General features: G+C 41.5%; 2 protein-coding genes across 2 annotated transcripts; one reads left to right on the top strand and one right to left on the bottom strand.

Annotated features, from left to right (window-relative positions):
• Nucleotides 1-5,213: 5,213 nt before the first annotated feature.
• Nucleotides 5,214-13,688, bottom strand: THOC3 (THO complex subunit 3). Its single transcript, XM_063447325.1, has 6 exons — nt 13,456-13,688; nt 10,744-10,900; nt 8,965-9,169; nt 7,722-7,883; nt 6,982-7,082; nt 5,214-6,014 (listed from the first exon to the last, which is right to left on the bottom strand). The coding sequence occupies exons 1-6, from the start codon at nt 13,624-13,626 to the stop codon at nt 5,851-5,853; spliced, it is 960 nt and encodes a 319-aa protein (XP_063303395.1). The 5' UTR covers nt 13,627-13,688; the 3' UTR covers nt 5,214-5,850.
• A 4,497-nt stretch (nt 13,689-18,185) lies between these two features.
• SIMC1 (SUMO interacting motifs containing 1) lies at nt 18,186-67,860 on the top strand. The gene is made up of 10 exons (XM_063447324.1): nt 18,186-18,457; nt 43,395-44,147; nt 48,826-49,034; nt 50,883-50,952; nt 51,993-52,135; nt 54,607-54,702; nt 54,787-54,915; nt 55,400-55,556; nt 65,628-65,712; nt 66,347-67,860. The coding sequence occupies exons 1-10, from the start codon at nt 18,218-18,220 to the stop codon at nt 66,556-66,558; spliced, it is 2,094 nt and encodes a 697-aa protein (XP_063303394.1). The 5' UTR covers nt 18,186-18,217; the 3' UTR covers nt 66,559-67,860.
• The last annotated feature ends 4,229 nt before the right edge of the window (nt 67,861-72,089 follow it).

Genomic DNA, 72,089 nt, shown 5'->3' with positions numbered 1-72,089 from the left:
TATAAAAAACGGAAAAAGGAAAGGTGATTGCGCAAGTTTACATCCAAAATTTTGTAGATAGTCTTTAGGTTCTGTGGATACAGAAAACCAACATAGGGTAATACGTTTTGACACTCAATAATGTAAGTGAGAGACTTAGAAAAACTCACAATTTTTAGAGCATTTCTGAGTTTGCTCTAAACTATGAAGGCAGGATACATCAATCAGATGTGCAAGTCTCTCACTTACATTATTGAGTGTCAAAACGTATTACCCTATGTTGGTTTTCTGTATCCACAGAACCTAAAGACTATCTACAAAATTTTGGATGTAAACTTGCGCAATAATCAAATTTAAGTATTTACTTTTTGTGTGCACAGGCTGTTTTACGATGAGCTATACTAGAACAATCTCAGGATCTCATGAGGTGCTTGAGATTTGCATATGGCTATCTTAAAGTGGAAAAAAGTGTGTTAGGTGGAAAAACAAAAGCAATGTAAAAATGGAATGTGCAATACTGGTTGGAGTATATCATGTAAAGCAAAAAAACAATGGCAAGTATAACATGTAAAGCAACAAACACATACAGTAGTGCAGGGACAGGCAACATTTGGCACTCTAAGGGTGCATAATTCATTATAATATTATAATATGCATTATAATATTGCCATTTAATGTAATTTGTGTAGTGCATATATGAATTGGCCACTTGGTTGCAAGGTCAGATGACAGAAGGGATAATGTAAATTGCACAGGAATGTGAAAGGTTTCAGATGGTTCACCATATGGCTTGACCCTTTGATTAATTAAAGGCTCTGCAAGGTGTGAGAAGTCACACATAAGTGGCCTGGAAGTCTGGTTTAAACTTAAACTACAAAAAGATAAGTCCTGCGCTCACTCCCATCACTCCTGGGTGGCAGCAACGACCACAGTACACATCAGCCCCAATACATACAGTAAAAACCAAAGAAAAAAAGTTACCTGCGCTCTCTCCTAAATCCCTATGTATATTTAAACAAACGGAAGTCAATTAGTTACTTCAATGGCCATTGGATGGAATGCCTGTCTGCCAACGTCAAGGCAGACCCCCCTACACTGACCTTTCACCTTGCTTCCTTGAGCTTCTGGCAAAGATATCTATGAGACAGAGAGGGGTATTTTATTTATATACACCCCTATATACTTATTAACCCTTGATAGGGAACACATGGATTGGGTGGCAGCATTGTAACATAGCTGTGTGATAAATATAAACTAGCTCACTTCAGCCATATGGCCTATACCTTCTAATTGATTAGTTGATTTCTTTGATATGTTTATGATCATTTTCTTTAATGAGAAAAAGAAAACAAGCCTTCTGTTCCAGTATTATATCCAAAAGAAAGAAACATTAATATTTACCCACAGAACAATGGCTAAGCCTCATTTTTGTTATATTTGTAATGTGACCAGCACAAGCTTCTAATCAAGCCTAAACATGATTTGCGTAATAACCATAGTGGAAGGGATTGTGATGTCCGCTATATTGGGTCACAAGTAAGGCGAGTCATTTCTATCGATTGGAAAAATAGTAAAATATTCCTAGATGCGATTATTATTTTAATGGCAAGTACATAAAAGAAGATAGAACCAAATGTTTCCATTTGGAATAATGTTGGTCTGGAACACAACGTGGTGGTCACTTTTAGTTACTATAAGTACGCCCTATCTCCACCTCTGGGCGAGGCTTGGTAATCCACAGGGTATAATCCAATGATACTGAGATGTGTATTTGTACTTGCTAATTCAAAGTGAGTCACTACCTTTCTTACCAGAGACCCCCTGGGCAGAAGTTTTACTTTGAAAACTTAAGTAAGTGATTAGGACTTCTGTAATTGTATCCCTTGTTTTTATCTGTTGTTGGTGTAACTAATTTATCTATATTTTTGTATGCACTGTGACTTTTTTGACCATAATAAATATTCTTTTATTAAGTTCTGCCTTTGTCTGGTAAAGAATCATGTTACCTGAAGAGACTAATTAGTATTTTTGCAATTCCTTAAATATTGTGCTAAGTTGTATTTGGTGGGTTTGCATTATTAAGTTTACATAGGGGAATAAGGCATGCAATTTATACATTGTCTTGGTTGGTGGCAAAAAAAAAATAGTAATATTTATGGTGGCTAAATGCAGAGCGGGAAAGTCGCATGGAGTGAGAGCTCCGTAACTCACCAGTCACAAAGCTACTATTAAGGTGCCAAACAGACCTGATAAACAGGTGAAAAACCCAGCTGCTAACAGTCGACAAAACCATGATGGCTCCGTCAAAACAGCTAAAAATAACCGACCTGAGGCGCTCAGCCAAAAAAGACAGACAGTCTTAAGCAGATGCAAGATGGCGACGAAAGCATGGTGAACTCACCTTCCTCGGAGGGCCTCGCAGAAATAGACCTAGCACCTCTGTCACCTAAGGACGCCCCGGTCACCAACTGCACCTCATGCTGCAGGACCTAAAAGCGTCCCTCAGAGAAGACTTCAGACACATAACGATGGACCTCTGGAAAGACAAAGGGACACTGGCAGCCAAACCAGCCACTTGGAAACAAAGGCTGAGGAGTTATGCATGGAACACAATGAAATGGCGGACAGGCTCCAGCAGCTGGAGGAAGATCACCACACATTGAAGCATAAACTTGCAGATATGGAGAACAGGACACAAAGTAATCGCAGACTGTCCCCCACGACGCCTTACAGCAATACATTAAGACCTTGTGTAAGACTGGTGCCCAAGCTTGAAGACTCTGCATGGCTGCTCAACCATGCACATCGCCTACCCAGACCAGCTAGATTCTCAGCCGGCACTTCAAAGGACGTGATCGCAAGATTCCACTACTTCGGCTAAAGGAGCATCTCATGACCGCAGGACGGAAGATATCCAACCTACCTGAACCGTACCAAAGTATTCAGATCTTTGCGGACTTGTTGGCTACCGTTATGGTGCGTAGGCGAGAATTCATCGACATTACCAGGACCCTCCTTGGGGACTCAATGAATGTGCAGGGGCGGCCGCTGCGCGTGCACACGTTACATACTCCCTAAGAGTCAGTTGCGGGGAGGCTGACACAGGAGCTGGAATGGGGTGGGCCCAGGTATCTGTAGAGGGGACACCCAATGCCATGGTGACATCCACAACTATTTAGCTGCCTGACCATCGGGGAGACCCACAGCCACTGGGCCTATCGCATGGTCTCATGAGGGGGCGATTGCATTCATCGCATTCACAGTATCCCAAATATAGGCGACATGATGCAGTCATCACCCATCTAAACTAGTTACTGAAACGGGAAACGGGCTAGACATACAAGTCTGGGACGACCCTCTGGAGTGCATTACAAGTTTGTTAATGTTTTGATATATGTACTGCATGCTTTTGTTTTGTTTGGCTAAGACAAGGTATCAAATGGTCTACTTACTGGTGAGGACTTTTTCTGCCCCACCTCGTGACCAAAGTATGGGCAGAGACCCTCTTCTCTGCCATCCCGGTCTTAAATGTGCTTGTTTAGCAAAAGTTTTATGTAAATACTTTTTTTTCTATTTGTCCCCAGACCTACAATCTTCATTTCTCTTCTCTATCTCACCCTTACACCAACCAAGGAATACCTACCATGCACATGGCCAGTCTCACCATGCCAGCATGGTTACCACAGCCCTAGAGGCACAGAGAACTCAGCTACAACTACGTAGGGAAACCATAGTTCGCACAGGGGCCCCAACGCACCCACGTTACACTCAATTCCTTTTAATACAGTGCAGTTGGTCTAATGCAAGGAATCTAACTCCATGAACTATACCAGTACCATGACACCACCATTTAAAATGTATTCCTTAAACGTAAAAGGCCTAAACAGCCCACACAAACGCCACGGAGCGATACAAGACATGCACAAATCCCAAGCAGTATGCCTGCAGGAGACCCATTTTTGCTCCTGTAAACCCCCACAAATCCATACAAAAAATACCCTCAAGCATACCATGCCTATTCCTCACACAAATCTAAAAGGGTTTCTATGGTCTTTCATTCAGACGGGGTATTCCAAGAAATTGAACAGTATGCCCAATGGGACGACTTTTAATACTGGCGGTGTCACTAAACGGAATGCAAATCACTATTGCGTCTATCTACACCCCAAACGAGACCCAGATATTGTTCCTTCGTAAAACATTTAAAGAAATTGGATCCATGAAAAAAAAAGGCCACACAATCATATGTGGGGATTTTAACTGCACCTTGAAAAAAAATAATATGTTAATATTTTAGATATTAGACAGGAGCGAGGCCAGGGGCCCATCAGAGAAGGATTTCACATATTTCTCCCAGGTCCATATGACCTACTCGCGTATAGACATGTGCCTGGTGGACAAAATTACCCTGCCAAACATAGACGAGGTGACAATAGGAACCCGAACATGGTCAGACCATGTCCCAGTTACAGTCACATTTCGGTCCTTTCACCCGGCTTGGGGGAGAGGGAAGTAGAGACTCAACGGAGGGCTGCTAGACGATACTGCCACATTATCGGCACTCACCACGGCGGCCACAGACAATATGACTGACTCACTCCCTCCACATTCCATTTGGGGGAGCGCACAAAGCTGTGATGAGAGGGATATTAATTCAATGTGGCTCGCGAAGGAAAAAGAAATACGCAGACGAACAGTCCCTCTTGACACGGGAGGGGATAGATGGTTGTCTTTTGCTTTGTGTGTCAAGCGCTAAGACTTTAACAAAACAAATAGATACAATACAAAAGGGGCTTCACTCTCTATCGATGCTAGACACAGAAAAGCAGATGAGGACACTTAAATTGAGATACTATGTACAGGGAAATAAAGCCGGGAAAATGTTTGCGAATAAACTCAAGGCAAAATATATTCAATCTATAATCCCTTTCATCCAGTCATCCCAAAAAGTTAAATTATATAACCCCTCTGACATTGTCAACGAATTTTCAAAATACTACACTACACTTAACCTAAAATGACCTTGCAACACACAAACCCACCCAGGATCTATAAGACACTTTCCCAATAAGGTAGCCCTCCCACGAATAACACAGCAACAGAGTGACACATTTAACTTATCCATTTACAGAGGAAGAGGTCCGCTTAACGATGCTATAATGACCTAAACACAAGGCACCGGGCCCAGACGGGTTCTCTAATTACTACTATATCAAACTGGAGCAGGTACTTACACGCTTCCTCACTAAACTATTTAATGATATTAAAATCAATGGATTAATGCCCAAAGACATGTTACAAGTACACGTAATAACGCTAACTCATACAGAGCACAGAAGGAACAATAAAATTATGTACTGAGAATGCACATGTCTCCTGTTCATCATATTACTATGAAATACCTGATAAACAATGCAAAAGGTGTAGGGAGTGATATTTATCAGGATTAGACTCATGCTTAAAAATATGGCAAAGGTGGAGTCCCTTCAAATTCCTACAATCTTTTCCTACAAATTCCATTTTCAAAACGATTTAGCTAGGCTAAATCGCAAATGTTCAGATTTGCAGGTATAATGAAAAAGCAAAAAAATAAAAAAAGCAAACATTTTATTAGGTGTTATTATTAAAAAATAGCTTACAGTCATTGCAAAAAACTTAACTTCCAAATTAAGCCTGAATGACAAATAATATTTTGTCACTTGGTGCTATTAACTGAGTAATAAAGAAGGCATTTCCTGGACAATCTCGATAAAGGAGTCACCTAAAATTTAGGTGTCAATGCGATGCCAATAGCCTTCATCGATGCTCTTTAAATAGTATACAGTTCCACATCGTCGTTAAATGTCACAAACTACGAATGAACACCTTCCTTTAAGAGTCATTGGGCAAACCAAAGAGTTTCACAGTGCCAGCTTCCCGACTGTTTTCGTATTTTCCATCTTTATCGTCACAGGCAAAGGCAAGAAGGTATCTCTTGGGGTGCCATGCCACTGTGAAGGTCGGAGACTCACACTGGACTTCACAAAGCTTCTCACCTGAAAGATGAAAATTATCAGTTTATCTGCACATTCATGGACTCCAGAGACCTGACTATTCTACACTTGGTTTATTCTTCCTAATTGCAAGCTGATAGTTTAGATTACAATTAAGACAAAATGATTAACTTCCATTAACTTCCATTAAATGAAGGCAATATTATTAAACATATTTCTCAGATATCTCTAGCTTGCTAACTTTTTTTAGTGCTCAGTGAAAGACACGTATTAGCAAAGGATATACTTTTAAGCTATGCAGACATTCACATTCAAGTTCTTAGTCAGGTTAATGTGTGGTTTGGAGGATTTTATTTTATACACTATACAAGGCTAATGTAGTTTTAGTGGATATGACCATTGTGCATTGCAAAACAAAAACGAGTTTTTTCAGTAAATTATGGATATAATGGAATGCTAACTGTAAATTGTTTTTTTTAAAGGTTAAAATGCTTTAGGAGGTGAACAAAATTATTGTCACTTACTTATCTGTTAAAAAGGCATACACTCTACATATTTGTATGGTGACTGAAGACTTTAATCCCCATACCAAGTTTCTTTATCATGAAAGGGTCTCTCTAATCACAGTAACCACTTAATCTTACTGAAGAGGGTGTCATGTAGACCTTTTTTAGGTTTCATTGAGGACATACATACATTTATCAGCCAACTGGAATTCTCTCTTCCTGACTGGCAAAAAATATTTGTGCAACTTTTGTGAATGGAGTAGGCACACATAGAAGGGTAACCAGACAACTCCACTACGAGAAGCATTTGATTTTATAATGCATAGGACTCAATAGGTTTTTTTAGGGCTTCAATACATTTACTACTATTGGCACAAATAATTTCTCATCTATTTATTTGCACCAATTACTTATGTACATTAAAACCTACATGTTTAGGGCTTTTTTGTTTTTACACAGCATTTGCCTTTACGTAACAACGGTTTCTGAAAAATAAGTCCTACCAGTTTCCACTTGTGCAATGTCAATGAAATGATCCTCTGAAGCGGATGCAAGCAGCTGGCCATCAAAGCTGAAGCTCAAGGTCCTAACAGGCCAATCCAACCTGTAATCAAAGAAAACAGTATTTAATCATAAATAGTGGATATAGACAAACCTTTACACAGCACAAGAATTTCTGTTAGCAATAAGCTATTAGGAATGGACAGGAATTCGTATGCTGGGTGTTTAACCCCTTAAGGACACATGACATGTGTGACATGTCATGATTCCCTTTTATTCCAGAAGTTTGGTCCTTAAGGGGTTAAAGAACTACTACCACCATGACTTTTTATAAGAAATTCATTGAAGAAGAAGAAAAAAAAAACAAAAAAAAGGACGGGGGGGAGAGAGGGTGTGTGTGTGTGTTTATATAAGGTTTTTAATTCTCCAATGTAATTTTCACTCTCAACAGCTACATACTGAAGCTCTAATAAAAATACAAAGTAGAAAAAATAATAACTGCAACCATTATACATAGTCTGTCAAGCGAGAAGTGAATTGTAAAGTTAAGGTCAGGCTATTCTAACTGAAAGCACAGCTCACTTTTTTCCACTTCAGCTATTTTGACCTTAAATTTGAATTTCACTTTCAATTCTCACTTTAGTGAATAATCCTGTTTGTGTCAATATTGTTTCGCACTACATGTCCAAGTAAGCATGGTTCAAAGATTACATCATAACGACTGGAGAAAATAGTATCCTACCTGGAGAAACAACGGACACACACCAGTTCGTCTACATCCCAGAGACTCACAAGTGCATCTGCACTGCCAGTAGCAAAGTATTTCCCAGTAGGATCGAATTTGATGCAGATGCAGTTAGAGGGGTGAGCGTTGATGGATTGCACTGGTTTGAGTTCTGGGTAACTGAAAGGAAATGTAACAGTAAGATGTCAAAGGTTCTATTAAATGGCCAAGACAAATGTAACAAACAAAGCTGCAAACTTGACATTATTATAAGGCAACACGCAATGCTTCTCTCCTCCTTTTTCCATATTCAATTACAGAAAAGGGCAGAGCTCATAACAATGAGTGACAGTGAGCCAAACATGCAGACACAGTTTCAGGATAGAGTAAAACACAGAGGTAAAGAATTCTACATTCAGACCGTGGCAGCGACTTTATAATTTTTGGGGGTCTTTGATTAAAGGAACACTCCAAGCACCATAACTACTGTAGCAAGCTATTGCAATCAATACTTTGCATGAGGTTGTCCTGCAATAGGATAGCTTTCAGTCAATGCTTTCCAATGGGGAGGGACTAATGTGCGCACATGCGCTTTAAGTACCACCCCCAACCCCCCCCTCCCCCCCCTCCAATCGGTGACGTTGACGGAAGTGGAGGGCGGCCCAGCACCGATGGACAATAAAGTGTTCCCTTAAGAGCTGTATGAGGAATTGGCTTATCATCTAACAAAACAGAATTTTGTCGAAAAGTCACATATTTCGCTTATACATGGACATTAGGGAGTAACACTTAAAAGAACACTCCATTCCTCCATTTTACATAGAAAAGTTGAATTTTTTCCAATGTTGAGGTTCAGTCGGCGCTGCTCACCTCTCCTCCCCGGGGACGTCACAGAGGAGGCATACCCTCCTCTGCGATGGTCCAATCCAATGCTCCTCATAGAGGGGCTTCCATGACACGTTTTGCTCAGTCAGTGCAGTGGAAGTGCCTCTAGTTATACGGACAGCCACTAGTGGTGAACGTAACCCTGCAATGTGAACATTGCAGTTTGTCAAAAAAAACTGCCATGTTTTACATTGCAGGGTTAAGAGAACAAGGACACTGCACTAACAGAGATGAAGTGTTCTGGATGACTGTAGTGTTCCTTTAAGTTGCAGTTTTACAAAATCTTGTGGTAAGCAATATCCAGTAAAAAGCACGGCCAGATATTTTAAACCAATTGAAATAAAGAAATTCAGTAGTAAAAGACCAAACATAGCACCTTAGAATATTAATGCAGCCATTCCCATTTGTCAGAAAGAACAGGTCGGTATCATTGTTCCACGAAATTTCATTCACTTCAAATTTAAATTGCTCTTCGGCTCTGGAACGATGAGTTTTTGCATCAATGAAGGTGATTATATCGTCCTTGTTTCCCACAGCAATTGTCTGGCCATCTGGACTCCAGCAGATGTTAATATTTTCTCCTGAAATTAAATGTTTTAGTCTTTCTGTGGTTTCAGTGCATGGAAGAAATATGTTTCGGTATATTGTTGCTATAAACAATTTAACTATATTAAGAGGAGAATAACAAAAATTGTGTGTTAGTACTCTACTGGGAATACTTCTGTGTAGGGAATACTTCTTTTTTTTAAATGTCCCTGTTACCTTAAGTAGAACAGTCTCCACTAACCCCAGTAAATGCTATTGTAGTTTTCTGGGTTAAATAAATTAGCTGTGGTGTAAACACAAAAAGCCCACACAACAAAACAAAAAAAATGCGCTTTGTGTCCCACCTTGTTTTGGTTTTAAGTTCTTTTATAAAATTTTAATTTAATTGGTTAATTACAGCAATGTACACACACACAGATTAAAAGTCCCCAATTCAAGTATGCTGACTTTTTCTAACTTGTGCAGACACTAAGCGCACACAGGCAACTCAATCTCAATTAAGTGATCTGTCAGCAGTGGACCTGTCATTTTGTTCCAGCAATATAAAATAGAGAAACAATAAATGTTTACATTACAAGGTTACACACACCTCTAGTTCCTGTATGCCTGAGAGCCACTAGATGGTGCTTATGCTCCTACAACTGAGCTACAGTACTGGAGACCGTATACTTTAGAGAGAGTTCAGAGAAGGGCTACTCAACTGATTCATGGATTGCAGGCTAAAACTTACCAGGAAAGGTTAAAGGATCGTAACATGTACAGCTTGGAGGAAAAAGACGAGACAGGGGGGATATGATAGAAACATGTAAATACATAAAGGGAATCAACACAATAAAGGAGGAGACCATATTTAAAAGAAGAAAAACTACCACAACAAGAGGACAAAGTCTTAAATTAGAGGGGCAAAGGTTTAAAAATGTTATTAGAAACTACCCTTTACTGAAAGGGTAGTGGATGCATGGAATAGTCTTCCAGCTGAAGTGGTAGAGGTTAACACAGTGAAGAAGTTTAAGCATGTGTGGGATAGGCATAAGGCTATCCTAGCTATAAGATAACACCAGGGACTAATGAAAGAATTAAGAAAACTGGGCAGACTAGATGGGTTCTTATCTGCCGTCACATTCTATGTTCCTATGGGTCAAACTTGGTTATGTGATATTCAGCATTCTCACACATTGTACAAGCACAATGAAAGTCCTCTGATGCTTCTTTATGAGAAACATTAAAGTCAATGCCTCTCTATGAGAAGCACATGCGCTTCTCATCCCCAGTGCATCTCTGTGAAACGTATTGTATTGGACAAGAAGCCGAAGAGGAGTCAGTCTACAGGAAGACAATATGGGAGGTGTGGACTGAGTCTCTGCACCGAAAACAAGGCAATTTAAATGCTTTTTAAAATTATTTTATTTAGGGAGGCAGAAATCTAAAAGGGTAACAGAACAGGATGGAATATATGTTTGTATTCCCAACACTATAATTTTACTTTAATAGAGCTCCCCGCTTTAGTAAAATGGTAGGAGAGGACACTGGATCACGCAAAAGTGTTTTAACAATGCGTAAAGTACCCCACTAATAATAAAATAATGTATAAAACAGTGATATCACTCACCCTTAGTGTTAACAGTGGATACACATTTTGCCCCTCTAACATCCCATATGCGTATAGTTTTATCTCCTGATGCCGTGACAAAGAGATCCGGGTTGCTAGGATGCCAGCAGAGTTGGTCCACACTGTCTGTGTGCCCACGGTAATTATTCTCCTTCACCTAGAGGAAAAGTATATAAAACACCATTTAGGAGTGTGAATGGTGAGGTCACAAATTAGTCTTTATATCAGTCACAGACAATTACAAAAGAATAAATCAGTTAAATGGCTTTCCAGTTGAGATATTACAATACAATGTATGTGGGCACTGCATAGATAACAATGCTTTACAGCTGTACTGACACTTGTGGCTTCTGTGCAAAGACCCAAGAAGCGACATGTCTGCTTGTGTAAAAGTTGGCTGATAAGAAAAATGTACTTCAAGTAAGCTGCCTCTCCTACCAGTAGTCAAAAGATAATATTGTGTTCAAAATAGGGTGTGATAGCATCGAATGCACAATGTGCAAGATGATCCCTCTTTATATCAGTCATTGGACATTCCACCATTAGCCAAAAATTTCCAATTACATGAGACAAATAATCCCTACTTTACATCTATCCATGTTTTGATTGCATGGGAAAATAAATCACAAGTCTATCAAAAAGAGCTTTTCGTAAAGATTCTATTTAACCAGTCGCTTTAACCAAGAATGAATAATTGCCTCCAAGTGTCTCTGATTGGGATCTGTCTTTCAACAACATACCCGTGCCTGAAGCAGGAAGTGGCTTTGTGCTTACATTTATTCCTATGTAAGAAGTACTGCACAATTGTGATATTAATAGGATTGCATTCATTTTTATGAAAATGACTAGGGAACATTTCCAAATCACCTTAAAGGGACATGCATCATTTTGAGACAACTGTCTAATTCAATAACTTTTTAGCTTCACTGAGGCAGTTGCCTCACAATGTAGGCTGAAAAAAATAAGTAAACAGTGCATGTCCCTTTTTGTTAGGCCTCCGGCCCCTAACACCACTAGCCGCTGCAGTAAGAGAAAGGTTTACCTTGGCGGCAAGTAATAGGATGAAAGAATCAGCTTATTACTAGCCACCCACTGAGGAAAAATAGTGCATACTATTTTAAAAAAAATGGTATAGTGAAATGTAGTGACTATAGTGCTTGTAATATTTCTTTACAGATAAGATTTATTTTAGCACATTTTATTATGACATTCGAGTAAATTTTTGTAGTAAATTTTATTCTGTATGCTGACAATTTTTTTTTATTGCACTGCCCTGTCCTCCATGCACTGCCCTGCATTCACTTGTCCTGTCCTTTATTTACTGCCTTAATTCATTCATTGCCCTGTCCTTCATTCATTTTCCGTCCTTTATTTACTGCCTCCATTCATTGCCCTTTCCTCCATTCATTGCCCTGTGCTTTATTTACTGCCGTTTATTCATTCATTGCCCTGTCTTCCATTCACTGCCCGGTCCTGTCCTCCATTCACTGCCCGGTCCTGTCCTCCATTCACTGCCCGGTCCTGTCCTCCATTCACTGCCCGGTCCTGTCCTCCATTCACTGCCCGGTCCTGTCCTCCATTCACTGCCCGGTCCTGTCCTCCATTCACTGCCCGGTCCTGTCCTCCATTCACTGCCCGGTCCTGTCCTCCATTCACTGCCCGGTCCTGTCCTCCATTCACTGCCCGGTCCTGTCCTCCATTCACTGCCCGGTCCTGTCCTCCATTCACTGCCCGGTCCTGTCCTCCATTCACTGCCCGGTCCTGTCCTCCATTCACTGCCCGGTCCTGCCCTCCATTCACTGCCCGGTCCTGCCCTCCATTCACTGCCCGGTCCTGCCCTCCATTCACTGCCCGGTCCTGCCCTCCATTCACTGCCCGGTCCTGCCCTCCATTCACTGCCCGGTCCTGCCCTCCATTCACTGCCCGGTCCTGCCCTCCATTCACTGCCCGGTCCTGCCCTCCATTCACTGCCCGGTCCTGCCCTCCATTCACTGCCCGGTCCTGCCCTCCATTCACTGCCCGGTCCTGCCCTCCATTCACTGCCCGGTCCTGTCCTCCATTCACTGCCCGGTCCTGTCCTCCATTCACTGCCCGGTCCTGTCCTCCATTCACTGCCCGGTCCTGTCCTCCATTCACTGCCCGGTCCTGTCCTCCATTCACTGCCCGGTCCTGCCCTCCATTCACTGCCCGGTCCTGCCCTCCATTCACTGCCCGGTCCTGCCCTCCATTCACTGCCCGGTCCTGCCCTCCATTCACTGCCCGGTCCTGCCCTCCATTCACTGCCCGGTCCTGCCCTCCATTCACTGCCCTGTCCTCCATTCACTGCCCTGTCCCCCATTCATCGCCCTGTCCCCCATTCACTGCCCTGTCCCCCATTCACTGCCCTGTCCCCCATTCACTGCCCTGTCCCCCATTCACTGCCCTGTCCCCCATTCATCGCCCTGTCCCCCATTCGCTGCCCTGTCCCCCATTCATCGCCCTGTCCCCCATTCACTGCCCTGTCCCCCATTCGCTGCCCTGTCCCCCATTCGCTGCCCTGTCCTCCATTCACTGCCCTGTCCCCCATTCATTGCCCTTTTCCTCCATTTCCTGCCCTGTCCCTCATTCACTGCCCCCTGTCCCCCATCCATTGCCCCCTGTCCCCCATCCATTGCCCCCTGTCCCCCATCCATTGCCCCCTGTGTGTGTCCCCCCTCTCCTTTCTCCTCTCACCAGCCGGTCTTTGTCCAGCACGAACACGCTGGCTGTCTTATCGAAGGAGCCCGATGCCAGGCGCCGGCCATCACAGCTCCATGCCACCGAGTGAACCTTGGCACTGTGTGCTGGGAACTCCCTAGTCTTGCAGTTGGTTCGGAAATGTTCCTGCAGCTCCTGGACAGACATGACACCACCTCCAAAGCTCACCTGGGACCAACGGGCGTCATGGGAGGGACTTCCGGTGTCGCGAACTGATGACGTCGGAATGTTTATTTCCGGTTCTTAGCCTGGCACCATGGCCTGGCATGCTCTGTTTGTACTGAGTGCAGGGGGAGCTCTGTGTGAATGGGATGTTGTTACTGTCAGTCACAGTGCGGTCAGATAGCGGAGATTTGCTCTGGTAGCTGCACTGCTGGCTGAAATTAATGACATTTCTAACACAGATTGATCCTGATAAGCAGCAGTGACTTTAATGCAGCTTCTCAGTGGAGAATTACTTTTAATTATTTAATGACTGTAGAAATGTAAATATTTTCCTAGCTCAGTGATGATCAGAGAAGCATTAAGATCCCATGGGGCCCTAGGCAGGTTACCAGTTGGGGCCCCCTTTATCCTTCACATTGGTATGGTTAATGGGGTCTATACAAATTCATTGATTCAGGGCCTCTGTCTAACCCCTGGCACTCAGCGGCTGCCTATGGCCGCCTTATGGTTAATCTTGTTCTGATGATGATGGCATTCTTTTACACCTTTATATTTATACCAGTTAGAATTTATTAATTGAAAACCAGAGTAATCTGAATGTACCTTTCCTGGTTAAATACTTTATTATTATTATTAAAGTTCTCTCCTTTCCTCTGTAACTTTTTCATCTGCTTACTAAATATGACAAAATTTCCCTTGTTATATCAAGGTCTGGCCATTTTAATGCCTCTACTTGTTGATTATTTTTTAAAGTCCAAAGGACAAATTGTTTTTACTACCTGCCTGCCAGTAAGAATGTATCAGAGTTCCTCAAATAAGTTTCTCATCCATCATTGTTCACTCATCCACCTTCTGCCCAACTAGTACCTCCCTCCACCATTTCATTTACCCTCCCATTTATTTCATGCCTCATGTTACCCTTCCTCCCATTTAATTACCCTGTCACCCTATCTCATCCCTCCATGGCACATTCTGATCTCATTCCATTTCATTGTCTCTCACATTTCCTACCTTCCTACCATCTCTTAATTCCTCATTTTATTTACGCTTTCTATCATCCATTTTAGTTTCATCCCCCTTAATATTGTGGTGTAGTGGTATGCTGTGTGGGATTAGAATTGATTCAAGCTTTTTTCAGCAGAGATAGCTGCCAGTGCTTCCTTGTAATGTGTAGTGTTTTGAAGGATAATAATGAAAGTATTTAGAAAATTGGGCAGACTAGATGGGCCGAATGGTTCTTATCTGCCGTCACATTCTATGTTTCTATGTTTCTATATGCTTGTGTCAAATGATGCACTCGATTAATGACAATATAATAGCACAATTGTACATGTTATCAGGAAGTACTGCAAAGATTTCTAGAAGTTATACTTCAACAGTTTTAATAAATAGATAAAAATTAACTGGGCACTTTTCGCACCGGATACCTGTGGTTTCTAGTCACGCCTCTGAGTGTAGGGCATAAAGGGACCCTATAGTCACCAGAACAACTACAGCTTAATATAGTTGTTCTGGTGAGTATAATCATTGCATTGAGGCATTTTAATGCGAACACTGGCTTGTCAGAGAAAAGCAGTGTTTATATTGCCCCTAGGGACACCTCCAAGTGGCCACTCCTCAGATGGCCATTGGAGGTGCTTCCTGGGGCAGTGCTGCAACGTAGGCAGCACTGCCATTCAGCGTTTCCACGCACTGCATGGGGACGCTGAATTTTCCACATAGAGATGCATTGATTCAATGCATCTCTATGAGGAGATGCTGATTGGCCAAACCATGGGAAAGCATTGGATTGGCTAAAAATTAGCAATTCTGATGATGTCACAAAGGGGGCGGGGCTAGTGCCAGCGGACCTGCGCGGCGCTGGATATAAGGTGAGTTTTAATTGCTTTCAAGGGGGCTAAGTGGGGGGGCAAGCCACTATAGGGTCAGTGTGTTCCTTACCCTATAGTGTTCCTTTAATTTATTGGCTGGGAGCAATCTGCGAACACCCTCAGCCAATGAGCTAACCCTGCACTACTGACTTGGTTCAGGACAGCTAACGGAAGCTACTGAGCAGGAGGGCCTGGCTCTCCATCCAGGAGAGAAGGTGTGGAGGGGCACCCAGCGGACCCCAGGCAGAAAGGCAACTTGTTACTAAATGGTTTGATCATAACTACTACGGCATTCTGAAGTGGTTATTATTGTGCTTGGTGACTTCCTTTAAGTGTGATTTTTTTTTAAATTGTATTATTTTATATTTTACTATAGTGGATTGTTTGCTTATAAATGCATTAGGTATATATCACATTTTAAAAAGAATGGTCAATATCAGCATGGAGTGTCTTGCTGCCATCTCTGCACCAACTAGAGCTGATTACATTACGTTAGTATCAATTTTGGATGGCTGTATTAAAAATAATCTTTATTCATATTCTGTTGAGATTAATCTTCTTAGTTCCTAAGATTTGATATTATAAGGCTGCTAGATACAGTAAATCAGCCGAGAGTACTGTCTGGAAGCAGGGATAAGGGACTTGACATTGATGCATCTCCAAGCTCAGCTGTCCAATGAGGAACTGTGATAGCAGTCAGTAAACTATTACAGCACCATATCCCTTCCCCTAGTTCTATTTTCCTTCACGCAACAGAGGGAGTTTGCCTTTGACATTTCTAGAATCAAGACAAGTAGAGGCATTAAAAGGGCCAGACCTTGAAATAATAGGGGAAATTTAGTCATTTTTAATAAGCAGTAGAAAAGGTTACTGAGGAAAGGAGAGAACTTTAAAGGGATTATCCAGTGCCAGGTCCCCTGTCCCTCCCACCTCCCATCCCAGGTTGCTCAGGGGGTTAAAACCCCTTCAGTGACTTACCTGTATCCAGCGCCGGGTCAGGCTCCGCCTACGCTTCTCCCCCGCCGACGTCAGCCGGCGGGGGAGACCTATTGCGCATGCAACAAAAGCAGACCCCTATTGGCCATATGCAGCTCTACTAAGACATCAAGTCTCCTACGAAAAATGCCAGATAAATAAAGGACTCAATAAGCATAATTCACTTTAACACAGCCCTAAGCTACTCTTTTGCATCAGTCCAAGTGTTAGGGAGGATTTGGAAAACTTTACATTCTATTTTTTAAGAAGAATTTTCCAACACAGTTATAGTTATAGTTAGTTTACCTGTTACCTATTATGTTTCTATGTTTAGTCACAGTTTTGCAATTTAATTTTCTATTCACTACAATAAACAGTTTCCAAAATAAGCCACATCCACTAATATTCAACATGGAACTAATCTAACTGGAAAAAAAAGTATTTCACTAAAAGCCAAATCTGGAGCTTAGCATAGTGAATAAACCCCTTAGGGTCATTGTAGTTTAACCCCTTTACAACTAAATAAAGGTCTATGCCATCATGCAGTGCAGGGCTTTGAAGCCCTGTAAAGGCATAGACCGCAATGCATTTAAAGTACCAGCAGAGGGTTAAATCCTTGCTGGTACCTCAGGTATCTTTTGGTACCTGAAGATCCCCGCTGTTAGCTGGGGCAACAGTTAGTGGTCCTAGACTGACAGATGAGCTGTTTGCAGCTGTGTGCACAATTTGTGGCTCTGAACTGACATAAGAGCTATGTGTAAAATGGCCTTTTAAATTGATTTAACCCCTTAACCCCTTAAGGACACATGACATGTGTGACATGTCATGATTCCCTTTTATTCCAGAAGTTTGGTCCTTAAGGGGTTAAACACCACTTCCTGCTTGCTCCTGGATCAGTTGGGCTTTGCTTGATGGGAATGCATTGGATTGGCTTAGATCATCAAGACTTTGTGTTTCTGACAGTATAATGTTCCTTTAAGTGTAGTATTAAAGGGAGACTATAGTGCCTGGATACCCGTCCTGTCACTTACCTGATTCTGGCGCCGATGTCCCTTGGCGCCTGTTCAGGCTCCGCCACGCTTGCATTAGGAATTTCCCGATAGGAAAGCATTGTATAATTATTATTTATATAGTGCCATCAGATTCCATAGCGCTGTACAATGTATAATGCTTTCCTATGGTATTTTGGGTTACGCTGGATGTCCTTATACATAACGTGAGGACGTCCAGCCTCAGTTAGGTGACCAAAAGTCTCCTTACTACCCGGAAGTCCTTCTAGTGGCTGCCTGGTAGACAGCCACTAGAGGTGGAGTAAACCCACAAAGGTAATTATTGCAGTTTATTTAAAAACTGCAAAAATTACCTTTGCAGGGTTATGGGACCTGGGAATATGCACCCAGACCACTTCAATGAGCTACAGTGGTCTGGGTGCCTACAGTGTCCCTGTAAGGGGTTAAACATTAGTGATTACAAAATGCATGGCTTCGAACCTCTGCTATTCACACACATATAGGGACAACTTGGCTTTCAAACAGGACTTGTCCATCCTGAATGAGGCCCTGTGGGAGGCGTAGTGTATATAGCTCCTTCTCTCCACACCCCAGCTGCTAACATCAGGAAACAGAAAGTGAAAGCCAGCATGGTTATAATCGACTAGTCAGGGCTGGCAGAGCCGCTCTGCTCGGCAATCTCCAGACCAGTGACGTCTAGACCAGAAGTGACGCCCCATGTCAGGTATCAGCGCCTGTCTCCAGTGCCATGCTACCTGGGTGCACTTCATAACAATGGGCCAGGGGGAGAGCGCCATGGAGGACAACACCATGACTTTTCTCTCGGACGTGTCGGACTTTGAGAGCAGTGCAGGCAGTGATGTAGACCAGGGTGACCTGCCGGCTCCCCAGAGAGGGCAGCACAGCTCGGGGCATCCACTGCCTGGATATGACTCCTCCACCCCCAGTAGGATGCTGGTAAGCCGGGTACCAAGAGCCTGGTATGTGCCAGCCAGCATGCCATGATTGGAGGCTCTGCTGACAGTCACATGGTGCCTGCTCCTGGAATACGAACTATTTGGGGGGGATCAGGGATTACCTTAAAGGTAGACCCTCACCTACTGTAGGACTACAACTCCCAAGAATAAGAGTCTACACACTCCCACATTAGGTTTACAGCAATGTAAGGTACTGGCTTAGAGTTGTGTTTTGGTCTGCACATTTCCTGCACTGACTGCCTGAGAGCTCTGGGAATTGTGTTCCAGCTAAGGCAAACAGGGTGTCCTTTGAACACCATAAATAAATAATTACAATAATGGTGTGCACTATTTTTTGTAATGATTTGTTTATGGTGTTTTGAGGAAGCACTTGAATAAATAGCAGCTTGGTGCACTTGAAATCCCATATTTTAAGACCTTAAAGCGCCTTTTTATACTGTATTCTCTTGCTATTTTAGGGTGCCATTTGGTCTAACTGGTCCCTATAAGCCTGCTATAATTTCTGGATGTACCAGTATAGAAAGCAGTTGACAACTATTAGTAAAAAATGAATAAAAAATAGAATTGCTGGTGTTCCAATAATGAAACCCCAGGGAATGTATTATGTTTTGCCAAAATTTTATAGCATTGGCTCACCTTCCAGTAAATGCCAGACGATGCAACTGTTTGACAGGCACCGAACAGTACCACATGTTTAACAGTAGTTTATATAATGAAAACTAGGAAGGATAATATTTAATCAAAGTGTACTACTTGAAAACGAGAGAAATCTCAATATATCTTTCCTGGTAAAATATTTTATAAATAAATAATTTGCAGTTCAGTTAGTGTCACATGTTGAAAGTAAGCCTTTGTACACTGATTATAAATATTCAGGTATTTTCTGTCATCTGTGACTTTAAATAAGTTGAATGTGTTGGCAAATAGAATAAATATATAGGAAGATTTTCTTGAATTGAGTGTCTGGGTGAGGTATGTTTGACTGTGAACCACCAGCGGTTTTTACAGTTGGACTCCCAGATCTTTTTCAGGTTCTGACAGTCCTGTAGCTATAGAAGTTGTAGTTTAATGAAAGTTGGACATTCTCAGGTTTTGCTTCTTTTCGAAGTGTTCCACAGATGTGGTATAAAACTATATAATAGAATGTATTATTTCATGATCAGGGCTATTCACTAAAGTGAGAAGTGTCTGGAATTAAAGATGAATGTAAATTTAAAGGCCAAACTAACGGAACTGGAAGTTTAGCTGTCATGATGAATTTTTCCAGTTTTTACCTTAAATTTGAAATTTAATACTGTAAGCTTGTTTGGGCAGGGCCCTCTTTACCTAGCGTTTCAGTATGTCAATTATGTTTTGTTAGAATTTAGTTTGTCTTGTTTACCTATTGAACAGCGCTGCAGCATATGTTGGTGCCAGATAATTGTGTAAATTCACCATTAATCCCTGATAAATTTCAATTTAGTGAATAACGCTGTATTGATACCGGAGAAACTGACGGAAGCAAAGCACAGAGAGATGGACACAGGTTTCTTCAGGAAGGAAGAGATTCTTTATTGGATCACCGATCGGGACTCAGAGGGACTAATGTCACCAAAATACAGCCCCGGACAATAGTGCAGGTTCCTTTATATAGGCACATAACTCCTCCCATATTAAGCTCCACCCGCACATTCTCTTGACCAATCAATACAAATAAGAATTAACTTCCTGCTTGACCGCATGGCCTGTCCAGCACAATGGAGGAGGGGAATACTACATCCTGTATTCTTGCTCATGCTCCGTACACTACTGATCGTATCTTGCCTCGTGCAACCAACTGATCGATACGTCAGCATATGCACGTACACATGCCACGTGGTAATCTCGGCCTACTAAATTTATTTTTACCGAGATTCCACCACATTCCCCCCTTTGATGCCTCTTGATATTTCACAATTACTTGAGGCATCACTTAACCTTAGTTTGCATACACCGCAAGTTACCTTGAACCAGACCAGACTTATCTTATGATGTGAATCTTCAACACTCATCTTCCTGCATTGGTTCTCCCTGATCTAGAGCCTTATATTTATAAATTGCCATTATCTGTGCAGCAGCCTTCCTCTCTGCTATATTTTCTATCAGGCTTTGCACAGACCTAACTACTAAGGGTATAAGACACGGCAGGAGTAGACACAACATTAAAATCAGTAGGACTCCACCTACCACTGCCTTAAGCCCTCCAAACCACTCATACCAGCTACCAAACCAACTGCTTGTATTGTACCCTTTCCATACCTGAGTAGGCACATGCGCTAGTTTAACCATATGGCTAGTAAGCTCAGCTATTGCTTGCCCTTCGTCATCTATTTGAAGACAGCAATTGCTCAGGTTAAACTTCCCACATACACCTCCCTCTACTGCCAAAAGGTAATCCAAGGCTAATCTATTTTGGTATACTGCTGTCCTCATCCTGGTATTATGCTTCGCTAGAAGATTGAGCGCTTGTGATGTCTCGTTAGTAATAATCTCAACCACCGCCTGTAATCGTATAATACGGTTGAGCATATAAATAGGGGTTCTATAACCAAAAGTACCATCCTCTGCCCACGTGGCTGGCCGATAATAATCTATAATACGCTGGGGAGGCCATTCATTATCTTCCCAGGCGCCTATCTCTATGGGTCCCCTTTTCTTCCTATGATTCACATCATACACTTTAACACCTAAAGTCTCACCTGTTTCAATAGGTAACAAGAAGAAGGATGGTTTGAGCATACCCAACACACATGCCCCTTCCCAGTCCTGTGGCAACTCCGAATAGGCTTTCTTACCACAGATCCAGTACAAATTTGCTGGGGCTCTCCAGGTAGATGTGATGGATAGGTCAAACCACACATCCTTTAAATTGGCGTATCTAGCAAACGGGTTAGATGGTTCTGAGACATTTGAAGCCGACCACCAAGTTGTATTCCTTGTATCATCATCATAAGCTTTTTGCCCTAGACAAGTTAATTCTCCTACAGAAGTATTATACATCATTCCTTTCCTTGCTATGCAAACATAACCTATGATGGAGGTCTTTAATCTCCACTCAGATTTACCTCTAACACTCATATGATAATCGGCTTGTGTAGATATTAATTGGTCATGCTAATCCATTCTTAAAAGGAATGGTATACTTGATGAGTTTGGGAGGATACCGTATCAGTCTCTATCCCTATAAACAATACTGTCCCAGGATCTAAACCCATCCCATATATTTGAAACCCAAATAAATTACCATACTTGTCTAAGAACTTGTCGGGGTTATTTATAAGTATATGGACTGGATTGCATTCCATAGACTTACAATATGGGCTAGTAGGCAACTTAGTCACTATCATGTCCTTGTCTACTGTCTGTCCCCAAGTTGCCCACCCCACACAAGACCAATATGGGCAAAAGTTATAATCTCTATTTGGGCATCTAGGACTCACATATTTATTTTTACTACTGGGACAAATATATTTATCGTTAGACCCATACGTCCTCTCCCATCTAAGATCCCCACATACATTCCACGGCTTTCTACCACTTGATATCGCCTTACACGCATCAAATAGCAGAACACCCGAAGAATGTACGGATTCTAATACTGTCTTGTTAATTAGGGTCCCCTGAGGATCTCCATTCCTGAGAGTCAACCAAATTGTACGAGGTTGGTACTCCGGACTGAAGCACTTAGGTTCTCCTACTCCTAAATGGCACACACTATATTCTATATTTAGGTATCTACATCTTGATACATCTCCTTTACACTCGTATTGTGAATGCCAAATTAGGGTTTGGGAAATATGGTTACCTGTTCTTGTAGTCTTAATGCATACCTCACAGCTAGGAGTGTCGGTACCTCTACCTTCCTGAATATAAAAATACACATAAATAAACATTATCAAGAACACATCTTTCGTCGTCATCCTCAGTCTTCGTCCGTGCGAAGGCACCTCAGCTTCCAGGATGTAAGGGCTGCAGGGAATGGAGTTCTGCTCGTCTTCACAGGAGTCCCTTCGAGACTTTTCCTGGCTTATACACTATACGTCGGTGAGCTGACAGGCTTTATTATGGCCCTCTCACTCACGTACCAAATCTCTGAAACAATAAAATGTTGTAATCCACAAAGTTCCTCGTCACTCCGACTGAGTCGTGCGTTTTAACCGGATCTTGCAGGGATTCTCTGGATCTGCTGTAACTTGCCAAGAATCAACTGCTGCTGGTTTAACCCTGGAGTGATGTATCCACGGAGTCACTTCGGCTACTTTTATCGCTGTAGGGGTAGACAAAAGAACAACATAAGGACCTCTCCACTTGGGCCCTAGCGGTACATTATTCCACTCTTTAATCCACACTTGGTCTCCTGGGTGGTAACTGAACTGGGGGATAAATATTCACAGGTAATCTATCTTGTACCCATTTCTGTACCTCCTCCATAGTCTTACCCAACTCTACAACCTGCTGCCGGGTAATTCCTTCTCCCAACTGACTCAAATCCCCCCTTAAGTTACCAAGTACGGGAGGTGGTCGCCCATACATGATTTCAAAAGGAGAGAGGCCCATCCTTCTGGTAGGGGTACTGCGGATTCGCAATAGAGCTATGGGTAAGAGAACGTTCCACTTAAGTTGGGTTTCCTGACACATTTTAGCCAACTGATTCTTAATAGTTCTATTCATTCTCTCTACCTTACCAGAACTCTGGGGTCTATATGCCGTATGAAGCCTCCACTTTATACCAAGCATATGAGTCAGTTGTTGTAGGCACTGATGAACAAAAGCTGGACCATTGTCCTATCCTATAGAGCAGGGTAGTCCATATCGGGGTATTATTTCTCGTAGCAGGAATCTCACAACTTCTCCTGCTTTCTCTGTACGAGTAGGACATGCTTCTACCCAGCCTGAATAGGTACACACAATTACCAGCAGGTAACGATGTCCACCCGATTTAGGCATCACTGTATAGTCTATTTGTAAATCGGACATGGGGAGTCCCCCCATAAACTGGACTCCTGGTGGCTTTACTGGTCCTTGCCTTGCATTATTTTTAGCACACGTTACACATCTTCGTACAATGGCCTGAGTCAAGTTGGACAATCTTGGTATGTAGAAATGTTTTCTGAGAGATTCTTCTGTGCTGTCTCTCCCAGAATGTGTCCCGTTGTGATAGTTTTGGACAATTTCTACCGCTAGTGATGCTGGAATGACTATTCTTCCATCTTCTAACTGATACCATTTGTTCTCCAAATACTTTCCAGGTTCAGTGTTTAACCACTCCTCTTCTTGAGCTGTATAAACTGGAGTCCATTGAGACAGTGGAGTTGGTATAAGAACAGCTATATGCCCCACATATTCCTGTCTTCCCGATTCAGCGGCACGCTTAGCTGTACTGTCTGCCATCCGATTTCCTTTAGTTACATCACCATCTCCTCTCAGATGCGCTCGACAATGTATGATACCGACTTCTTTCGGCTCCCACACTGCTTCCAATAGTTGTAGGATTTCAGCTGCATACTTGATTTCTTTGCCTTCTGAATTCAATAGTCCTCTTTCTTTATACAAAGCTCCGTGGGCATGAGTGGTTAAAAACGCATACTTGGAGTCCGTGTAGATGTTCACTCTTAAACCTTCAGCCAATTGTAACGCTCGTGTCAGTGCTATCAATTCTGCCTTTTGTGCTGATGTTCCTTTTGCCAGTGGCCGAGCTTCTATCACCTTGTCAATTGTTGTTACTGCATATCCTGCATAGCGGATCTCTTCTTTCACATAACTACTGCCGTCGGTATAATATTGAACATCGGGGTTCTGGATGGGAAAATCACGAAGATCTGGTCTACTTGAAAATACTTCATCCATTACTTCCAAACAATCATGTTGACTTTCAGTAGGTTGTGGCAAAAGGGTAGCTGGATTTAAGGTGTTTACAGTCTCTAAATGCACTCTTGGGTTTTCACACAACATTGCTTGATACTTGGTCATACGGCTATTACTAAACCAATGATTTCCTTTGTAATCCAACAACGTCTGTACTGCATGTGGGACTCGTACATAAAGTTCTTGACCTAAAGTGAGTTTATCGGCTTCAGCTACCAGCAGGGCGGCTGCAGCTACGGCTCTTAGACAAGGTGGAAGTCCTCTGGCCACTGCATCCAGTTGCTTAGACATGTAGGCAACAGGTCTTTGCCATGATCCCAAGCCATTCTTCTTTGCTCATGTACATACAGGTAGAATGGTCGTGTGTGATCAGGTAGACCTAATGCTGGGGCACTCATCAAAGCCTTCTTCACATCTTCAAATGCCGTTTGCTGTTCTTGAGTCCATAAGAAGGGGTCGTGCTCTGTACCTTTGATAGCTGCATACAGAGGTTTTGCCAGTATCGCGTAGCTGGGAATCCATATCCTACAGAAGCCTGCTGCCCCCAAGAATTCTCGCACTTGTCTTCTATTCTTGGGTATCGGTATTTGGCACACAGCTTCTTTTCTCTCTGGCCCCATAATTCTTTGACCTTCAGAGATATGGAATCCCAGATATTTGACAGTTGGCAGACACAACTGAGCCTTCTTTCTAGACACCTTGTATCCTGCCTTCCAGAGAATGTGTAGTAGATCGTGCGTTGCTTGCTGACATATTTCCTTTGTAACTGCTGCTATCAACAAGTCATCTACATATTGTAACAATACACACTCTCCTGGGATGGACTCGAAATCCAGTAGATCTTGACTTAGAGCTGAACCAAATAGGGTAGGTGAATTTTTAAACCCTTGGGGCAGTCTTGTCCAGGTCATTTGGCGTTTTGAGCCCGTTACAGCGTTTTCCCATTGGAAAGCAAAGATACATTGACTTTCTGCGGCAATTCAGAGGCAAAAGAAGGCATCTTTGAGGTCTAAGACTGTAAAGTAAGTAGCCCCGCCCGGAATTAAAGCAAGCAGGTTATATGGATTGGGTACAACTGGATGTATACTAACAACCGCATCATTGACTGCTCTCAAGTCCTGCACAGGTCGATACTCATCTGTACCGGGCTTTTGAACAGGCAGCAATGGGGTGTTCCAGGGGGAAGTACAGAATTTTAGGATACCGTATGAACTTATCCAGATAAGATTGGATGTCCTTCTTAGCCTTCTGCGGGATGTGATATTGTCTTAGGCTCACTGGATAAACCCCAAGTTTTAGTTCGATTTTAATAGGTGGAATATTGCGGGCCAGTCCTGGTGGGTTGTTCTCTGCCCAAACTCCTGGTATGTTGAATAAGGATTCATCACTCCTAGGGTTTTGGCTAGTCAACGCTGTATAAAGTCGCCACTCTTCTTCCTTTGGTACGGATAATGTCATGATACCTGAAGGTCCATTAAACTTTAAAGATGTTGTTCCATTTGGCAGGAACGTAATCTGCGCTTGTAACTTAGATAGCATATCACGTCCCAGCAATTGGACTGGACATTCACGCATATAAAGGAATTGATGTTTTACTACGTGGCCTCCCAATGTACACAGTCGACTTTTAAGAACCGGTTTTTCAGCACTTCTTCCAGTTGCTCCTATTACAGTAATAGTCCTTCCAGATGGAGGAGCAACTAGATTAGTCACCACTGAATGTTCAGCACCAGTGTCGATCATGAACGCACTCCTTTTTCCCCCTATTGATACATCGACCATAGGCTCCGCTCGACCAAGGGGGATGGAGCCCGGTCGGTATCAATAGTCCTCCATGACCGTGTCAGCCAATCCTACAAAGTCCCTACCTTCTCTATCGCGGGACCTTTGCGCTGCTGGAAAATACCTATCTTCCCTAACACTTCCTCTGTTCCCATTGCTCCCTCTATTACCATTACTCCCTCCGGGGCCTCCTCTACCTCTCGCTCTGCCTCTAAAGTTTCCGTAACCTGCCCTGGGTTGGTCTCTCTCGTACTGCTCTCTTTGTGGACACTCGTTCCTCCAATGCCCTTCTTCCTTGCAATACGCGCACTGATTCCTACTCAAAGGCTCCCTATTCCATCTACTATCGCCTCTATCTAGGCCCCGTCTATCTACGCCTGCGATCGCTACCGCTAACATATCTGCCTTTTTACGCATCTTGCGCTCTTCTTCTTTCTTACTTTCTGTTTCCCTATTCGTATACACTTTATTCGCTACCTCCATTAGTTGGGTGATAGACATACCTGCAAACCCTTCTAGCTTCTGTAGCTTGCGCTTAATATCTCCGTAAGCTTGGCTGACAAAGGCGGAGTTCACCATTCGGGAATTATCTGCGTCTTCCGGATTAAAGGGGGTATACAAGCGGTATGCCTCCAATAATCGGTCATAAAAGACACTGGGCGCTTCATCACTTTTCTGAATCACCTCAACTGTCTTCGACATATTAATGGCTTTCTTTCCTCCGGCTTTCATGCCAGCAATTATAGCGTCTCTATAGGCTCTGAGTTGAACCATATCAGCACCATTTACATTCCAGTCGGGATCGGTGTTAGGATAATGTGTTGCGGCCCATGCTGCTGGATTGGCTTGATTCAAAGCACTGGCTCTATCCTCTAGCGCTTTAATGGCCGCTTGATTAATCCTTGTCCTTTCCTCATTGTTAAACAAAGTCATTAATAACTGCTGGCAATCAGCCCATGTCGGGTTATGTGTCTGAACTATCGAGGTGAACAGATCGGTCATAGCTTGTGGTTTCTCAGTATACGAGGAATTGTGGGTCTTCCAATTCAAGAGATCGGTAGTCGTGAACGGGACATATACGAAGACTGGGTCAGCATGTGCCATTTGACCTGCGGCATCGATATAGGCTGACCCGGGATTCAGACGAAGAGGCATCTGATAATGTTTTAATTGTTGGGTACCGGTCAGTTGTCGGGTTAGTATGGGGCTACGTAGAGGGGCGTCAGTTAGAGGTTCCGGTCGGGGGGTAATAAAGCATGAGGATGTGGGAGCTTGGTTTTGGGAAAAGTTAGTAAATAGAACACTTCGAGCCGAGCTAGAAGAAGCTCGACCGGAAGTCTGAAGTGGCGCCAAATCAGGATATTCAGATCTAATGGGGGTTGGTTCTGGTTCCGGAAGGGGAGATTTAGTACGAGAGGGGGTGGATTCTGTACTGGAGGAGGAAGCGGAAGTGGATGGGGGCAATGGGGGAAGGGGTGCAGGACTTCCTGCATTCGCGTCACTTCCTCTTAAAGGAAAGTAAGGGGGCGGCAAAGGGATCTCGGACTCAGGGGGCGTGTCCAAAATGGGCCTAACGCCAGTCCTAGTGGACAAACAAGTCCTAGCCACCATGAGGCGACATTGCTCCTCGTGGCATGTCTGAATCCATTTTGGTGAGTGAACTTTACGGCCTGTCTCCAACAATCAATATAAGGAAACTGCCCGTAAAGTTCAGGCCTACCTGATACAGCCACGTGTAAGCGCTGTACCAGAGTTGGATCCAAACTGCCACGTGGCGGCCATGCCGCAACCAAAGTAGGCCACTCCCTAGTACACAAAGTGACCAAACGTACAGGAGACATTTTTTTTTTTTTTTAAATTCTTTATTTTATTTGTGCTTAGAATAACAAACACGCTTATGTTGCCACGACAGCAAATATAAGCCGATGGAGTAAACAAGATCAACAATAACATGGCAAGCAGTAACAGCACACATTTTTATAAAAACAAGTCAGGTTAGGTAGGACTGTCTATGAGATTAGTTTAGTCCAGGCTGGCAGTTACGAGAGGCAAAATAGACATTTTGATTAGTATCAGGAGCATTTAAAGATTAATCATAATGTGAGCCTACGAGTATGGTGATGCCCCTAGGCCGAGTAGATGTATAGGCGTCACTATGGTTGGTATGTCAGTTGCCTTGTGCCATGTGTGTCACAGGGGGGTTCGTCAAGAGAGTTAAGTGGCACAAAAGTAAGAAGCGTGATATAGGCTGGTTGCAGGCCTAAGCAGTGTGGGTGGGTCAGCTAGACGGCGTGGTGTGTGTGACATGTGGTTAAATACACAGTGTAATCAACTAAGGCACATCTGGTTTGCGTGGGTTAAAAAAAAAAAAAAAGGAAATCACTAGGCATAACATTGCTAACAAATATCAGGAAGATGCTAGGTCGTCTATGCTTAATAGCTAACAAGAAACAAAAAACAACACAAAAAAATAAATAAATCATGCTAACAAGATATTGCTGGCTATTACTGCATAGTGTTAAATTAGTGGAACATGCTTATGCAGGGTATGTCCGTGGATGGGTAAGTATTCTTAGCTTTAAAACTAGGGACATATCCTGACAATTTAGTTATGAGAGACATATGCACTTGTTAGGTAGATACAGTGAAGATTGGCAGCAGATGGATTCAAAGCAAAACAAAATAAAAATAAAATAAAGTACAAGAGTTCGCCAGATGAACAGTAAGCCAGGAGGAACAGATATCTTTGGGGCAGTCACTGTAAGCCCCCTGCCTTCTCACCCGATCCCCAGTTTGGTCAGAGACTGCTGAGATTTCAGACACCTGGAGGTTAGGCTTATGTTGCTTGGAAGCACATACGGCGAGCCTTCTGCTGGTATCCCCAGATCCGTGCTAGTACTGGAGCCGCCATTTTGTGGAGTTAGGACGTGGTGCTGCGGCCTTGCTTCTTCACCTGCAGGGCCTAGAGGTGTTCTCCGCTCGTGTCTATCGCTGGTAAGAAGCAGTGCTGTCGTGGGGTGCGCCACGCGGCTTGCAGCGTCAGTCCGTGCCTGCAGAGTCTCGCCGCGTTGGGCGGAGAATACAGGTGCCGCCTGGTGGTGAGTGGATCGGGCAGGCTTAGTGGACCCACTCTGCTGTGTGCGAAGGTGAGTGGGATATGTTGTTCTTTCCAGGTCCTCTGGTCTCCCGCTTTTCCCCCTGCTGGAGGCTGCTCTGGGGGCTCGGAGTGGGTAGTGACTAAGGTGGCGCCGGGTGGCCGGGCGTATCCATGCCGCCATTTCCCTCATGACCTGGTGGAGGTGCTGACCCTTGGTGCGGAGTTTTATCCGTAGTTTGGCATAGAGCCGGTCGAAAAACTCCAGGGTGTGCGTAGGTGGTGTGATGAGGGTACCGTTTGTTGCCGGTCGTGTCCGCACCGCCATCATGCGTGGGCCCCCATGGTCCCGCTCGGCTGCAAGTTTGTCAGCTTGTGTGAGTCGCTTTGTGGGGGTGGTCGGCCCCCACGAGGACCGGGATATCCCCCGCCGGTCCAGAGGGGGGGGGTAGCAGGGCAGTGTGTGATTGCCACTTGTGAGAAGGTTCGGGGGATCGGCCGCTTCCCCCAGGCCTCAGGCTCTGTTCTGGTGTAGGCCGCATGGTCGGTTCAGGTGCTTGCGTTGCGTTTGCTTGTCGGACGGGTATCGTTCTGATCCCCGTGTGGTCCTGGTTCCGTTTACAGGCTTTTTGTTTAGCTGCCACCGTTTGGGTGGTTGTTATAGTCGGTTTTATGTCTGCTAGTGCTGGAGCCCACAGAAAGCACCTCCGTCCATTTTGGCTGCCAGGCCCCGCCCCACAGGAGACATTTTAACCCCAAAATCACATGTTTTGAATCCCTTTTTAAAATTCTTCACCATACAACCTAAGGGATCCGGAATCGTTGACTGCGACGCGCCCATACTTATCAATGGAACGTCGTTGACAACAAATACTATGCACACGTACTATTCAACAGTCACACCCGTTTCCTCTGGCAACAGCACCACGTGGTACGGTTACCAAGTGAAACGTACACAATAACACAATAAACACTCAGGGAATTCCCATACGCACACAGCTGTTACACCAGTCACTAGATAATCAATATTATGCCCTTTGGCGAAACTATACAGTCACCCACGCTATAATTCTCTATATATGAATTACCCGTCTATAACACACCCCAGTAACATCGTCTTTTACAAATAGCGGTTACAGTACGGTTAGCATAGGTCAAAGCACAATTTAAGGTCACAATACAATTATTAGTGGTTATGGTGTTAAACATGCAATAGACGACAGTGATTAGTACTTATATACAGTGTCAGTAAATATACAGGGTTATGGTACCGTGCACTATAATACAGCAACACACTATTAACACTCTCGCTAGACGGCTGAGCTCGCGCTATCTAACAAGATATACACTTTACTAAACAATATTTAACACATTTACAATTCCCAACTAAACTATTGGCCAGTACCTTGAATGGACTACCTAAAACTATGTACACCCGTTTTGGTTAGCCACACTGCCCAAGCACCACATATAGCGAGCTAGAGGACCGAATTTACACAGACGCCTCTTAGTCGATTACTATCAAAAATCTAGTGGGTTCCAAATTTACACGCCTTCCCACTTAGCCAAGATAGGTTGAGAGCTAGCGAACCGAATTTACACAGGCGCCGCTTAGTCTCCCGGTCCCTCCGACCTAGCGAACGTAATATACACCCTAGAACGCTAGTCTAGACAAGACACCGGTGTCCGGCTAGGGCTATTTACACCAGAACCCCGCCTGACTAACCAAATCAAACGGTCTGACTAAAGAGCGTTCGATTGAGCGGTGCGCCTTCGCTCCTTCCCTCCGACAGAGGGGGCAGATTCCATACACAAATAACCCCTTATGGGCCTACCGCACAATCGGTATACCCCTAGTGGGTCTGCCGTCTAAAACAGCAGTTGTCTTACCTCCTCGTTCCTGAACCTGAGTTCACACTCATCGACGGGGACACCCCAGCACTTCTTACGTAGAGGCCGATGATCTCCTGGACAACAGACCAGTGGCGCCGAGACGAAGGGAGGTCCACGCAGAAGTTCAGGGGTGCAGCCGTAGAGAACGTGGGCAAAGATAGACCGTCTCACGCCTCTGCCTCTCAGCTACCGTTGAACGATGAGCTTCCCGGCCAATGCACCAAATGATACCGGAGAAACTGACGGAAGCAAAGCACAGAGAGATGGACACAGGTTTCTTCAGGAAGGAAGAGATTCTTTATTGGATCACCGATCGGGACTCAGAGGGACTAATGTCACCAAAATACAGCAAGTTCTGAGCCCCGGACAATAGTGCAGGTTCCTTATATAGGCACATAACTCCTCCCATATTAAGCTCCACCCGCACATTCTCTTGACCAATCAATACAAATAAGTATTAACTTCCTGCTTGACCGCATGGCCTGTCCAGCACAATGGAGGAGGGGAATACTACATCCTGTATTCTTGCACATGCTCCGTACACTACTGATCGTATCTTGCCTCGTGCAACCAACTGATCGATACGTCAGCATATGCACGTACACATGCCACGTGGTAATCTCGGCCTACTAAATTTATTTTTACCGAGATTCCACCACAGTATGTGTCCAAAAATATGTAGACTCCTGTTTGTCCAAAATCTAATTCCAAAGTTGTAATACAGCATCCTCTATGCTGCTTGTCCCTTTTAAATAGGGGTATTTGGGAGGTGCGTGGTTTGTGCAGTATTGCTGCATGTTGAGGGTTCTGTGTGTAGAACCATTTAGAATGAAGGTGACTTTGTGTTCATTATCATTGTGTATGTGTTTAAAGCGACACCGTAAACATCTGGGGCCATTGCATAAATTTCAGGAAAATATGGGATTTACTTACCTGACCCTGTCGCATCTGGGTGCCGCCATCTTCTTCCTACCGGTCCTCTTGCACCAGGAGCCAACATCATTGCTGTACTGTCGTGCATTTGGGACAGCGGGATTTGCCATAGTCACTGCTAATACAGGGCTTGACAAATCCCAGGTCGCCATAGTGACTAGGAATTTTGTCCTGAGATATGTTAGCCTTTTTTTCTCAGAGGCAGTTTGTGTGTGCTGTAGGTGGTTGGCGATGGAGCTGTGGTCGTCCTGCTCTGCTCCCTCGCATTCTGCTTAGTGATACTGGGACCGGAATATGAAGTCACTCTGGCCCCAGCATCCACTCTCCACCCCCCCTAGCCGACCGCCGGCAGGACCCCAGGGAAAGCCGATCCTCTTCTGCTCTCCCAAAAGTAGGAATTACATTTTATTGAAGTAAAACAAATAATAAATTGTGAGTGTGTGAGAGCATGTGTGTGTGTTTAGGTGGCTAGCCCCCCTCTAATCGAATAGAAATGGTGTTTTACTCACCGTTTTCTCCCCCGCTGTTCCAGTCTCCCCGTGGCTGTTCCCGCCCCTCGAAATGCTGCGTCAATTTGCATCTCCTGCCTTTTCTCTGAAAAGGCAGTTTTTTCAATGCTGATACTGCAGGGACAGGCTATAGAGACAAAAACTCTAGTGGTCATGGTGACTATGGTGTCTCTTTAAGAATTTGTATTTTTGTAGTTAAAAATAGCTTTGTAAGTTTGTTTAAAAAAGAAAATTTGTCAAGCCCTGCTGCTAATATCTCTGCAGCCGTCACTAGTAATGACTGGCAAGCTGACCCTTCTAGGCAGCGTTACTCCTACCAGTGTCTAGCAGAGACAAAGTACTGTAGTCCGTAGTTAAAAAAAAAAAAAAAAATTTTTATTAATTCTTTTATTTTTGCAATGACAGAAGTTGTGACATGTTCACTGTATAGAGGCTTGTGCAAAAGCCTGTACATGGTTCAAATATCCGCAGTTTGTACAGAAACAGATAATATACATGGCATGCCATATTTTCGCCTGTGGCGTGGTTGTTGTCTGTCCATGTTTTTTTTTTTGGGGGGTGGGGTTTTGTGATGAATGAATGAGGAAACGTGAAAACATTAAGTAACAATAAGTAACAATAAGGTAGGTCTTTGGAGTGTGGGGTGGGGGGGAGGGAAGGGAGGGGAAACAGGGAGGCCAAGGAAAGTGCGTCAATGTAGTTTTCCCAAGGTTCCCATGACCTGGAGAACGTCTTCATGGAGCCTTGTATTTTCGCAGTCAGTTTGTCCATAAGGTGGCATTCTTTAATGTTGTTGAGTTCCGTGGTTATGGGGGGTGTGGTGGGTCGTAGTCCGTACTTTTTTTATCTTTATGGAATACTCATTTTGCAGGGCTGTGGTGTGTGTTTCAGAGTTTCACTGTCAGTGGATGTCATTGGACCTGTATATAATTATGTACAATTGCAATATGTATGTTGGTGTTCCTGTGTGCTCAACGTTAATCTTTGTGTATGTGAGTTTTGGGTGGCGTGTGTGTAATGTCAGTATGTGTTCACATGCATGTTTCCATGATGGCCAAGTTTATGTGGTGACTGATTATCATGAGAATTGCATTTCACTTCTTTAACGATTAGGCACTGCAGATGCTAATGAAGTGCACTTCTGATGTTCAACCAGCCTTAAAGGAACACTCCATTAAATTTGTATTTTTTTGCAATTCAGTAGATATTTCCCCAATGAAAACATGCATGTGTTGTTTGGTTTTTTTCTCCATTTTTTTTTCTCGGCGGCATATGAAAAAAAAACAGCTTGCAAAACCTGCAGATCTCCTTTCTGCACTAGAGGTGTGTTTAGCCGTAAAATGGAACCATTGCTATATGTACTAAACAACACAGTTTTTGTTGCAGGGCTAAAATAACAGGGACCCTGTAGTGTCCATTTTATAGGGAAATTATTTTATTTCAAAACCATTTTTCCTTCCTTTAATTTGCTACTTGGTTGTCTTTTGAAATCAGCTGCATCTCCATATAGCTTGGCAGATGTAAATATTTACAAATGGCCAAATTGCAACCCAAATGCCCTTCATATGGTTGATCTTATTCCAGTGATACAGAACAGAGGAATTGTGCCTTTAACTCAAAGCCTCACTGATAGTATCCCCAGCCCTCCCTAACTCTACAGTGATCATCAAAACGTTCTTTTTTTTTTTCTTTCTTATAACATGTAAATTTGGTTGTAACTCGACTGAGATTTGGTTAGAATTTCATTGCAGTGAGTCTGAGTGCACCAATGAGATCCATTTGAACCTAGCATAAATCCATTCAGCTCAAGCATTCGCTTGTTGAGTATAGTGAACTACAGAGGAATATTAACAAGTACATGCAGGAAAATTGAGCTGAATGAAAGGAGACAAATTTGAAAAATCAAGTTTGACATTTATTGAAATGTTCCCACTGTGAGCAAAAGAAGAACTAATCAGTTCAGAGTCTTCCACATCACTGCTCACCTCTCTGCCTCCTGCCACATCATCGAGAAGGCATGGCCTCCTTAACTCTGGTCCAGTTCAATGCTCCTCATTGAGGGGACCGAATGCACATGTGTTCTCCACAGGAAAAGATTGTATTCAGTGCTTTCCTATAAGCTTGCGTGTCATGTGACAGTTTTACTTGGTCACTGTAGAGGAAGGTGGGAGCGCCTTTCGTGCCTGTCAGTATGAAATAAGGTGGCATTAACCCTGCAATGTAAACATTGCACTTTCTAAAGCACTGTAGTGTTAAAAGGACAGGGTCACTGTACCCAGAACATTTTATTGAGATGAAGTGGCCTAGGTAATGCCCCTTAAACTTGTATAACAAATGTATATGTAGCGGAGTGGTATTTCATTATCAACAAACACTAACCCATAACACCTTGGATGGAACCACAGCTGTTTTATTGCGTTCCTTCTTAAAGGACCACTATAGGCACCCAGACCACTTCATAAAAAAGAGAGAGAGAGAGAGAGAAATTAAAGGACCACTATAGTGCAAGGGAAACAAACTCATTGGGTGGGGGGGACCTATTAATACTATAGTGCCAGGAAAACGAGTTTGTTTTCCTGGCACTATAGTGGTCCTTTAATTTCTCTCTCTCTCTTTTTTTTTTTTTTTCTTTTCAATAAAGTGGTCTGGGTGTCCTTTAAGAAGGAACTCAATAAAACAGCTGTGGTTCCATCCAAGGTGTTATGGGTTAGTGTTTGTTGATAATGAAATACCACTCCGCTAAATATACATTTGTTATACAAGTTCAAGGTGCATTACCTTTTATTTATTTTTTTCTGGCTGTGTGTAATGAGGTTGTTTAGAATTTGGAGAGAAAAAAACCTAAATTTCTTGGAATGGAAACATTGTTTATCTGTCTCTGTAACTCGCTGGGCTCCAATTGTAATCGCTGTTCTGCGACCTTGGCTGGAAATAGCAGACTCCAAATAGTATGCTGGTATAATTCCTGATTTTTAATTACTAGAAAGTGTAACTGACAATATGCATATTATTGTCTCAATGTTTCATAAATCTTTTAATATACCGTGAATATTACCCTGTCTACAGCTGCATATGGGGTGAGTTAAACCCCTTCATTGCGTTTTTTTAAAGGGGCACTGTCATGCCGAACTTGCCATTCTCCTATTGTTTTCTTTCTCTCTCAGAATCTGTTCTTCTTTTCTTTATTTCTGATCTAGTTTTATTAAAACATAAGACAAAGTAGGGACTAATTTGTCTTATGTATTTTTTCTACTCTTGACTTTCTTTGACCAAAGGAGGAGCTTACATCCAGTGTAGAGAAGGTACTCACCATCTCCTTGACACAGAAAACATATATTTATACATTAGACTTTCAATTGGGTCATGTTAGGAAAATGACAAGTCTTACAAGACACTGGCTGATAACATGCCGGCCAACAGTCTTGAGTCCGGTGGATCGGTCCTGATTACGTTAATTTGGACCATGTAGAGGGCATTACGCTGGTGTGCGTTCATACCAGGCTGACATGCCCCTTCTCTGGGCAGCCGTACCCATTTTCATAACAGGATCATCCATTTTGGGAGTCACCTCTGACACACAACATATTGTTAGCGTAATGCTTGCCATTTGCTTACTGGTTTAGTTTGTCAGATGTCTTTCTTCTAGGTTTAGCTATATTGATCATTTCTCATGGGGCCTCTGTGCCATTGATAAACCCTGACCTTTGCTTATTGCTAAAGTATTGTCTTGAAAACCGCTTTCTGATAATGTGAGTGTAGCTCTTATGCCACTGTATAATATCCTCTTTTTAAAAAGGTTTAGTGTCAAGAATTTGGTGATCTTTGAATATGACTTTGTCAGGCTCATGTTTTGATTGACCGGTATTCTTAAGAGTATTAACAGGGGACAATTACTATTACATTTATATATCTGCAACAATTTAAAATTATAGAATAGGGATATTTGGCAACAAGTAATTCACAAACTGAATATTACAAGAGAAAAGAGGTGAAGAAGAACCTCCTCAAACTTGCTTACAATCTGTGAGCAAGGGGAGGTATAGCCACACTAGATGAATTACAGCATGTCGGAGGGGAGGAGGGATTGATGGATAAGGTACCTGTATCAAAATAAGGGGGGGGGGGGGTTGGTAGGGAGGGGGAAGATGATTTGCTTTACTTAAGAGTTGTGGTTTCAGTCATATGCAGTGGTGTATTCTGCTTATGTGCTGCCCTGGGCATGACAAAACTCAGGGACCCCTCCCCCCCTTCCAAATTTCTCTCCCTGACAGACACACGCCCTCACTGATGCACTGCCATACACTCCCTTACAGATACAGCCATTGTAACACACCCTTTCACTGAAACATTCACAGACCTACACACTCACTCACTTTCCGACACACCGACAGACATGCATACTTTTCCCAACATTTCTCATTTTCGTGAATATCCGGTTTATGGATCAGTAACAACGTGGCAGTATGTTAGTCTGTTTAACCCATCCATCCTACCCCAACTAGGCATCCTAACTAAAATCCCTGTTATGCACACATAGTGACCAGACTGCTGGTATTTTTTCAGTAGTATGATTATTAAAGGGACACTATAGTCACCAAGACCACTTCAGCTCAATAAAGTGGTCTGGGTGCCAGGTCCTTCAGGTTTTAACCCTTCAGATGCAAACATAGCCATTTCAGAGAAACTGCTATGTTTACATTTGGAGTTCCGGACAGCCACTAGAGGCGCATCTGCCACACTGGAGGCATATTATGCCTCCATCGCGCAGAGCATCCTTAGGAAAGCATTGAGAAATGCTTTCCTATGGACACTTTGAATGCGCACGCGGCACTTGCAGCACATGCGCATTCGGCTCCGCTGACGTCGGCGGGGGAGGAGAGGTCACCAGCGCTGGTTTAAGGTAAGCTGCTGAAGGGGTTTTAAATGTTGGCATTTTGTAATGAAGTGCCTATTTACTTTATTATTATTTGCAGATTTCGAAATAAACCGATAATATAAGTGTAACCTTGACCATTGGGTAAAAACTGCAACTTGTTTTGCTGACTTTGTTAGAAGTTTAATTTGGCACTATGAACCCTTCACAAGCCTTCACGTTTTCGCTTATTAATGCTAGGAAAACTTTAGGGTGGTTTAAAAAAATAAAAAAAATAAATATATATATATATAGTATACAATGTTACCCAGCACACACACTCAAAAAATATGAAAAATGCCGGGTGCCTAAAAAGCCATAGCCAAAAAATATTATAATATGTAATAAATGAAGGCTTGCACTCACGGTCTGTAGATAAGTAAAATACTTCTTGTTTATTTCAATTCATTAAAATGTGGTTGCTGCCATCAACGTTTCAGCCACTCCTGTGGCTTTCATCAGGATCAATTCAGCATGATGAATTGTATGCTGAATTGATCCTGATGAAAGCCCCAGGAGTGGCTGAAACGTTGATGGCAGCAACCATATTTTAATGAATTGAAATAAACAAGAAGTATTTTACTTATCTACAGACCGTGAGTGCAAGCCTTCATTTATTACATAATATATATATATATATATATATATATATATATATATATATATATATATATATATATATATATATATATATATATAGTAAGTAGCTTCTAGCCAATGAGCATGCAGCATCTTTACAAAAAAAAAAAAAAAGAAAAAAGTTAATAATAATGTATGTCACATCGGTTCAGTATTAAGTAGGTCTATATCATCTGAATATGTGTAGTCAACGAGTGGGTTTTTGGATGATAATATGCCTTTAGGCAAATGGATAAGACAGTGATCGAAGGAAACAGGAATGTGTAAATCACTGGTTAGGTAATGTAGCCTGACATTCAGTACATCATATCTTGGGGGCACTGTGTGGCATCTCTGAGCCCCCACTTCTTTGCTTGTTAGTGTGGAGATGCTGTAAACGGCTTTCAGCCAATGAGAGCTCTGCATCGTTTGAAAATGTGTGATGAGATTTAGTCCAGCTTCAGCAAAATACTGCATCTCTTCCTCCCCTCCATATTGGATTGAGGGTTAGCTTACTAGAAACCTGTTTTAACCATAGAACTGTTGTGAAGCCTGTGATAGCAGCAGACCTCCACCTGGGGTAATTACTAAAGTTTGAATTGGCACTAGTTCAAAGTATATTTCACAATGTACGCAAAATAACCGAACTGAAAGCAAAGCTGAATTGGAGTATTATTTTTTTTCCCCTCTAATTTATATGAATGCAATCTTTTTATTCATACATTTTTTTTTTTATTATTATTTTTTTTTTTTTTAGAGAAGTCCTATTTTTAAATTTAAGACTGAGCGTTGGATATTTTACTCTGGTAAGGGACATTTTCCTAACTTTTCTGGTATCCGTAACAATTTAGCAATGCTTGGACATCCATTCTTGGCATTTCCATACTTGTTTTCTTAATTTTGCCATTTATACATTGGTTGGACTGTAACCATTCCTCAAGGGGACACTGATCACAAGCTCCCCCCCTCCCTCCTTCACGTGTTGCTATGGAGTTATGCAGTAAACAGCTTTCAGCCAATGAGAGCGCAGCATCTTTTGAAAATGATGATTGGAGATCTAATTAACTCTTTTGAAAAAGGGTTGGTCTCAAGCAGACTGTGATTAGCTTCTCCTAATTTTAAAATCTCCTCTACCGTAACATTGGGATGACAGACAAGGTACTGTAGATAGTCTGTGCTAACAGCAGAACTATAGATTTTACTTTAATGGGAGTAATGGGTTTAATGGGAGTATTGAATGTACATTATACATTTAATTCTAAATGTATTTCATATGTTATTTCTGCACAATTGTATTATTTTTATTAGTTATATGTTGGGACACCTGCCTGACAGCCAATCCTACCGATCTGATTCATATGACTCGGATCGGACAGATTGCAAAACTGGCTGCAGGGGCACTGCCTGGGTTGTCAGAAATACCAAAGAATTTAATTTGCAAACCTTATATTTGACACTGTAACTTTCCAAAACCTCATAAAACCTGTATTTCGGGGTACTGTTGTACTTGCAAGTCATCGCAGAACACAAATGAGTGTTTCAGAGCAGTAAAATTTATAATGGCGAGATCAGTGAAAGTGCAAATTTGACTGGCTACTAAAAAGGCTGGACATACCCCATTTTGAATACCCTGGGTTGTCCATTTTGTAAATTGATATGCCATGATGGAGGTAATTTTTCAATCCTGGGCGGCCATAGAGTCTCAAAGGCAACAGGGCCTAGCAAACCAATCTGGAAATGTCAATATTTAAAAAGTGAAATAGACAAGCCACATATTTGATCCTGTAACTTTCCAAAACCGCATAAAACCTGTACATGGAGATGGTTTTTGTACTAGTGGGACAGTAAAAGGCAACAGTATGATGGGAAACTAGGAAAATAAAAAAAAATGTCCTCCTCTCTCTCCCCTCTCTCTCTCTCTCTCTCGAGAAATGAAAGCCCTATTTCTCCTGAACAATATGATCTATAATTAGTGTGGGTGCACTTAAAGGGATACTATAAGTGCTAGGAACACAAAGCTGTATTTCTGGCACAATCACTACCTCTGTCTCGCCCCTCCCACCACAGTTACTTTCCTATGGGGAAATGGCTGACCCTGTATGTCCTCATTCAGAGAGTGAGGACGTCCAGCGTCAGATACCGGACCAAAGATACAGGAAGTGCCTCCAGTGGCTGTCTGGGAGACAGCGACTAGAGGCAGAATTTAGTGCTGCAATGTAAACATTGCAGTTTCTCTGGAACTGCAGTTTTTAACATTGCAGCACTAAAGGCAATAGGGACACTGCACCCAGACCACTTCAATCAGCTGAAGGCGTCTGGTTGCCCACAGTGTCCCTTTAATATGAAAGAGTTAAATTATGATTGAACAGATCAATCCTATAGTCAAATTTTAAGTTTTTAGTTCAGAACCTGGACATTTGCCAAATTATGTCCAGTTTATCTCATGTGTTAATAATGCATTTTAGTTATTGGCCATTAACCTAGGTGCCATTATTCCTGTGTATTGTAAGTGGGGCTCATAGCTTTATATAATAAGGTTTGATCGTAGGAAACCTATTGATTGATTAATAAGCCATCATTTGTTCCCATAAATATATTTAAAAATATATCTTTCCCGATCTGTCTGGATATGTCAGCAGTATGGTATATTATGTTGCTATACAACATTATTTGATTTGAAGAAGCAATAAATTATGGCCGGTGACACAGAAGAACACAGTTTGCTGTACTCTTATGTTGAAAACCTATTGCATATGCATTTTATGGAAAGGTTGGATATTTGGCTGTGCTTGCCATCTCTTCACACACAATAGATCAAAAACCAGGTTCCTGGTGTTGGCAAATGTAAAACGTTAAAACGCGATATTAAAGAAATATTACACGTAGTATAATGTATTTCTTGGATCCACCACACATTTGTTAGTTCTACTCCCACCAGCTGTAACCAAATGTTGTAGATCTGTTGTATAGGAAATGGCCTCAGCCAATGTGTTGCTAACAGGAATGACCCCTCTGGCTGCGTGGTGTGTAATTACCCTGATATTTAGAATGGAATGTCAAGCACCTAGATTTACAGTATTTTTTTGCATTATGATTCTCAGATAGCAGTGTATTGTTTTAGAACAAAAATTATAACCCAAAGTTAAATGGGCTGTGACTTCCTACATGTTTGTAGGTTCTTATCTGATATGCCAAATTGGAGGCTCATAGTAAGGTCCCGTTCTAATCTTCTGTTGTGCCCTTGCCGACTTGTTTAATTCTTGATTTAGTTACATAAAAGGAGCTGTGGTGTGTTTTTTCTCAGGCCCTTTGGTACTGCTACCGTCTTTGGCTTTAGCTACAGCTTTCATGTTTGAGCTCAACCTAATATCAGGCTGACAAGTTAGCATTAGGCTTCAATATGACTCCATATGCTATGCCAGGGGTAGGCAACATTCAGCACTCCAGATGTTGTGGACTACATCTCCCATAATGCTCTTACACCCATAATGCTGGCAAAGCAGCATGGGAGGTGTAGTCCAAAACATCTGGAGTGTCGAAGGTTGCCGATGTCTTTGCTATGCCATGTCTACCTGAGTCATAAAACATGCAGCTGTCCAGGTCCCATTAATTACCTTCTTTTGAAAAGTATCCACTCCCCCCACATGCACCAATGCATTGAACATCATTCAAGATGCAGACATTAATTCATTGTATTATCATAGGTTTAGGTTTATAGAGAGGACTATAAGCATTTCATATAATGAGGAGGGCACCTATTTGTGGAGTTCCCTTTTTTAGCTCAAAAAGCCATTATTTACAACCTAGATTTGTATGCAGTGTATGACTTTATAGTATGTATCCAGCTTCCAGTCTCTCTTAAACGTAAAAAAGGGATTATTGGTTTGTCTGTGTGTGCCAGTGACACTGGTTATCCACATGGGTTTATTGAGCATATTAATATCATTGCTTTTTACAAAAAGGTAGCCTTAGAAGTGAAAATAAAATGGTGTACTGTAGTTTGCTTCTTTCAAGTTCTATCTTCAGCTAAGTCCCCGACATTTTACCAAAAGTATACAGTTTAAAGATGAATATGTAAATCTCTATATATTTGTGTAAATCTGCATATATGTACACATTTTGCATGTGCGTGTGTAAATTTTAATGAACTAAAATAAAGAACAGTATCAGCGCTTAGTTAATATACCCCTATATTACACATAGGGATCAACTGTAAAAATATATAAAACAGAAGAGTTCCGATTCTAGTCTTAATGTGGGTGCTTTCAAATGTCCGTAGGGATTTGATAGTTGTACCAGTAAACTTTGTCTTTATATGTATCCAACCTTCAATAAAGAAGATACTGACATAGCGTAATATAGTTACAATATTTTATTTCCCATACGAAAAACCCCCCATAAGAAGAACTCTTACAGTATAAAATGGTGAAACTTATTTCTAAGGTTCACAATGAACATTTAGTGATGCAGAGTATTAGTTGGTGGATAGATGGTTACCGCTCCGTTGATGTTCAATTCTAGACCGGTCCTGTGCACACGGATCAGTCCTCACGGAAACGCCAACCAACCGGTACTGCTGCAAACACTCCAAATTTTAAAAATCCCGCCAGAAACACGATCTACGCGTTTCGCTCGTTCCAACAAGCTTTCTCAAGATACAGTGTTCTGGGGGATTGTGGTTCCATATAAACGTCATTCAATAAAAAAAAATCATTCAATTAAAAATCAAGAAATTAGTCTAATACATCTAAATCTTCTATATATCCCTGTGTTCTGCAATTATTGATGCTTCTTCATAGCAGCTTATAATTAACCAGTTCAACTTTACAGTTGATCCCTATGTGTAATATAGGGGTATATTAACTAAGCGCTGATACTGTTCTTTATTTTATTTGTGTCATATATGATGTTTTAAAACTTGGGAAGGTTTTTAAAGTATTAAGCAGCTTTATGTATTAATTTTTTCTTGTGGATGAATTTTATTTGAAGCATTGGCTGAGAAAATCCACTACACTACTGACATTTTGTGGTCTCTATAAACTTGCTTTTTTTAAATTTTAATGAAGTTGCACAGTTAAATGGGTGTAATCATTGATATAGTCCATATCCTAATTTGATGAACATGATCCTAGTTTTAACACTCCAACATACCCACAGTCAGATGTTGCACGACACTTTTATACTGGTTAGAACACAATTTTTTTTCCCCCTACAATCAAAGTTCATATTATTGTGCAAGAACTTCTTAATTAGCATTTTATGCCTCAAAATTAATTGGTCTCATTTCTTTTAGCCTACACAAGATATAATTGACCTGACTAATATCTGCAGTGGAAATGAAGAGACTGAATCCGAATCGGACACGAGCATAATTGATTTGACTGGAATTGATGACTCTGTAGAGTCATTCTCACATAGCCCACCTCCCTACATTAAGAATTTCATATCTCCGCAGTGGATAAAGCCAGAGTCCAAATTTATTAACTCTGATCTCCCCGAAGACAGATTATCCATTTCCGATAGCAGCGAGGAGGCATGCTGGTCATGTCCTAACCTCTCTCCAGGGGCCAAATCATTTAACTGTGAAGACAGGAGCAATACAGGGAGCAGCACAACAGCTAATAATAGTGACATGGGCTCTCTCGAAAATGTTTTTGGCGACTTGTTTCAGCAAAATCGCTCTTCTATGGGAAAACAAGATGACCGTATTATTTATCAAGTGAACTCGCACAATTTCTTAGAAAACCCATCTGTCCTACATGAAACAAATACTCCACATCCTGCGCCCTCCCATAATGACCTCATTAACCCACGCATTTCTGAGGCTCGTTCAGTTCTGGATTCCAGTCCGTTTCTCTTAGCAGGCTCTACATCTTCATTACCAGCAGCACATGTTGCCGAAAATCAAATCTCTGCTTTTGTTCAAGATACAACAAGTAGACCAACGACCGTAAACAAGGCCTGGCTGTACAAACTCCGATACTATAAACCACCTGTCCACCATTTCCTCTCCCAGCAGATAAAACAAGATGAAAGAGGCAAACAGGTAAATTCTGAAAGTATTTTATTTTTCATCATTTTGCATACAATGTGTTTTCTCTTACATTGAACAGGTTCTACTTTAAGTATAATAGAAAATATATATATAATTTGTCATCAAGATAAATGATTAATTGCTTTGGGAGCTGTTATTGTCTCATTTAAAGGGACACTATAGTCACCTGAACAACTTTAGCTTAATGAAGCAGTTTTGGTGTATAGAACATGCCCCTGCAGCCTCACTGCTCAATCCTCTGCCATTTAGGAGTTAAATCCCTTTGTTTATGAACCCTAGTCACACCTCCCTGCATGTGACTTGCACAGCCTTCCATAAACACTTCCTGTAAAGAGAGCCCTGTGGCGAAACCAACCTCGCCACTGGGCCCTGGAGAAGCCTGTTTGCTAGCCTCCTACCTACTGACTATGGCCCCTGGGTTATTTGGGGCATATTGTACTGTATATTGCTGCTACTGGCCCTTTTAACAGCATCTATGGACACATTGGGACTTTTGGGACTACTGTCCCTTTAAGACTGTGAAGCATATTCTAGTGTACTGCCTGTAATATTATATATGTATTTATATATGTGTTAAGTTTATCCTGGGTGATTTGTATGCAGCATTCATCTGATTGTTCGGTAGAATCACTCCATTCAGTATATTGAGTGAAACTACCGAACAACCAGACCACCCAGGAATGAGTGTGCCTCCAATTACCGTTTGCAACAATGTTGCAAACGGGTAATTGGCAATCAGTGCAGTGTGGTCTGCGTCCTCTTGCCTAGTCGAGTGTCCGATTTCAGTTCCAGACACTCGACGGCAAAACACCGCTGTTCGGTAGTTTAAGATGGTAGTTTAAGATGGTAGTTTAAATCGGGCACTCGACTAGGCAAGCACCGCTGAGACCTCCAGACTTCCAGGATTTCGTGGGGAAAATACCGAACGGCCCGCCGTTCGGTAGAAAGAAACTCACGAACTAGGGGATTCATGCGAATTCCCCTTAGTCTCTCTAACACCAGTAATTCGTCTGTTTCATTCCCTTTTCTGTGACCGACCGCAGGGCCAAAATGCATGGAACTGTTTTCGGATACTTTACCCATGCGGTCGGTCAAATCTTTGGAACCCCATATCTCCCGAACTGTTCATCCGAATGACTTGAATTTTGGATATGTTTCCCCCCTGAATAAGGGCTATCCAGCGATGCTGGATTTAAAGGTGTACCCCCTGTTTTTGGGGTACATCCAGAACTTGGCTGGAAAAGTGTACCGGATAATTGGGTTTAATGTTATCTGAGGGGAGGGGATGTGTGGGCTGAACCATGTATGTGATTGGTCAATTTCATCCTCCCCCTGGGAGTGTCCTGCATGTACCTGTTTGTGAATAAAAGCCAGGCTGGATGAGCCAGTCGAGAGTTCCTGTTTTACCCTCAAAGTGATGTGTCGTCTCATTATTGGGGGAAGGATTTATTGCATGCTGTTCCAGTTGACTGCTAGGAGTACAAGCCTATTCGTATGGTTCCTATTCAATGGTCTACAGCATTCATATGCTTGGGAGAATTTAAAGGTTTCTCGGATTCGGTGATTGTGGTGTCTGCCAGAGTGCTTGGAGTCCTCAGGAAGCACTAGGAGCATCCATTAACGGAGGTACTCGGTCGGGGTGCCAGTGGATCCGTTACAAGCCCTATTTAGGCTTTCTTTATTGCAAGTTCTGTTTAATTAAGATTTTCTTATCCCCTGCTATGTTAATAGCTTGCTAGACCCTGCAAGAGCCTCCTGTATGTGATTAAAGTTCAATTTAGAGATTGAGATACAATTATTTAAGGTAAATGACATCTGTTTGAAAGTGAAACCAGTTTTTTTTTCATGCAGGCTCTGTCAATCATAGCCAGGGGAGGTGTGGCTAGAGCTGCATAAACAGAAACAAAGTGATTTAACTCCTAAATGACAGTGAATTGAGCAGTGAAATTGCAGGGAATGATCTATACACTAAAACTGCTTTATTTAGCTAAAGTAATTTAGGTGACTATAGTGTTCCTTTAAGTTCTAACCCATTCTTCAGTGCCGTTTTTATGGGCGCTACACAACTTTAACATGCACTCTTCTGTCCTTGGTTGCTACCACCCCCTCACTAATGTGATTGGCCCTGCTTAGGAACACTTTTGCAATCCGGTCAATCCTCCATAATTTCTTTTTACTGCCAAAACATTGGCTTCATAACATCCTATTCTCTCCCTAAAAGCGCGAGAAACACTTGTTGTGGGAATATCACTGTGACAGAGAGCAGAAAACTTCCTATATATAGACAAAAAAAGTAGATTAGATATTATGGGGGTCTTCCATCTGTGGCTAACAGTTGAGGGCTCCATTGAAATTAAAACCATTGTGACATTGTACTGCAGCACCCGCCTGCCCCATGGTAGGGCCAATTAATTCAAAAATTCACAAGTGTTCCCCACTGCCCTTACTCATGATCTGCAGGTGACTTGTTCAGTTCCTAAACTGCGCTTTTATTTTTATATAATTTAGATTAATTGTAAAATCTCAAAGCCCCTATCTACAAGAATCTTTGTACAGTACTGGAGAATAGTTCTCATTGCTGGGTAGATTTTTAATATCTGCAGTGGCCAGATGTTTTTTTTTATGTAATAGTGTAGCTTGACTGCCATCTATTGGGCATGTGAGTAATTGTGATCAGTAGAAAAATTCTGTAGATATATAATTTTAAAGGTGTGTTGTTGTTGTGTTTTTTATTTATTTTTATTTTTTGGAGGTAGGGGGGGAGGGGTTCTCTCTCTCCAGATTGGAATTATTTCTAATGCTGATTCAAAAGAATTACATCAAGGCCCAGGTTAATTATCTGCCCCTGCGGAAGATTTTAAAAGTTCTGCAGTGATTTAAAAATAACGCAGAATTAAACATAACAATAGCATTCACTTAGAGAACACTTTATTTTCCACAAGTAGAGGGATCTTGTAGTACCAGAAAAACAAACCCATTTTCCTGGCACTGTAAGCTCCTGGAGTGCCCCACGGGGCTGAAGGGGTAAAACGACAGCCGGCGGGGGATACCTAATGTGCATGCATGGCAATGGCCGCGCACACATTCGACCTCCCCATAGGAAAGCATTGTTCAAATCTGAGGTCCTTTAAGGACATCCAGCATCAGATTAAGGACCAAAAGTCCGTTTGGATTCTGGAAGCCCTCAAGTGGCTGGGCAGACTTAGAGCTGCAATGTAAACATTGCAGTTTCTCTGGAACTGCAATGTTTAACATTGCAGCACTAAGTGCAAAAGGGTCACAGCACCCAGACCACTTCAAAAAGCTGAAGTGGTCTGGTTGCCTACAGTGTCCCTTTAACACAGCACTCCAGAAATGAGGTAATCAATATTTCTATTGCATTCAAACATAAAACAAAAATTAAAAAAAGAAATTTGTGTCCTTTAAAAAAAACTAAAAAAAAAAAAACTAAGGTTGAACTTTAGTAGACCTGCAAAATTTAATTTCAGATGGTTCGTCTGAAATGCCTGTAAAATCACACCCAGACATTCAATTCAAACTTTTGCGCAGTTCTAAAATTAAAAAATATTTGTGCAAATGTTTCATAAGCCTTATAAAAATTCCTCTTATTTAAATAAGCAATTATTAAATAATATTAAGATGCACTTATTAATATGAAAATATTATTTATTAAATACATAATACCAAGAAAAATAAGACAAAATGGCAGATTTTGTTTAAAAACTTGCCTATGGCTTTATTTAACTGGCTTGTACTGATCTTAATTTAATATTGTTGGATAATCTTTCAAAGTGACTTGATAAACTTTTAAAATGTATTTAATATTATGAAAAATATTTAAATTGTTTTTAATATTTTAGATTTTTTTTTAATGTATAATAATATATAATTTTATACATGATATTGAAATTTTAATATATATATATATATATATATATACATACATACATACATACAAACCACGATTCCCGCACTCAAGTTCCCTGGTCTTTAGAATGCTCCGGTGCCAACTCCAGCCATAATACAGGAATGAAGATGAGTGTACTCTGGGGTCTGTGGTAAGTATAGATGCTTTTATTCAGCACAAATCATACGTCAATGTTTTTGCGGTAGGACTGAAACGTCGATGTATCATTTGTGCTGAATAAAAGGTCTGTGTGTATGTCTTTTTTTGTTTTTCTAGTTCGTTTGTTCGTTCATTCCAAACTCTGGCACTCACCTTCAATGAGTGGGGGAAAAAAACTTTTCCAAGTAATAAATAATAAACGGAGCACTCCTTAGGAATTTTTCATAAGTGTATTAAACAAATAATCAACGTTTCGACCCTCCTGGGTCTTTAATAAACATTATACTTATGATTTTATATAGGTGCAACTACATTTTTCTTTGTTTTTGGTCTAGTCATAATTTTAGTCACCCCTCTAGGTGTGGTACACAGCTTATTAGCTTTCAATGTTCGTGTTTTGACACATACATATCTATCTTTTTTTTTTTTTTTTTTTTGATCCGTGTTTTATTTAAATATATTGTACTTTCTAATGTTGTAAGAGGCAGGCTTAATTATGCAGTTTCAGTTTGATCTACTGCAACAACTGGCAGACCCCGGTTATTTGTTAGGGATGACGTGTGTAGCACGATAGGATCCTCATCATATTTCTGTTCATTTCAGCCTATCCCCTCAAGAAAGATGAATAGAGTGTACAGCACAATGGAAGAGAGCTTCCCACAGGCCACAGTGCACTTCCTGTCCGACTTTGTGTCTGAGAATCACTACCCACCCAAAGATATCCTCTGCCACGTCATCAGAGCAATCCTTCTGGAGGGAGAAGATCCAGGCATCAAGTGTGACGCATACACACTCCTTATGAAAGTGCAAGAGTAGGTGGAACCTATAATCACTTGACTTGTGGCTTTGGTCCTCATTGTTTTAGAATGCTGTCACTTATGAGGTCTGCTTTTTAATATTTAGAAGCAGTGATTATTAATGACGTTACTGCAGATATTTTGTGAACTATATTTCTCATTTTCCTCAGTCAGCTTTCTGGTTGTCAGAGCATGATGGGAAATGCTGTTTACAAAATATGTACACTGCTTAAGTAAGCCATTTGTAGTGGTTTTGGTGGCATCTAAAAGGTTTTAGTGTATTGATAAACTCTAATTTGATAAAGGGATTAGTCTTTAATAATTTCACAAAAAAGTACACACTATTGTGCCCAGATTTAGCTGTAGTGATTGTGATTCAATTTTACACCATTGTTATTCCCCTCCTCCTCCTCCCCTAGGTAATCCCACTAGTGGCTGCCGGACTGACAGCCACTAGAGATGGAGTTGACTTGGGTAGCAGTGTAAGCCCTGCCAACCGCACATGAACAGGCTATGTGCCGCAGAACCACTCAAATGAAATGGCTGCTATGATCTTATCCATCAGCTACCATCATTGTATGAGTGAAACTATGACTGGAAGCTAAATTGCATAACTCATAAACCCCTTACACCTGCAGGACTTGCCTGTCCATCTTTAACAGTAAAATCTAAAAAAAAAAAAAATCTTAATTGTAGGTGGGGGTTTGTTTGGTTTTTTTTTTGAGTATTTTTCATTTTCACATCTCTAATCTTTGATTTACCACAGATAATGAAGATTCTCCTCCCATTCAAATAAAAATGTATTTAAAAAAGCTCAATGTTTTTTTTGTTTTTTTAAAAACTCTCTGAAAAAGGCAAATAAATCGAGAGCCCAAATTGCTTGGTCTACAGATATAGGACTAGAAATCGATATAGCAGAATGAGGGAAAAGTTGGATACAGGTTGAGAGAGTTACAGACTGTCTAAATATTCAAGAACTACAAAATACAATAATGCACAGATGGCACTTTGCCCCCAATAGACTGCATGAAATAGATCCTATTCAATGCTCACTATGCTGGAGATGTGGTTTAAATGCAGGAACATATATGGTGATCCTGTAGATTAGTAAACAATACATGGATCAAAGTTTTTTCCATATAATTTTAGATATTTTACAGGTGAAAATGATTGTATCTCCGGAAAAGGCCATCTTACAGCTACACCTAAATAATATCAATAAAAATTGCAAACTTCTGTCTATACAGATCTTCATTACTCTGACAAGGGTATTGAATCAAATAAATTTACAATGCAATATGGAAAAAGGTTATTTTTCAAAGATTTGGTTCTTGTATTAAAATATGGGATCCTTGGCTGAGTTCTTATCCTGATGGGATTACATTTTAAATACTTCTCAAGGATTCTAATAAAACGGGAGGGAAGGGATGCGAACGGGAGGGACCAGGGACACCTGGTCGCGCAGTCTCGTCTTTTGTCAGTGTTTTGTATGTATATTATGGACGTAGAATAAGTTTATGATACAGATTAATAGACAGAACTATAAGTATTATATGTCCCTAATAGTTGTAATTATGTTCTTTTGTGATGTTGGTGAATATGGACGCTGATAATCTGATTTTTTTTTAATGCATTTTTGGATGTCCAATTTTCTGTTATTAAAATAATAAAATATACGTTAAAAAAAATATCTACAATGAAGATTCTACAGAATTGTCGATTTTGTTTTAGTACTGTATAAATCTATATGACTAATAACGTGCTGCAGAGCCAAAAACTTACCACTGCTGATAACTACACATACCACTATGGTCATGCAAATGATTGGTGATTTGGTTTTAATTAGACTTTATTTTTTTTTAGACTCCATCCAGCCAACATACATACAGTAGCTTGGGATTGGGACCTGCTGAAAGAAGTTATGACAAAAAAGGTAAATGATAAAAGAACAGACTACCAACTTTTGCAGATCTTGCTCTTTATCCAGTGAGTGTGAAGTAGGCAGCTGCCTATGTTAAAATGCCTCTTTGTTGGTGACAAATACATAGGCACCAGTTGACATGTCTTTGGGTCACCATGATGACTTGGCCCTGACTCAACATATTCACCAGTCCACTTCATGTTAAACACATGGCAGCATCATGAAGCCCTCTCGTATATTTTATCTACTATAGACTATAATTTAATGTTTTCAGAATAAACCCATGGTTTGTGATGAGTAGATAAGTGACTTGAGTTAAAAATAGGATATGCTAACTTTAATTGTACAATGTGACAAAAAACAAACGTGTTTAGTATTAAAATAAGTGATGGTGTGAGAACCTCTCCTTCAAACACCAAAAACTTGTACAAATAAAATTTTAAAAAGACAAGGAAAAATGTGGTGGTCTGCACAAAAATATATTTTACCTGTGAACTTCTTTATTATACTAGCTTTTTCTTCTTAAAAATAAAACCAAAAATCTAAAGCAATACTAGTATAGTATTTTTTTTAATAAACAGTGGAGTATAGGGAGCTATAGCATCACACCCAGACCTGGCTCTGGTGACTCTTTTAACCCCTTAAGGACCAAACTTCTGGAATAAAAGGGAATCATGACGTGTCACACACGTCATGTGTCCTTAAGGGGCTAAACCTTTCTCCTCAATATTAATGAAGATGGATTCCAAACGCTTGAGATAAAAATAGCCTAATTTGAAACCATTTCAACTCAATAACCAACTATTACGTTCACCAGAGTTACTCACTAAATTGTGCATTTTCAGAATTCAAAGTGACTAGCCAAACTGAAGACAGAGCTGACTTACACAATGTGTCTGCTGTTATGCCCTAAAAACTAAGAATTAACTTTTAATTCGTGACCATTCACATTTTATTGAATAATCCGGTAACTGCTATTTAGCATTAATAAATCCTATCACTTATATCTGCTTTCTTTGTGCAATCCTTCAGTATAAATCTGCCATTTTCAGGAACGTCCAGCTTACCTACTGTTCCTCCAGTATGCCGTGCAGACCTTACACGATGATTTCCATAGGAGTTTACGACGACGAAGTCTGACAAACTGTCTGGCTAAATCAATGTTATCTTGCGATAAGAAATTCGGCAACATCCAGTGAGTGACTAATAAATGATAAAACTTTGGCCGGGAGTATACCCATAAGGTTTGAGAAGCCCATTACGGTGGTTGTGGTAAGCAGATTCACACAATCACAGACACTGCTACAGGTCAAGTATTTCTCCCAAACTTGTGCATTTAGGGAGGTGGGTGTTCTATCAATCTTTGTGCCGTGATGAGTGTGGCATTGTGCCTGCTGTGTTTAGTCCCAAATATGTAATCATAAGGATAAATAACTTTTATCAGATTTAATTTTGAGTGATTTAAACAAGAAAATGTGCTGCACACAAATAGTGTGTGTCTTCTTTCTTTAGGTAACTAATATGAAAACAAAATAGAAACTGATTAACTTTCTGGGACAACCATTGCACACATGTTCGTCACTGCACTCAGGTTCTGTATAATTTCTATAAGGGTGACTATCCGGGATCTAAAAAACCGTCCTGCAGAAATGACAACAATTAAATTATTTCAGTTGCTATGATCTAATTTTCAAAAAGTGTTGTTTTCTTTAATGGAGTGGCCAAACGTGTTTTGTTTGTAGGATGTTTCTTATTTTTGTTGTTTGTTTTTTTTTTTGTTTTTTTTTAAAGCACACTAATTATATATTGAAATATTACTTTTGATAGTTAGATAAGTCACACAAATTGATCTTGGTACTGCAGTTATTTATCCTTCTGATTGATTTTAAAGGATCACTATAGGGTCGGAACACAAACATGTATTCCTGACCCTATAGTGTTAATACCACCATGTAGCCCCCCATGCCTCCATAAATATAGTAAAAATCTTACTGTATTCAAGCCTGAAGCTGTAACTCTGCATGCTGTTAGACTCAGAAAAACAAGCAGCCTGCTGACGTGGTAGCCTGATCCAATCACAGCGCTTCCCCATAGGATTGGCTGACACTGACAGAGAGGCAGATTAGGGGCAGAGCCAGCATGATTCAAAAACAGCCCTGGCCAATCAGCATCTCCTCATAGAGATGAATTGAATCAATGAATCTCTATGAGGAAAGTTCAGTGTCTGCATGCAGAGGGAGGAGATACTGAATCACAGGATGCTGTGCACAGTGCTGCCCTGTGCTCTGCTGACGGCAGATCTGAGTGGATGGAGGCATATTATGCCTCCATTTATTTATTTATTTTATTATTGCTATTTATAAAGCACCAACAGATTCCGCAGCGCTGTACAATTAGTGGAGAAACGTACAATATACACAGACAAATACAAGAGGTAAGAGAGCCCTGCCCGTAAGCTGATATCTAGCCATTAGAGCTCTTTTATACAAAGTGCTTGGCTAGATGGCCCTTGAGCTTACAATCTAAAGGAAACCATGGGGATTTGAGACAAGAGGTAGCAGGGGAAGTTTGGAGGTGATGGCTGAACGGGTTAACAGAGAAGCAGCTATTGGTAAGATGTTAGGGGAATGAAGAGGTAATTGGGTGAGAATCTCAAACAGCTGGAGGAGCATGCTATATATTTAGGGGGACCCTGGGTGGGCAGGAGGGGGGTGAGTGGGAAGTGGGGAGAAAAAATGCAGTCTTTCACTGAGTTGAGTGAGGCCTGAATAACAGAGAATAGGATTGAACAGTTATATGGAGGTATTTACAACTGGGGAGGTGAAAAGAGGGGGAGGGGAGGGGAGAGGGGTAGAGTATCCATGTGTTCTATACTATTAAAAAGTTTAACAACCAAATTCGATCACCCAAAATATTAACGGTCTACATGAAATATTGGTCAGAAACATTAAATGACTATAGTACATACTGCATGCACAGAATATTACAAACTACAGGTAAAATGGTTACAAATCTATAGTAATACATGAGAATGTTAGCAATCCAGGAATACAGGAGGTGGAGTATCTTCCAGCTTCAGTCAGTACCTGAGAGTGGTAGGTGTTTCACTGCAGGATGGAAAATGCAGTCTTTCACTGAGTTTCACTCCGAAGTTCTTCTGGTGCACTCTGAGTGACTGCAACTGGAGGTGTTCCTAGCTTTCAATGTAAACACTGTATTTCTTTAGAAAATACAGTGTTTACACGAGAGAGGCTGCAGGGAGCTATAGTACTCACCTGAACAACCTCATTAAGCTGAAGTTGTTAAGGTGTCTATAGTGTCCCTTTAAGTTATAAAACAACATAGTGTTGGAGAGACTTTTCCTGCCCATCATCTACACAACACAGGTTATATTTTGGTTCCTAATTTTGAATCCATGACACATTGCTCATTAAGTGTTTGTTTGAAAACGTATATAATATGTTTGTACTGTAATTTTAAGGTTTAAGAAAAATTAAAAATAAAGATATAGAGAGAGATATGAAGGAGAGGTGGTCTGCACTCTCGGTCTTATAAAATGTAACTTTTATGAATTTACATAAAAAAAATGCAAAGTTCGTCAACGTTTCAGTCCCGGTTCGGGACTTTCCTCAGGCCCATTAGGTGACTGGTGTTTTGATGTTCCAGAGATGTCATTAATTGGCTGATGGAAGCAGTGAGAAACTCCTGTGACCTCTCGCCCATAGAGGAGAATGAATGCCACTCTAAGCTTGACAACCAAAGGTAGGGCTATGGTATCTGTAGGTCTTGTGTTTCTTTCAGTAAGCTTTACTTGGTAGCCAACATTCCTAAATTTTCCATTTACAGGGAGGTTTTCCTCTTCCAGCGCATGATCTCCATTGCTGTTGAAATTGACAATTCGCCTGCAATCAGCTCTATTAGGATTGCAGATTTTACATTTTCCTATTTGATCGATATTAGAACCAGGCAGCAGAAGTAAGTAGGATAGGATGTACATGTATACATGTTGATGAAAACTATATCAAATGGCACAATATATCCTTCCAGCAATTTGATTTCAAAGTACCACTGTCAGTCCAAAGGTGATATTATTTATTTATTCCTTTCTTTTCCAAATGTGCAAGAAAGAAGTTGAGCCAAAAGTAACATTGCCATTTTCTTAATTTATTTTTTATTTTTTTTGAAGTGGCGGGGGGATTTATCATTGATAACAGTTACTAGTCTAGATGATGATCATGGCCTACAGAGTCTGCTGTGTACACATTGTTCACAATTTTCACTTTTTTTTAATATTTTTTTTTTTTTTTAAATAATGGGTTTGGTTATCCTGCAGTTTAGTTACCTCATGTGCCAGGCAAACCTTTTTGTTAATTGTTATATAAGTACAGGAAGTGTGCTCGTGATTTAATTTCGATGAGATGTCTGACTGTGACAGGTTTTCATTTTTGTTTTTTCTTAGGGAGATTTTTCTAAACAGTCTTGAAAGCCACCTGCTGCGGGCCAAGATTCTGGAGTTTCTCTTTACCCACAGCTGTCCGGGACTTACTCCGCCTACTCTTTCTTTGGTCAATATCCTTTGCTTCATAGAGCACTTCAAACTTATCCCTGAGCAGCAGGTGAGTGTTCGCTGGCTTCAGTCTGGATGGAAATCTTACCAGTTTGCACCCATGGTGTCTAGTCTGATTTTCAACAACTATATTACTGTGTGATGTGTGCCATTTATTTATATATAGTGTATTGGAATTGTTTATGCATGCATATTCTTTTGGCTCTGTACTCTTCATGTTTTCCCTCTGTCGTTGGTTCACTTTCCTGTATCACTGTCACAATCAATGCTATGAACCTTAAAGGGTTATTCCAAGCACTTCAATGATTTGAAGTGGTCACTGGTCACAGAACTGGACGTGCTTGCTTGAGGCTCCACTCTAAAACGCCACCATAAGCTACAAAGGCACCTTAATATAGCCAAAAACTAGAAATTTCCCCCTGGTGGAGAAAAGAGCCCAGACCAGGGGGCGACAGTTGCAGACCTATTAGCGGCCTTGTGGGCCTTACCACCCGGATCACGAGATGGCGGTGGTCTTGGATCGCCGGCTGCTGCCACAGCGCCACGTGCAGACGGCGCCGCTGCTGCGGGTGAGCTCAGCCAGGCACGGCCCAAATCCTAAATGCCCTGGCTGAAGTAAAGACCTACCTGGCCGCGAAAAGGCGGAGTTGGTGGTGAGCATATTTGAGCCACTATTGCCAGAAATTCCACAAGACATGTACATGCACAAGTGCTCCAAGCCAGGAGACTGGAGCAGAATGCCCTGAGAGATATCATAGTGAGATTCTGTTACTTTCAAACTAAAGAAGCCGTCGTTAAGCGGCCATGAGAAGGCCCCATTACCCACGATAGTGTGGTAATCTCTATCTAACAAGATGTGGCACCCCTCACGTTAAAGCGGCGACAGGAATGGAAGCCGATTACTGAGGTCATTACACAGGCTTAAGTGAAATGTGCCTTGCGTTACCCCCTTTAAACTCATGTTTTTTAAAGCTGGCCGTCCACATGACTTACAGCCGGGAGGAGACATCGCTTCCTTTCTTGGTACTCTAGGGCTCCAGGTACTGAACACCCTATCACCAATGGAAGCTGACGCAGCGGACCTGCCGCACGTACGGAGAGAATGGTTTCAGGCCGGCGAGTGATCAACTGTGACACGGGAGGAAGGGAGCCACCGGCAGGCTGGACCCCCCTGGTAGTGGTGTTGTAAAATGGAGGGGATACTCTCAGTGGAGGGTGGAGACTGGTGAATTTTGGGGAAGAAGGGCTTGATTTTGGGAGTTTTTTCTCTTTTGTGCTCACCTGGGAACATTATCGTTGCTTATAATTTTTTGAGGGAACTCTTCCTACTTCTCCCTGACTTGTGTCTTTGAGCCACTTTGGTCTTTTTGGACCAGTCCTTCCCTACAGCTGGTTATGTTGATACGCTACTCCCTACTACACACAATCTTACAGGAAGGAGCCTTCAGTCACAAGAAGGGGAAACCAATTTGTGGGTGATGGGGGAGGGGTGGCTTTTGTAGGCATTTGGGACGTTCTAATCTCTAAAATTCGAGATTTACCCCATGGTATGATTCTGATGGGTGGCGGATTTTAATTAACGCTGTGCCGTGTCCTGCCATCGACAGAAGCTTGCATTAGGGGTTATTACATTCCCAAGGCAGAGGGGGACAAGACAAATTGGTCCATAAGTGTATTCAGAGTACCGGCCTACTGGACGTCGGCACCTCATGGATCGTATTTGCGAATAGATTATTTCTTAGTTAACAATCTCGGTTTGACCCGCGTCGTTGAATCTTCGATCGGGTCTATTACGTAGTCACATCATGCTGATGTCACACTCAAGATAGGTAACCTATGCACAGCTTTGCCATGGTCCTGGAAGCTGAACACATCTGTGCTATGCGATCCCTTGATTGTTTCAGCAATACGCAAAGAACTGCAGGAATATTTCCTCAAAAATGATTTGGGAGAGCTAGCCCCTGGGACGGTTTGGGACGCCCATAAAGCAGTAATTTGGGGGGACATTTATACAGATAGCAATCGTTAAAAAGAAACGAAAGATACAAATGTTGAACTCATAATGGAATCGCTGCTTTCTCTGGAACAACGACACAAAATAGACCCTACTATGGATGTCCTCCCACAATTGAAAGCTTGCGACTATCTGTTCGGGATCTACTAGTAGAGGACACGACCAGGAATATCTTGTGGTCCAAGAGGACCTTTAATGAAAAGGCAAATGAAATGGATACGATCCTGGCCAGATCGCTTAGACCAATGCGAACATAATGTGCATTCGACATCGTGACGGAACATTAAAAACCAATCCAAAAGACATTGCAACAGTATTCAGAGTTTTATAAAGAGTTGTATAATCATACCCCGCAAAGCCAGACCCCCCCCCCCCCCCCCCCAACTGAAGAAAACGAGCGCATCGGCTCATTTCTCTCCAAACTAAATTTACCTAAGCTACACCCAGAAGCAGTAGATGTTCTCAATACTAAAATTACTAGTGAGGAATGGATAATGCGATCTCGAGCCTCCAAGGCAACAAGGCCCTGGGACCAGATGGCTTTAATGGAGGCTATTACAAAGTGTTTTGCAAAGATCTGATTCCAAAACTCTAATTGCTCTTTAATGATTTTAGAGAAAGAGGAATCAATCACCCAATTTTGCATATTTAAACAAATTGAGTTTATTTAGTTTCTCCAATGGCCATGAGAGACTTTAGCTCACCTGCCACGTCACGGCAAACCTTTCAGGTGGATTCCAAAAGAGGACAGATAATATCCTTTGAGCTTAAATCTCGAACGAACCTTCTCCGTTTGTTTGTTTTTGTTTGTTTGTTTGTTTGTTTTGTCCAGGTGTATACAGATCAGAGACTTTGCAAAGCAGATATACGTCAAGGAGGCAGCCCACAAATCCTTGTCCTTTTATGAGAGACTTATCTTATACGCATACCTGTGCACGGAATCAACAGAATGGGAATTACATTTCACCGTGGGAGATGGACTCGGTGGAGGAATTTGAAGGTATAGCCTGGCAGGATATTTGAGAAGCGGCAGGTTCTTCCTCCATATGCGTCACACTACAAGAGCAATGCTTTAAGACTATGTTCAGCTGGTATTTTACCCCAGTAAAACTAGATCATATGAAAGACCCCAGCCGACTTGTGCTGGAGGGGGTGTGACTTTAAGGTTGCCCCCAGATACAAACCCTTGGACCAAAGTCGGGGACGTTCTAGAAAAGATTTTTCATAGGAGACTGGACCTGACAACTTGGGTGGGCCTCCTGAAAAAACCTGTGGATGGGTGGACTAGAATGGAACAAAACCCTGATCTATAAGTCACCTTAGCAACCAGACATGCTATAGCCCAAGCTTGGCTGCACCCTACTATTCTATCTATATCTCACGTTCTTGACAAAATTAAAGAAATATCTCTGATGGATAAAACGACGGTGCAGGTGAGGAACGCTCTAAATAAGTTTGAGAAAATCTGGGAATCATGGACTACATGTGACCATTGTGACTGACCCAGAGCAACACTCATGAAGTTACAGAGCCTCGTTCTGTCCCATCCCCCTCCCCATCTGCCCCTGATTGGGTGCGACACCTGGTGATATTTTGACAGGGTGAGGGACACCAGCGACCACCTACTTCACTACAACACTTTTTTCAGTCTTTTTATTATACATTCTATCTTTCTTTCTCATACTCTTCTCTGGTACTTTCTGTCCCTTGATATAGTCATTAAGGGCATTTCTTCAGAGCAATATAATAACTATGGCCAGAGTCATGGGGACTCTTTTTAAATCTCTATTCTTTCTTATTTAAAAAACATATATATATATATATATATATATATATATATATATTTGTGTTAGGTGCTTATGATAGTACAGTGTGAAATACCATTGTAAAAACTGGTTTGGAATCGTCACAGTTAAATCTTCTTAATTTCTTCTTGTCTTCAGTTGATTGAGATATATACGTCTTTTGTATATATAGTCTTGGGCCAAATGCTCGCCACAATAATATATGTCTATATTATTGAAAAGTACTAATACGCAATCTGACTTACGGTTTCTTCAGGTTTATTCTTAGTTACGGATACATAATAAAACAACAAATGATGTTACAGGATAATGAACATTCAACAGCAGATGGTAATTGCTGGACTCCTGACGTCTTTACATCGAGCGAGAGCCAGAGAGAGCCAAGAGAGAAGAGAGAGAGAGCCAAGAGAGAAGAGAGAGAGACCTCGTGTCCCTCTGTTACTATATAGAAGTGCCCATACTGACGTCAGAGCATAACTCTTGCCCTATAAGGACAAGACCCCCTAATCCACATTCCAGAGCTCTCAGACAAAGAAACCCTTGTGACTTATACCATCTGTTACTTATGTCAATCCACACACCCATATATATAATCAATAGAAACATAGAATATGCAATATTCTACAACCATAAATAAATGTAGGATAATAAAAAAGAGCAAGTCGGTTGTGGTGTGCCGGAACCGACGATGAGGTAGGCCTGAGAAAGAAGAGGGCCTACCCAGGGAAAGAAAGATAGAAATAAATAAATGTTAAAATGTGGTGTGGTGGGAGGGTCATTCAACGCTGACCTTGAACGGTAAGGAGCAAGGTAAGGGGAGTGCCTTAAGTAGGCTAGGGGTAGCAAACCAGCACCTCCCACAAATCCAGGCAAAATTGCCTTAATACTTGTGTTAGGTGCTTATGATAGTACAGTGTGAAATACCATAAATACATGTAGGATAATAAAAAAGAGCGGTTGTGGTGTGCTGGAACCGACGATGAGGTAGGCCTGAGAAAGAAGAGGGCAAAAATTAAGTAATCAAATGTATTACAAACAACCAATACAGATACATTTATCAACCAGACATGTTTTTGAAAGCATCCTTTAATTCTTGTACCGGGTTCGGTATGTACCGTGAGTAAGCGGATGACTTCCAGCGCCCCAGTGTTTTGATAACATGAGTTGGGATGTTGAAGTTAGCTGTTTATGTAAGTGAGAATATTCTCTATCTTATCGTGTGGTAGGCTCGTTTGCATTGTGGCAGAGTCTAATTGGATACCTAGAAAAGTGATAACCGTGTCTGGCCCCTCTGTTTTCTTAGGGGAGATAGGTACACCTAGTTGCTCAAATAGCTTAGTGGTAGCTTTGAGACTAGTAGGAGGTGAAGTATTCTCCTCGACCAGTAGAAAATCGTCCAGGTAATGTAATACAGTAGGGCATCTGGCTATGTTCAATAGTAACCAGCACAATGCTTTGGCAAATGTGTCGAAAATAGCTGGGCTACTTTTGGACCCAAAATTTAACCGGGAGAAAAAATAGTAGTTCCTGGACCACTTGATGCCATGCAGGTGCCACAGTGTGGGGTGGGTTGGTAGTAATTAAAATGCGTTAGTAATGTCGGTCTTACTAAGCCAGGCTCCAACCCCTGCTTGTATGATAGCGGTAATGGCGTGATCTATGGTGGTGTATTGCAGGGAGAATTCCTCAGAGGGTATGAGGGAGTTAAGACTGGGGTTGGCCGATGAGTGGGGTGCCGATAAATCAATGATGAGTCTCTGTTTTTGGGAAGATTTTCCTGTGACACTACCAATGGGGTTAGTGCGCCATTCTATGAATGGGGGAGTTTTGAAAGGCCCCAATACGAAGCCCTCAGCCACTTCTTGGGCTATGAGGGTGTCAACCGCTGAGGGGTTGTGTTGTGCGGGTTGTAGATTAGGGCATTCCAGAGCTGGTATGTGTAGGATACCTGTATGGAAGCCTTCTGTTAAACCAGAGATAAAGTCTACTAGGTGTCTGGATGGGTGCTGAGACATAAATGCAGTAAATACTGGCATATTAATGGACGTTAGGTAAGGCTTGGAATACATTTTATTTGGACACATGGTCTTTGCATGTGCCCTAAAACATTTTGAACAGACATGCAATAGTCTACATCCACTATAATTACAAGACCCAACATTGAAATTATTACATATCTGTGACTTGCCCAGAAACTTGATTGGGCGTCCCAGTTTGTCTCTTGACAACTTCTCTGGAGCACCAGAGGAACTAGCTCCTTGCGTGGAGGCATAGGAGGAGCAGTATGCACAAGCTGGTGTTCTTAGACCTGCAAATTGTCTGCAAAAAATGACGGTATCAATCCTTCCCCAGTTGGACCGTGTTCCGTACTAGGAGAAGGCTCCAGACACTTTTGCAGAAAAAGACCTATGGTAGTCATAGAAGGCTGAACCACCATATTTGTTGCCCAGGTCTACCAGCTTGTGTATATAGAGATCAAACTCCTCTCTTCTGTTGGGATAGACCGCACAGATGACATCCCTGTAAATACCAAAGGCTAGTACAAATTCCGTGGTAGTCAGTTTTCTGTTCAGCCGGGCATCCCTAGATTTGACAACAACAGATACCTCATCATAAGCATAAGTCTTATTCTCAACAATATCCTGGGAGGCAATCAACAGGGAAGCCAGGTTGACGACTTTACCTTCCAGGATATCCCTTTTTATGTGCTCAGGTATCATATGAGCCGGGCTAACTTCCTGGTCATCCAAGGTGATGGCTGGAGCAACTAATGGCAAGTCGGCTGGTGCTTGTGAAGCAGCAGCTGGTGGCCCTGCTAGAGTAAGGGCCATGGTGACCGACTCAAGTTTCTCCAGCCTGGAGTTGACCTTGCTCATGGATGCCATGAGTGAGGACAACATGGCATGTATGTCTCCTGGGTTAGACTGGCTAGGTCCTTCCCCGGCATCCATGTTATTTGTAGATGTACGTAGCAGTTCGAAAAGTTCTGCTTTCCTTGCTGTAGCAGGGTAGGGGATTTGTCGTCTCCTCAATTCCGTGCTTATACGCGGGATTGTCCAGGATCTGATTGATGCTGGACTAGCTAGCTCTCCTCCTTGCGTGGGAGTGACTGCTCTAGCCGGGGTGCTAGGCAGGGAGAAATCCTCTACCCCTTCCTGAGACATACTATAAACAAAACAATTAATTAGTATATAAAACCACCAAATTGTACTGGCAGGCTAGCTAGGCCGGATGGCGAAACATTATACTTGTTTGGTGACAGATGAGGCCCTACTAATTGCCAAGCGGCTTGAGAGGCTCTATCTATGCGTTGGCGCGAAGGGTTATTGAGGCCACTTGTCGTAGTGGCAGGAGTTTTAGGCCTCTCGGTGACTGTAAGACAGAAAACAGGGGAAGGGAGTGACAGATGAGGCCCTCTCTATGCAACATGCGAGGCGGCTAGCTAACGTGTGGCCCGATGGGTGTTTGCCTCTTGAAACGTTGAGGCGGGGTGTTGGCCTCGCGGGACCACTAACTGATGGCGACTGCCAAGACGGGTAAATACCTATTGGGAAGCCTGTGACCCTATTGCCAGTACTCTAACCTAGGGGGAAGAAATTAAATGTATGGTAGAATACCATATGAGCAGGTGTACATACCTGGTAGTATGACAAATTCACAGGAAAAAAACGTGTGGAGCAAATATATTAAAGCTTTACAGCCTGAAATGGGTAAAAGAGAATAGTATGGTGAGTGTGGATTGTTGGAAAGAAAACAGACTTGTAGCCTGTAGCTGCAATGTTTTTATGGTTTGCTGGAGTATGATTGAAAATAAAATGTTGTGATATACCATGGGAATAGAAATGTGTTACCCAGGAAAAGTGATGCCATGGCTTTAATAAGACATCTGAGGGAGGCCGTGGCTTATGTACAAACAACATATGTGTTAAATAATAATGGTGTGTAAGGGAAACATAAAATGTTTTATATATATATATATATATATATATATGTACATTACTGTGCAGGAAACGTATGATTGGTTGGATCAGTACGTGTGATTCAACCCGAGTATGCATGAAAAGGAATTATAGCCTTATGTTTCATGGTTAACAAAGAAATGAGGCCTGTAACGTAGGCTGAGTCAATTTGTAATGAAATGGATAATTTATGAAAACTCCTGGAAGCGTGGGAGTCCAATGGTCCATACAGAAATGTTAGCTGGTTTCATGCCCTTAATGTAATAAGGGATACCTTTAAATAGCAATGAAAATGGTCTGTCTATTAAAACAAGCAACTATTTAACCGAATGTATATACATGAAATGATGAAATGTAACTCACGAAACAGATCTATGTGAATACATAGCAGAATAACCGAATCTAGTATGAAGGGAACCAGAAGTTAGCACGAATAGCTTAAACGTATGCACTTTAATGCGAACAGCAATCGTGCATGAATATAACATGAATAAGTGCCGAACGGAAAACACAACCGAAATGATGATCGTTAAATGAAGCAAGGGAAAACAGTTGTGCGAAATGATCGCTTCTCTAATACGCATGATTTAGCCGAACAATTTGTACGAAATGAATCCACGAGAAAGGCTGTGTAATGCGACTGTGCAGAGAAACCGTAAAGCGAGGACCCGTGCTGTACCGTGCGCCGTGGGAACCGATCCTGGCGTGACAGGTAGGTCTAACTTACGGTTTAGGAGTCCCTGGGACGCGATCTACGACGAAGATCCGGGTAAGAAGCTGGACGGACGGAAAAGGCCTGCAAGAGGATTAACAGCTTGCCGCGGAGAAACTCGTGGGTAAGAAAACCAAGATGGCGTCTGAGAGAACCCAGAAGTGGATCCTCATTCAACGCTGACCTCGAACGGTAAGGAGCAAGGTAAAGGGAGTGCCTTAAGAAGGCTAGGGGTAGCAAACCAGCACCTCCCACAAATCCAGGCAAAATTGCCTTAATACATATATATATCACCGTATCACTATTGTCACAAATTAATGGAATTCTGCATTTTGTACCACTGTGTTATTCTATTTTTTGACCACAAATAAAGAATTGAAAAAAAAGTTGATATAGACAAAGATAAAATAAAATGTAATGTTTGTTTTCATTCTAAAATGTGATTAGTGCACAAAAACTCAATGGATTATAAAAAATAAGGAAGGGGAAAAGTCAGATATATACTAATTGGAGATGAGTTGAAGTAAGAATGTATGATCTGGCAAACTGAACATCTGTGTTATCACTGTCACCATTTAAATACTACTCTTGTGTTACTTAAAGGGATTCTCCAGTGCCAGGAAAAATATTAGTTTTCCTGGCACTGCAGGACCCTGGAGTGCCCGTCTCCATCCCACCCCCTATCCCAAATTGCTGAAGGGGTTAAAACCCCTTCAGTAACTTACTGTAGTCCAGCGCCGACGTCAGTCGGTGGGGGAGACCTAATGCGCATGCGCAGCAATGGCTGCGCTCATTCATTAGACCTTCCCATAGGAAAGCATTATTCAATGCTTTCCGATGGGGATTTCAGCGACGCTGGAGGTCCTCACATAGCGTTAGGACGTCCAGCATCATTTAAAACACTTTTCGCGTTCTAAGAAAAAGGAAGTCCCTCTAGTGGCTGTCTGAAAACTGCAATAATTACACTTGCAGGGTTAAGGGTAGTGGGACTTGGCACCCAGACCACTCCAATGAGCAGAAGTGGTCTGGGTGCCTGGAGTGTCCCTTTAAAATGCTAGGGTGTCACAGTGATACAGTTTGGTTATTACAAGCTCAGAATAAAACATATGTATTACTTTCATATCTTGTATTCTGTATATACCTAATTTTGATGGCGAGTGATCGTGTCGTGGCCAGTCACCGTGAATACATGCGTTGGCTATTCGTGATTACTCTGCAAGCCAAGTCCAACATTCGCGCTATCTTTTAATAATCAACTGCTGTCAGATTGTGTCACAGAGGCAATTTGTTGGCACAAGGAGGGGGGAAAAAACACCACGATCCACCATTGGGAAGAATCTCAGTTGGAAGGTCGCTATACACGCTCCAGGAGTCAATCATTTGCGAACAGATTGACCCAATAAATGGAGTCCCCACAGGGTCCGGTGTGCTCAACGGAGTACTTTTGAATGTGATATTGGTAACATTTATTTACTAGAAGCAATATAAATATAAGGTTATGTCCTAGAGCATTAAAGAGTGGTTGTGTCACCTTTGGAGAAATGTTTGTTTATTTGGTGGATAAGAAATGGAGTACAGTTTTAGTACATTTCCCAAATACTGATGCCTTCTGTTTTCTGTGCTTTCTCAGGGTTCAGACACGAATTGGCAGAGATGGGATGAAATGTTACATGACATCTGCTTGCTGTTTTTCAGTTATCAAAGGATCACATCAGGTAGAACTTGCGTTTGACACTTTATATTTTCATATAAAATCACATTACTGAAGCTGTTCCGCTACACCATATTTAGCCATTTTTTTTCCTTTTAAAGAATTGGTTAACATATTCATGTGTCACCTGTGGCTTTCGATTATAAATACATCAGTTTGGAAAAAATGCTGCATCTGTAAGCCCAGCCCTCACTCATTTATGTCACAAGTGGATGACATACAAAGCCATACATTTTCTTTTTTTTTCTTTTTTTAATTCAGTTTAAAGTAAAGATTTTTTTCCCCCAACTGCCTTCCCCCCTAGTAAGTGCACACTTTTTTTTTTTTTTTTTTTACAACTAGTAAGGTAAAAGATTAAAAACTCAATTTGTGTTCATAAAAAAACACAACTAAACAAATTGTAAATATCTATATGCAAAATATCTGTTTCTACGATTTTATACCAGGAGTTGCAGACAATTACGCCCTTAACGGTTGTAGAATTTAACTTTTTGACTACTTCGAGTGAGCGAGAGTTAAGTCTCACTCTAGTTGAGATCTTACCAGTGACCAGGCAGATCACACCTCTCAAGAAAAATGTTGGATTGGATTTCTGACTGAGGAAAAAAAAATTTTTTAATCTGTCCCTTATTTTACAGATAATTTACTTACACGTGTGACAGAACGCATAGATGACCCAGTCTCACAGGTGTCAAATCATCAATTAGACCTAACAAAAAAGGATGTGGAAACTCAGCTCTGCACCTTCGAACGACGGATCTCTGATGGGAAAAAAATTCCACCTGCTGTGCTAGAGAGGATTCAGATGCTAAAGATCTTACTGTCTACTGCTATCGAAGGGCAGCCATGAAAAAACTATATATATTTTTTTTAAACGCTTGGTTGTACCTAACACTAAAGAAAGATTTAAGAAGAATATAGAACTGTGCTTTCTCTCATGCTGGACAGGAGAGCTATTGCCACTATGCACTTGATGGATTAAAGCAAAAATTTAATTTGAAACTTTACAGATATATCCAGAATACATATTTTTTTAAATCTTCATTTATTTATATTTAGGCCTGTCGCCTAGTATATAAAGTAATGAAATTAAAAACACACACAACTAACCTCATAAGGACCGCTCTGCAAAATTTGCTTCTCAAAAGAATAGTTATTTTTTTTCTTGGTATTTTTTACACTGGAACGCAACTCCATAACGTTTAAATCCCTGACTAGTCATGGCTTTTAAATGGACACACCGGCCATACAAATAAGAGAAGCAATCAGTTTGTGTGCACGTGATGGAACATGCAAAAACTGTGACATTGCATGAACGTGTACATACACAAATATTGTGACTTCAAGATTGCTCAGGAGACTTTAATGTATGCTATTGTGGTTATGGTGGCAGGAATCCCCAGGCACCATTATAGGGTATGATGTCAAGCCTCTCATAAATTATGTGACACATACCTGACTGTCGGGTGCACGCAGTCTTTCTGGACTGTGCCGCTACACAAAAGTGGAAGTGCATGCCAACTTTGGACATTATTCATTATCTGAGAGCATAATGCCTTTCAGTCAATTATTAATGTCCAAAGTTGGTAGGGGGTTTGTATGCTAATGGGGATGTATGAACTGCTTCAGCATATCAGCAAAAATTACAAGGACCGTGGGCACCCAAGGGAGCCAGGTAGATATTCATAATTGGTTTGATAGCTTAACCTAGGCTATAGGAGTACTGGCACTACAGCGTACTGATTGTGAGTCTTCAATGCAAGTACTCCTGGCAATACTTCACAAATTGCCTTTAGCAATCAGTTTCCTATTGAAAACAAAAGCCAAAAATTGAGCTCAATTCTGCAGGATTTACCCATAGATGCACTCCAGATCTTTTGGACTACACCTCCCATGCTGCTTTGCCAATTTTATGGCTGTAAGAGCACTATAGTAGATGTAGTCCACAATGTCTGGAGTGCTCAAGATTGCATACCGTTGGTCCTAAGGGATTAAAAAAAAAAAAATGATGGTCCAGTTCCAGTCTGTACTTTCCCTTAATTACCTGTTTGAAAAGTGCTGCCACTTGTGTCACGAGATTGTGGGGGGTATATTCATTCTGCAATTTACCAAGATTTGTTTTCAAGTAATGACTGATGTTTAACATTTGTACTCCAGCACTTTAGCAATGTTATGGCATTGTTTATAAATATATAAAGAATTTCATTTTTTTAAACATTTTTTCAACAAAGTAGATTATTGTGATCATTATGGGTATGAATGGCAGTAAATGCAATTTGGGGTTGCAAAGCTAGGACTACAAATGGACCATTTTAGGGAAGAACACAAAGCTATATTAAGTTTATTTATAAATGTGTTTTATATTGTACCCGTCGTACATAAATAACAAGGGTTTGCTTAACATTTTATTTACATCTACCAGATATTGTGGGATGCCATGCAACTTGCATCCTTTGCACAGGTCTTGTTGCTAGTTTTGGAAGTAAGCTTTCTGGTTTCTTTCACGCTAAATACATATTGACTGCAGCAACATGTACCGTATATTGATTCAGTTTTCTTTATAAGGTGACAGTCCATCAATTGCCTTACCTCTGGAAAGGGAAGAAGTCAATCACATCTGCAGAGCCAGAACCTAAACAGCCAAGTTTTGCTCTTCCCCAGTTTTGGTTTTGCTTTCTTTAGAGATGGTTGAGTTAACGTAAAAAGGAATAGTTTGTATTTTTACGCATCATAGGCAGCTAATGGCTGAGAACATCAGTTGATGCCAGCAGTCTATCACTGGCCACCAAGCTAATACTTACCTGTTCGTAGTCCACGGACTCGAGTTCCCATAACTTGAGATTAAGTTATGGTGCTGGATTGGCCCTTTAAGATTTAAATTTTCACTTCAGGCAAATAAAAATCTTCATTGTTGGTTTTTGCCTAAATGTGGGCACATTGGTAGTAGCTGCTGAGCAGGGTTATGTGAGTTTTTGTATATTAACACACCTTTTAGAGACTTGGTAGTTCTGAATCAGGCTATATGTACTTCCAAACACCATTGCCTGTAGCTCTACCAGCCTTAAGCTCTATAGAGTGGCCAGGACCCCTTTTACAGTAATTAAGGCAGCCTTGGGGGGGGGGGGGATCTGCGCATGTGCAGATCAAAACTGAGGCTTTGGTGCAAAGTTTTAATCTGACCCCAAGGGTGTTTTGTCAGCATAGGTTCTCCGTGTCATTAGCCCTCCCACACAGTTGAGGTTTTTAAGGTGAGATTTATTTACATCTCATATTCAGTCCTGCCTCTCAGGAAAAAGCTAAAAAAGAAAGAAAAGATTTCAGCACCAATCCATAGAAAAGCCACGGGTAAGGCCATACATTTAAGTTATATGTAATGTGTAGTCCTATCAGACGGATGCAGGAAGAAAGCGTGCAATCTGCGTTCAGCTGAACTATTTGAAAAATCTATGCAAAAAGAAATATTCCTTTTTATCCGTTCCCAGGATGACTTTTCACAGACAGCTAGGCTAGAGACCAGATTCAAAAAAACAACAGAAGGGCTTCATTGTTCATTGTCAGAACTCTCTTCAGGAGAATGTTCTAGTGCATCCATTTCTGAAGCTTTAAATCCTGGCTCGAGCATGGATGAAGGTCTTCCCACCACCTGAACTTAAATTTATCAAACAAGTTTCTGCTGTTTTACAGGAAGATGAACCTACTGCATCACAGAATTCTGGAGCTGGTCCAGAGAGAGTGGAAAAACCCAGAGAGACGTACTTTTCTTTCTAAGCACTTTAAACAAATCTTTAAGTTGCAAAAAAAAAAGGGGGGAGGGTTTTTCCAAGGTTGATATTCAGATGATGCAAATTATGAAGGAAAAAAAACAAAAAAAACTATCCTTATAGGAGAAATGTCTGTCGTAAAGGATCCTATGGATAAACGTACTGAAGCATCATGCAGACTATATATATATATATATATATAATATGCAGGTTTCCAATGTAAAGCTGCAATTTCAGATACATCAGTGCTTAAAGCACAGAGCCTGTGGTTACAATCTTTAGAAGATGGGAAAATCAGATAAGGATCTGGCACATTTGCTTTATCTTTTACGACTATCCAACAAATTCCTATTAGATATGTTGGATAAAATGTTAAACCTATCAGCACGTATCATGGGATTATTTTCCGTAGCCAGCAGAGCATTATGGTCCAGAATCTGGATGGCAGGTACGACATCCAAATCAGTGTTATACAAACTTCCATTTGAGAAAACAAGCTGTTTGGTACTCCATTGGAAGAACTAATTAAGCTAACTTACCTTAGAACATGGCACACATTTATTCAATGCTGTATACAGAAAGATTGTTTCGCTTAAATCTTTAATTTTTACAGGACTGTTTCCAGACAGGTCATAGTGTAGACCTTAAGGTCCAAGTCTCATCTTTAAGCCATTTCCTTGTTCAAGATTTGACATCTACCATCCTAAAATGTAGAACTTTTAAAATCTGTTTTTCTGAAACGCCCTCCACGACTTCTTTCAGAACATGGTATTTGTCACTGGTTGCAAACCTTCTTTTGAATTCTTACAGAAAGCATCTGTCATTTTTTTTGCCCAAAGTGATCCAGGCAGACTATCAGCCTATTTCACTATCTTTTTGCCAGGAACAATCTGAAGAAAAGTGTCATCTCTCACATGTTAAAAGAGCCTTGGAAATCTCCACACAGATCAGCAGATTTCAGGATCTTGGATCATCTATTCTTTGATTTTCGGGGTTCCTTCAAGGGTAATGAGACTTCTAAGTCTACTATTGTCAGATGGCTTATGGAAGCAATCATATTAGCTTAGGAAGTCACTAATATTCTCCTCACATGTCCGGTAGAGGCTCAATATACAAGGGATGTGGCTACATCATGGGCAGAAAGGGCTGCTGCAGCTACAGAGGATATCTGTAAAGCAGCTACATGGTCTTCATTCCATATATTTATAAAGCATTACAGGCCGGACCTATTTTCCTCCTCTGAAGCTACTATTTGGTAAAAGGTGCTTCAAGTAGTGGGCTATTGATATTCCCACAGTTTTTTTTTGTTGTTGAAGGGATCTGGTTATATCCCATTTGTTTCAGTACTGCCACTATATGACAGGAAAAGCATAAATTTTTACTTACCGTTAACTTATTTTTCCTGAAGATTAGAGGCAGTGCATTACAACTGGGATTTCTAATCTGGAGGGATAAGGCAGGCAGGCAAACCCACTTTTTTTTTTCTAGAACCTCCCCCAAATCTCATTTGGCACTATAAAGTGCCTTAAACACCCAAGCTACCCAGAAAATATAAAAGCCAGATAACTACAAAATGTTTTATTAGAAAAAAAAAGGGGGGGGGGGGAGGGAAGTGTGCACTGCCTCTTATCTTCAGGAAAAATACATTTACAGTAAGTAAAAATGTATGGCTTTTCCCTTCAGATTAGAGGCAGTGCATTACGAAAGGAAGAACACAAGAAATCGCTAAGGGAGGGACTCATTGAACCACTGGCTTCTTCCAAGGCCAGTATGTCTAATGTTTTGAAAATGTGTGGAGAGACGACCAAGTGGCTGCTGCACAAATTTGTGAAGGTGTAGCTGAAGCACTTAAGGCCCATGACGTGGACATGGCTCTAGTGGAATGTGTTTTAATGGATTCAAATGGAGGAACTTTTGAGGATGAATATGCCAAACAAATACATCCTTTAACCATCTGGCTAGAGAACACTTCGAAACCATCAAGCCTTATCTTGCGCCATGAAAAAGGACAAAAAGGCTGTTGGATTTTCTAAAGGACCTTGTACTTTAATTAGAAGACATTAGAAGGGTGTTCGCAAAAAGTAGGTAGAACTATTTCTTGATGGACATTAGAAGTTGAGCAAACTGTGGGAATAAAAGATGGATCAAGTTTCAAAAGAACTTTTTCCTGAAGGAAAATAAAAAAAGGATAATCTGCATTAAGGGTCTGAAGTTCACCCAAACGTTTAGCAGAGGTAATTGCCACAAAAAAAATGTTTTGAAAGAGAGAATCTTAAGAGAAGTTTTTGCTAGGGGTTCAAAAGGAGGCTCACACTAGATTAACACTAGATTGAGATCCCAAGGTGGAAAAGTGTCCCTGATGGCAGGCACCAAGCGAGACAACGCTTTGGACTCATATTTTAATTTCCAGGTTTTTCAAACATCTAAACGAGAAGAAAGTGATGGCAGAAACTTGGGACTTTGAGAGTAGCAGGTCTGAATTCTTTGGCAAAGCCCATCTGTAAGAATTTCAGAATATTCAGGATAGAAGCTGATAAAGAGTTTTCCTTGATCTTGAAACACCAAATAGAAAATCTCTTCCAAATTCTAGAATAAATCTAGGACGTGGAATCATTTTTGG

This window comes from Pelobates fuscus, chromosome 3 (genome assembly GCF_036172605.1).
Source record: "Pelobates fuscus isolate aPelFus1 chromosome 3, aPelFus1.pri, whole genome shotgun sequence".
Taxonomy (NCBI): Eukaryota; Metazoa; Chordata; class Amphibia; order Anura; family Pelobatidae; genus Pelobates; species Pelobates fuscus.
Note: the sequence above shows the minus strand (reverse complement) of the source record. Positions and strands in the feature narration are given on the sequence as shown.

Bases quoted from the DNA above. Each gene is read 5' to 3' on its own strand.
- THOC3 (XM_063447325.1), bottom strand. From the start codon at position 13,626: ATGTCTGTCCAGGAGCTGCAGGAACATTTCCGAACCAACTGCAAGACT. The intron at 7,083-7,721 runs GTAGGATACTAT...CTTTGATTACAG, and splicing joins TGTGTCCGTTGTTTCTCCAG to GTTGGATTGGCCTGTTAGGA. The intron at 6,015-6,981 runs GTAGGACTTATT...TTCATCTTTCAG, and splicing joins CATTGCACAAGTGGAAACTG to GTGAGAAGCTTTGTGAAGTC.
- SIMC1 (XM_063447324.1), top strand. From the start codon at position 18,218: ATGTCAGGTATCAGCGCCTGTCTCCAGTGCCATGCTACCTGGGTGCAC. The intron at 54,703-54,786 runs GTAGGGCTATGG...TTCCATTTACAG, and splicing joins TCTAAGCTTGACAACCAAAG to GGAGGTTTTCCTCTTCCAGC. The intron at 55,557-65,627 runs GTGAGTGTTCGC...GTGCTTTCTCAG, and splicing joins AACTTATCCCTGAGCAGCAG to GGTTCAGACACGAATTGGCA.